This window comes from Grammomys surdaster, unplaced genomic scaffold (assembly GCF_004785775.1).
Source record: "Grammomys surdaster isolate TR1022 unplaced genomic scaffold, NIH_TR_1.0 125877, whole genome shotgun sequence".
Lineage (NCBI taxonomy): Eukaryota > Metazoa > Chordata > Mammalia > Rodentia > Muridae > Grammomys > Grammomys surdaster.
In genome coordinates this window covers 2,004,784-2,076,872 of record NW_021620702.1, presented here as the reverse complement: position 1 = coordinate 2,076,872, position 72,089 = coordinate 2,004,784, and positions in this window count along the sequence as shown.

Here is a 72,089-nt window from a genome sequence, read left to right as displayed (position 1 = left end):
AGTTTAGTCAACATAATGTTCTTTGATGAATAATCTGCTTCTAAGGTTACCCAACAGAAGTAGCTTGTCTTTCCAAAGTTTGCCTTAAATATTAACTGTGTTTTGAATTTTATACGATCAGAACATTCCTTGTCTATCATAGAAGTTCATAGAGTTAGAACACTTTGGCATTTTCTGTTAGAATTATTACTGTCACAGTAAATTTCCAAAATTTGTTATTTTTAAAATTTGGAGAAATTTCTAATTTCTCTCAGCAATGACTAATAGTATTATGTCAAGGGATAACACTTTTAAAATTATTTTTTAGACCTCCTCCTGGGTCACTTACAAATGAATGGATATTTGTTTATTTTTAGCATGTAGTCTTCATTCTTCATTCTTCATTAAGAAAACTTCTCTTTGCAACAGATGGAGACTTTTACAGAAAATGACAAGGAATCAAATGAAGAGTTCTAGAGCCCGGTCCCTGTGGATCCACCCAGCACCTAAGGCTCAGGGGACATCGTGGAAAAGAGGCTGGAAAGGCTGTAAGATCCAGAGGATCGGGGAGTGTGTGTTTCCTAGTAATGTGAGAAGTAATACCTGTAATGTCTCACTGACATGTTTGTCCAAACCTGAGCTGAGAAGAATGACAACCGTGAACATGCAAACATTGGACAGAGAAAGTCCAGACTCTCAATCCGACACAAAGAACTGTAGGCAACCGAGGAATGCTATGAAAAGACCAGACCTTCCCTGGGAAGAGCACAACAATTTTTTGTCCAGTGCCAAATAATCCTGCAAACATACATATAAGTAATATTATTATACTGGTTAGGTTGTACTTAAGAATACAAATACACACAAAACACACACACACACCTATTTTCTTATGTGATGTAATGACAATTAAAAAATAGGTCATGAATTTGAAAGAGAGTAAGAACACACATAGGAGAGTGCTTGGAAGAAGAAAGAGAAGGAGCAAATGATATAATTATATTATAATCATATATATATATATATATATATATATATATATATATATATATAATGATTCTTTACATAAATAAAACTAAAAAATAAAATTAAACAACTTTGCAGTAGTTAAACATTTTGGGGGGGAGGTGAACAATATGCAAATATTTTTACATTTTTCTGAAGTTTTGCTCTCTTATTTTATTTTTCTTGCTAGTGGCAGTGATGGTGGTGGTGATGCTGGTGTGTGTGTGTGTGTGTGTGTGTGTGTGTGTGTTTGTGTGTGCACGCGCACATGTGTGAGACAGGGTTTCTCTGTGTAGACCAGAATGACCTTGGATTTTGGACAATCTTTCTACCCTCTTTCCAAGTGCTGGATTAGAGGTATGAGGTTCCATACATAGTTTAAAGTTGCTTTAACATTCTGAAGTCTTCCTGGGATGTTACTCTTCTCTTTCTAGACAAGAAGGACATTTGTTTTTCATTTCATAACTTTCAGCTCCTATTGATCATTGAATGAGATCATGCCTGGGTCAATAAGTTTGAGATCTTTATAAACAGGTTGAAATAAAATCACCTTGGGAAATGTGTGACCAGACATAAGCTGAGGACTCTGACTTTGAGGGGAAACAGAAAGGCCATGCAAGATAACTTGATCTTCAATTAGTTTTAAACCAGAATTTGAAATAAATGACGATCTTCTTAATGATTGGAATTGCCGATCTGAAATAATTAAGAATTTTATAATGAGTTGATGGGGGTGAAGCTAAAAGTCTTCACAAAGAATGAGAAAAGTTAAACTTTACCTTATTTATATTTTATAGCAGGTAAAGAGATAGTTTTAAGGGGAAGCATCAATCAGTTTAAGTGCTTTTTTGGGGACATCAGTTCAAGTTCATACTTCATATGAATGTGTGTGGATTCGTTTTCATTGGGTTTGACAACATTGAGGTGACCAAGGGGTTGAAGAAAGAAATCATATTGAACAGGTTGAAGTAAAGGGGAATATGATGCTCTGAGAATTATGTATATTAAAAAATAAATTAGCTGTGAAGGAAAAAATTGGGACAAGGTAAACTTTGGGCCTGTGGGCATTTGGGTCATGGAGTTTAGGATTCATGGGGCTGAACCTGAGTCAGCTGAACTACAGTGTCCCAACATGATGTCTATGAAAGAGACTGTGACACCAGGACTCTCGGAATCAATACACATCACCTGTCATAAAGATGTCAGGTTCCAGGGAGAGTTTTGATGAGTTTATAATTCTCTCGAAAGATGAGTCAGGATCACCAGGTGATGATGAATCTTTGTTTAGCAAAACTTCACAAAAAGGAGTATTAATAATCATTGTACTTCCATATTTCAAATAAACAATACATGCCCAAGCTTTAAAGCCAATGCACATGACTGTTCTGTATTCTGCCTCAGAATCTTGGACCACCCCAGTCAGCAGAAGCACATGGGGGAAGATGGAAGCCTTTTGACTTTTCGAAGTTCATTCAGTCTCACAGGATGAGAGCTTATGTTAAAAAACTGGGCTGGTTTAAAATCAATTTTACTCTGTCAGAGAGAAAAAGATTACTAAGAACATGTTTTGCTAATACTTGCTTTTCCCAATGATAAAGAATTTTAGCTTAATGTGCCTTCCCCGTCTTCTTTGTAATAGAGGGAATAAAAAAAGAAAATGCAAATGAGGCCCATATTTCTGCTGATGAGAGCATGCTGGGTCAGATCCTTTGTGGAACTGTTGGTAACCTTTCATGTTCATGGGCGGCCTCACCGTCTTCCTGCCATTCCCACTAGGTTCCCTTCATTTTTGCTTTCTATGAAGACTCCACACAGAAGTCCTCTGTCCTTGTCCTGATTTCCTCTCCACAAACTCTGTAGCAATTCCATCTCTCTTGTTCTTTGTGGCCTTGGATGCTGAGAGTCTAACCCACACTCTTAGGAAGATTGTGCTGGACCCTTAGCTTCACCCTACAGAGACAATGAAACCCAGATGGCCTCACCTGTGTTGAGCTTGCATGGTCTGGCTGCCATGTTCCTGATGTGTGAATAGCAAAGTCAAGTCATGTAGAAAACCGTGACAGAGGCAAGAGTGGCTCCAGCAAACAGCCAAGTTTTCCACTCTATACAAATAAATCGCTACATATTTTGTTTCTTCCATGTCATACCAATAGCTAAAAATTCCTTTGAAATAACTTTTAACAGTAGCTAGTTTCATTAAACGGATAATGGTGTTACCTCTAACCCTACTGTGAAAAATATACCTTCCTCAAAAAATGTCAGACACAACATTAAATTTTATTTTACTCTTAATACCCTCTTAGCTCTAGAATTTTCTTTAATACCACTGTATAGTACGATCTATTATTACGTAGTGCTAACTCAAAATGAACCCCTGTCGATTGCGTTCATCACTATATAGCATCTATTCCTGTTTTCAAGATCAGCACTTGATAAGTTTTCACCTATTCTTGAAGCCAAGTCCAAGGTCAACTATTTCAGCCAGTATTGATTCCCCTACCACTTCTGCAAACCTCTTATTGGTAGTTTTACCAATTTCAGCTAAATGCTTCCTAGAACTCCATATTATTGACTGAAAACATGTCGTAGTAAGGAAGGAATCCCTCCTCCACAGTAATTTTATTCTCACATCTAATGACAGAGTCAAGGCACAGAGCAAAGTTTCAGTAACCGTTAAGGGGTGGAAATATAAAGGGGTGACCTAAGTAATAGAAGATTACTTTATAATGAAGTGCTAAGATGTATTATTTTCAGAAATCCTTTGACAGAAGCAAGGCCCCATGTTGGGAGTGACTCATACATTACGTATTCTGAATTCTGTTTGTGGCTTGACAAAAAAGTGGTTGGCCAGTGTCTGGGGAGAAGGTCTGCCTCTCTCAACTCAGAAACCCTTCTAATCACTGCTGAGAACAAGGTTCATATTTGATACCGAGGTACCCTCCTTGCGGCTCCCCTTGATGACATCATCACTCCAGCACCCTTTTGAAACACACTTTCTCATTTGTCTTCTCTAGTCTTTACAATGTAGGCTTAGAAATTTTTTTCAAAACCTACTTGATTTAGCTTCTCAAACACTTCAACCTCCCTTCTAGCCCACTGACCAGAGGTAGAGGAAAAGATTAATAGGAAAAGGGGGTTGTGGACCTGTTTAAAAGTAGTTCCCTGGGGAGATTCCACTCTCTGTTGCCAGGATACCAGCAGTCCAGTTCAAGAGAAAGCTCCAAACATGAATCAGTAGAATCCAGAAAAAAAAAAAAAAACAGTATGGCTCCACCACTTCCCAATTATTTCTTTATGATTTGATTCTCTGTAAAATCTAAACTTTATTCTGTAAGTAAAACAATTTTCATTTATTTGTAATATGATGCTCAAGTTAGCTTCATGTTTTAACTCGGCAGCCTAGAGTCACCTAAGAAGGGAGCCTCCATTAAGGGAATGACGGGATCAGCCTGACCCTTGGGCATGTCTGGGGGGACTTGATTGTTCATTGATGTAAGAGGGTCCTACCTGCAGTGGGATTACCATTCTCTGGCCCTGTGGTCCTGGTCTGTCTTACTTTCCTATTGCTGTGAGGAGACATTACAACCCAGATAACATATAAAATGTTTGTTGGGGCTCGTGGTTCTGAGGGTGTGAGAGTTCATGATCACCATGGTGGAAAGCAGGACAGTGGGCATGCAGTCATGGTGCTGGAGAAGTAGCTGAAAGGTGACGTGTTGATCTGCAAGTTGGAAGCAGAAGGGGCATGGGCTTTGGAAACTTCAAACCCCACCTCCAGTGACTCACCTCCAACAATACCACGCTGCCTTAATCCTTCCCGAAGAGTCCTACCAAATGGGGACCAAATTTTCAAACACATGAGCCTATGGGAACCATTTTGGTTCAAACCACCCAATGAGCTATACAAGAAAACTAGCCAAGAGTGAACCTATGAGCTAGCCAGAAAACAGCATCCTCCATTGCAAACATGGGCTTTTCTACCTGGCCTCTGTGCTCCCAGAATAACAACTCTGAGACTTAATTTTTTACCATGAATGCCTAGGCCAAAAGTTTTGACTGAATCCCGGAGTACCCTGTAACTTTTATAACCCATTTATTCAATCCATGTCACCTACATTCTTGGTTAACTTTCCTTGGCTTCACGCATCCAACTTCCTCAGACTTCAGTGCTGACTCTTTCTCAGAAGCCTCTCTGATGGATGCCCTTCCTTCTATCTCCTGCCTCTGGCTTTTAACTGACAGGTGATGGTTCACACAGTACATAAGAGAGTCTTTCTACACTCTGCGGTGTGTGCTGTTCTTCCCGGCTGTGAAATGAGTTCCTTGGGTGGTTGTATTGCTGTGTGGAAGAACAAGCAGAGCTTCCTTGAGTTCCCACCTTGACTTCCCTGAATGATGAACTCTGACCTGGAAGTGAAAGACAAACCTTTTCCTCACTTAAGTTGCTCATGGTCATGGTTTTTGTCACAGCAACAATGAGAACCTAGAACAATGATAAATTTAAAATGGAGGTAGGATATGGTTTCTCAGCTGACACCAACTAACAGGAACTAATCACAGGGCAGTTCTTTTTGGCATATTTAGGATTTTGTCTCTCTTAAGGCCTTTGGTTTTTTTTTTTTTTTAATCTACTCTGATGTAAACAGGAACTCTAAGACTAATTAGTGAAAAAAAACTCCTCACTAATTGGCAAAATAAGCCGTGGTCATAATCAGATAGTAAATTTCAGGCATGAAAATCAGCAATTATTGTCTACAATGAACACTGCTATAGAATGAAATGCTAGCCCAAACAAGGCATGTCATGTGTGGCTCCTAAAATGCCAGCATCTTATGTGAGTCTGACATGAAGAGTGCCGGAGACAGCTGGTTAAACTCGGTTTTCTTTTTCACATTTCACACGCTGTTCTTGTCTTCCTTTCATTATTCCTTGTCACTTGAGTGTTCTTAGGAGAAAAAAAAAATAATGTCAAAGGGGAAGGTTATGTGTCGTGAGGTCATATACACAGACCTCATCAGACAGAAAGCCAACATAGCCATGACTGGAAAGAAATATACTCTATGGAAGCTTTATAGAAGGTAAAGTGGAATGATTGAGAGAGAGAGAGAGAAAGAGAGGGAGAAATTGTAAGATCCATTACTTTAAATGAGAAGTACGTTATCTGTATAAATTTACAAAGAAATCTATATAAATTTACAGAGAAGCAAGGAATGTCAGAAAGACCCACACGGCAAAGAACAGAAATGTGTTAAGATTAAGAAAAAGAGACCCCCGACAGGAGAGCTTTCTAAAAGATAAACGCTGCTAATACTGTGGGAGAATGGAAACAGACCCTTCCCCAGTTAAATTTCAGGTAAGAACTCAGCCCTGGCAGATAGTGAGATTAAAGCCTTGCAAAGAAATTGAGATCAACAGGGTATACTAAATAACAACTGCTCTCCTGGCCCACAGAAACCAAGATATTATAAATAAATGTCCTAAAATAAGGGATGTGTGATGGAATTTTTAGGCAACAACAGAAAATTAATACTGATTCTAAACTGCTTAAATGCAAAGGTTTCGACTCCACTACAGCACCGCCAGTCCTGATCGTAAACCTGCACTGATTAAATTGTTTTCACCTAAATTAAATATAATGTTCGACATCTACGGCTATATGCGTGACATAAAACACTCAGCCCTTTTTGCTTAGGTCCAAGTAAAGCACAAATCTAGTGGGCCTGATAAAACATGAAGTCTGTGAATGGGTATCTTCATCCCAAGTCGTTTTCATTTTTATTTTTATTATTTTTGTTTCCCATGTAACCATCTGTCTTAGTGAATTTTCTATCACTGTGATAAGTTGACCAGGGCGACATAGGAAGAAAACGTTTATTTGGGGCTTACAGTGTCAGGGTCGGATCCCATGATAAACAAGGCGTAAAGCATGAGTGTAGATGAATAGGCTCAGGCACAGACAGACATGGCACGAGAGCAGTAGCGGAGAGCTGACATCTTCACCCACAGGCAAGCAGAAAAAAAGAGACTGGAAGTGACTTGGGCTTTCAAGCCTTAAATCCCAACCCCAGTGACACGCCTCCTCTTGCAAGGCCACACCTCCTAATCCTTCCCAAACAGTTCCACTAACTGGGAGCAAGCATTCCACTCTCACTGAACCCACCATACCACACCACTTACGTGTTCACTGTCAGGTTGCAGAGAGTTCCCACTTGTGGGGATGGATTTAAAAGACGTCTTGAATGCTAATACTGAGTAAGAGAACCATGACTTCTGTGTCCGCCAGAACTGAAAGCAGCTTCTGACCCTGTTGAGTGGGAGGAGGGATTGGGACGAGGGAGGCTTTAGGGGTTGGAGGATGCATTTGTTGTTAATCTGGTAAAGTACTGTGTTAAAGAGGCTGATCCTTATTGTGGCAGATCAAAAAAATAACTAGTAGCAAGGCCTGGAATACCACACCCATGAGGGAAGTATTCAGTCATCCAAATAGACTCTAGAAAAAATAAAATGACCCCGGGAACAGACATGGGAAAGCCCGCATGAGTGTACACCGTGTTTTTATTGCAGAAATACTGTATTTTCCCCCACTGTGTAGCTCAATACTCGGGAGACAGCTTCACCAATGCCCTAGTGGAGTAATGTTGTGGGCTGGACGGACTGGCACGAACGTCAGGATAAAATTAAGTTGGAAATTGCCCCTTCCTTCAGAAAATCACTATTTTTGGCACCAAAACAATCAGTGCAGAACCCAAGTGCTGCCCCTGGCTCCAGGTTTGCAACCCAAGAGTCTAGACAAGCAGGTGCTGCTCCAACCCTTATGTCTGACACATACACAGCAGAGGACTGCCTGGTCTGGACTCAGTAAGAGAAGATGCAGAAGTCGAGAGACTTGAGGCCTCAGGGAGTGGGGAGCTCTGGAGGGGTAGGGGTGAGGAGTGGGGGTGGGGACACCTCTTGGAGACAGGAGGAGGAATGGGATGAGGAACTGTGGGAGGGCAGACTGAGAAGCGGGTAATGACTGGACTGTAAAAAAAAATAAAGTAATAAATAAAGGAATAATACTAGCTAGACTTGCAGCCCGTCATCAGCTGCTGTGATGGTCTGCGTGATGAATGTCCCCTGAAGACTAAGAGGTCTGATTGTGTGCTACACCACCTGGTGGCACCGTTTGTGAAGGCATGGTGCTGAGGGTGGGGTGTGCCTTGAGAGTTCGGAGCATCACCCCAATTCAATAGACTCTCTGCTTCCTACATGTGGAGGGAAACGTGATCTCTTTGCTTCCTGCTGCCACATCTTCCTGCCACGGTGAGCTCTGACCCTCTAGACCTAAAAGCTAAATCAACTCTTCCGTGAGTCCTTCTCATCATGTGTTTCATCGCAGCAATGAGAAAGAAAGCTAACAGAGGGTGTTAGACAGAGTCAGGCGGTAGCACAGGCTAGCCTATCTCTCTTCCCCACCCTGGACAACCAAGATCGAACCTCTATCTCACATGTGCGTGTGTCCCTTTCCGACTGAAGCCCTCCGATCACTCTGCATTCCTTGATGATTCCTGAACTTTCTGTTCGCAGCTTCCTACTCTGTTTTCTAGAAAGCTGTAAGCATCTTATTAGCTAACCCTAAACCGCCAACCAAAGAGTACACATGGAGGGACCCATGGCTCCAGCTGCATATGTAGCAGAGGATGACCTTATCTGGCATCAACAGGAGGAGAGGCCCTTGGTCCTGTGGAGGCTCCGTGCCCCAGCGTAGGGGATGCTAGAGCAGTGAGGTGGGAATGGGTGGGTGAATGAGTAGGAGTACCCTCTTAGAAGCAGGGGGAGGGGGAGGGAATTAGAGGAGGGAAAACCAGAAAGGAGGGGGATTTGAAATGTAAATAAGTAAAACAACCAATAAAAAAAAAAGAAAGACATTCTGCCTAACTGCCATGTTCACTAAGTAACAAAGATCCCAAGAGCTGAAAACCAAGCCTGTTACACTGTAGAAATTTAAAGAGAGAGAGGAGGGAAGTCAGCCGGGCGGTGGTGGCGCACGCCTTTAATCCCAGCACTTGCGGATTTCTGAGTTAGAGAGTTCGAGGCTAGCCTGGTCTACAGAGTAAGTTCCAGGACAGCCAGGGCTACACAGAGAAACCCTGTCTCGAAAAACCAAACCAAAAAAAAGAAAAAAAAGAAAAAAGAAAGAAAGAAAGAAAGAAAGAAAGAAAGAAAGAAAGAGAGGAGAGAAGTCATGTTAAAAAATAAACAATTTCAAAGATTTCATGAAAAACAGTAAAATAAATAAATAAATAAGTATCTTTTTATTAGCTAATTCTGGGTAGCCTTGGTCTACAACCCCATGAGCCTTTCTGTTGCATATTTCCTTACCATGTGGCTGTCCTCGGGGATAAAAATCCAAGAGCCAAGAGTGTTTGACAGCTGCTCTTTAGGGGAGGACCTGAGAGCGGTTAAGACTGGGTAGCCTTCCAGAGGTGTTTCCTGAATGCTTTAGGTAAGACTCAGGTGTGCTTTGCTTGAGGCCAAATCAGCCCTTAGGGTTTTGTGAGTCTAGCCTCACTCCCTGCGGGCTGTGAAGAGCCTCCATCTTGGGGCCTCCTGCCTGCTGATCAGCAGGGGCAGATGGAATCCTGCTGTAAATCTCTGATTTCCCTCTAAATCGCAGCCAGAGAGAACTGCTTCTTCTAAAAGGCTTCCGGAATCAGACTGGGCCCGCCAGATAATCTGTTTTAATTAATCTCACAAGAGCTGATTAGAAACCTTAATTAAATATGCAAAAATCCATTTCCCTGGAACAGGAGCACTAGAGAAACGCTGCCTTAGCACACGTGTCCATCCTGATGGGGGAAATTACGCAAGGTTTTAGGTTCCCAGGAGTCTGTAGAAGTCCACGACAAATTCCAATGTCCTTTTTTTACTCTCAGCTAATCACAGTTGCCTGCTGCCGTCTTTCTCGGAAACCCTACATTCTGTCTGTACAAAGCTTTGACCTGTCTTTAGGGGGGTCATACTATTACCCTGCCCATTTTTAAAATGAGGAAAGTAGACAGCTTCCAGAGGTTTGATAATCTGTCATCATTAGATGTCTCTCTCCTTTTGACAAACAACTGACAAAAGCAAGCTCAGGAAGAAACAGTGGATGCTGGCTAGCGGATGGTGGCCGTCGGTTTGCAGATACAGATCAGTACGGTGGAGGAATCATAGTGGTAGGTATAAAAAATGAATCAGTTTTTCCTCTAGGAATGACGACTCCGAGACTACTTATTTATTGATAAATGCCTAGGCTATAGCTCTGGCTCGTTCTCCAACTAGCTCTAGCAATGTATTTAACCCAATCAAACTATTCTTCCACATGGTTAGTTATCTCTCCTCAGTTTCATGTGTCCACATCTGGGGCTAATCCTCTTTATTCTATCCTGAGTTAAGCCACAAGCAGGTTGTCGGCTCTTGAGCAATTCAGTCAAAATCCCCCAAGCCTCTATTTCCCAGAATCCTCTCTTTCCCCCCCCCCACCTCCCATATCATGCCTCAGTTCATTGGCCATCGACTTTTTTATTGACAGGTGTTGATTAGGAGAGGGTTTCTCTATAGGCAGGAACTTGAGCTATCATATGGGACCTAAGCTCACAGAATGATGCTGTCCACAGCAAAAGCAGGCTTCTCACCTCAGTTAACCTAGGCTAGACCATCCCTCACAGGCGTGCCTGTGGAATTAAGCAGCACACGGTCACGCAGAAGTGAGACAGAAGTGGATTTGAAGGCAGGTGGGCTGGTGCTGGACTTCTCTGCATAGCCGCAATGTCTCTTGCTTTATAAGCTCATCATTCTCCTGCTCGTCGGACACCCACACAAATTTTGTGATGCTTCGGTATCTGAAATGTAAATCAATATTGAGTAAAGCTTTTCTAAGCATTCCTTCTCAAGAGATATTGTGTATCCTTGCCTGGTTTCTGTCATGTAGAGTGGCTATGGTTCCATATGTGTTTGTCCCTATGTACAAGCGGTAATTCTACACGCACCTAAAAGCAACATCGCGGTGTGGATCCCTTTGAGAATCTGCAAGACTCAAGACATAAAATGATGTCTTAAGTGATAAAATATAGTGAAATGTCATCATCCAATGCAGTAAGAGATCATGAGTAGAAACCATAGGTCAGCTCAGTATACCATAGGACCATTATTGATCAAATCACACCAAATAGAAGTTTGGAAAATACTTAGAATGTTCCTTGGAAGCAGGTAGGCTAACCTAACATCTTCACCGCCACTCCATCCTCTCCTCAAAATCCAACCCCTAGTCTCATCTCCAGCTCAGCATCAGAGTACCTGCTGTAGCCTCTCCTCAATCTCTGCCCCATTCCTGAAGATCAAGTGGGGAAGGGGAGGGGGAGGGGGAGAGAAGAGGGAAATGAAGGAGGGAATATGGGCAGAGACAGCGAAAATTAAGGGCCATTTGATATGGGTGGTATGGAAACCTAATACAGTAGAATTTATATGTGTGTGTGTGTGTATATATATATATATATATATATATATATATATATAGAGAGAGAGAGAGAGAGAGAGAGAGAGAGAGAGGAGGGAGGGAGAGAGAGAGAGAGAGACAGAGAGACAGAGAGACAGAGAGAGAGAGACAGAGAGAGAGAGACAGAGAGAGAGAGACAGAGAGAGACATATGAAGGTGATCAACTGAAATCACCAAGTAACAGGGAGGAAAGACTCAGCTGGACATCTCTTATCAAAAGGAAGTGCTAGAAACTAGTTACATTTAATAGAGTTGTTGGACAAAGGGGTCCAGTAAGAGCCCCAGACATCCCAAGCTATTGACAAGCTAAGGATTATTCTCCACAAACTGACAGCAAGGCCCTTTTGCTGAGGGAAATATATATACAAGTCACTGAACACAGAAGTTCCAGCTGGTCTATACCATGAGCCTTCATCCCTTAGTCTTGGTAGCAGAAGGGACCCTGAATGTCACCAAAAGGGAAACATAAACACCAACCCAGCTACAGAACCTTCTATCTACAGTGGTGTACACCATGCTAGTGCAATGCTGGCACAAATCTTGTGAGAGCAACCAACCAACATCTCATTTGGCTTAAGGCCCACTCCACAAGATGCAAACCATATTCAAGGCTTCTGCCTGGGTGACCAAGAACCTGAGACTACATAACTCAGGGACCTAGGGGAAAACCAAATACAACTGTTCTACTAAAGGAATGTAGCACTAAAATGACTCGTAACGACATTCTGCTATGCTCATAAATCAGTGCATTTCTCAGTCGTCATCAGAGAAGCTTCCTCCTGCAGCAGATGGGAACAAATACAGAGACCCACAGCCAGACAATGTGCAGAGAATGAGAGACCCTGAAGCACTTAGTTCTATACAGAGTATCTGTTTAAAATTCTTCCCTTCAGAGTTCAGGGAACCCTGCAGAAGAAGAGGCAGAAAGAAGATAAGAGCCAGAGGGGACAGAGGATACCACAGAAACAAGGCCTTCAGGACACAGCAGGACCAGTATGCTCACAAGAGACTGTGGAAGGATGCACAGGCCTGAGCCAAAGGGAGTTTTAGAGATCAAAGGGGAATTGGACACATGGCCCCGTCCCTAACCCAGAAGCATTCCTTCATGGATAACCACTTGCGAATGAAAACTTAGTTTTGGACACCCAACAGAAACGAACCCAACAGCAGCTTAGGAGGTCTCATAACATAGAGTCAGGGCTTTTTTCATTTTTCCTTTCTTGTTTACTTTTATTGTTATAGGGGTGTTAGGGGATGTTATTTAATCCCTACAGGCCCTTTGTGTGTGTGCTATGGCTTCTGGATTTGTGTTTTTATGGAGTTACTGAGTGTTTGAACAAGTGGGTCTCTATATCTGTATCTGTTTCCTTTGCCTTTTCTTGTGCTCTTTTACTTCAGCTTGCTTGTTTTGTCCTATTCTGATGTATTTGTTTCTGTTTTATCTTATTACATTTTATTACTATCCCTTAGATGTCTGGGTTTTTTTCTTTTCTTTCTTTCTTTCTTTCTTTCTTTCTTTCTTTCTTTCTTTCTTTCTTTCTTCCTTTCTTTTACTGTGAAATTTCTTTCTTTCTTTATTTTTTTCAAATTGTAATTTTTACTTAATCACACAGGGGTTATAAACACAAAAAGGCAGGACATGGGGAAGGGGATGACACTGGAGCATGGGTGTTCACGGGGAGGACAGATATCTTTCAGAACAGGGTATCAGCTGGGTGAAGGTTCAGGGGACAGGTCACTATAACTCTGCCTATGACTCGCTTGTCCTTATCTAAGTTGGTATTGTCTGCCAAGGCTACCTATTTACAAGGTCTATGACTACTCAGGCTCATAAATTTCCACAAAAGCTGCCTGTTTACAATAGCTTATAGCCCCTTGTTTCAATGTTTTTCCACAGAGACCCAAGACTTGGTGTTTGTATACATGTATGACAGGCCTATTGCTGATTTTAGGCCTATGGCTGACTTTAAGCCTTCAGTGTATAAGCAGGGCTGCCCCTGACATCTCCTCCCTTCTCTAAGTATAGAAGGGGTGTGGTGATTCTAATCTTTCAAAGGCAGGAATAGAAGCCTGACCTCCAGTAATTGAAGGGGATCTTGTAATGGCTCCAGTCCCCCTGTCGTTGTCCAGTGAGGCATGAGGGCCATACCCATCCTGATGTCTTTTTCCTGGAGAAGGGATACTTTTGACATCAACCCCTATGCAGTCAGGCTTGTCCCTCAGGGAACCCAGAGAGATATTTTTAACTTTTATTTATATTCTCTTGGAGTGGTTAGCCTCGCAGCCTAAGCAAGAATTCAGATTGCCAGTCAGAGGGGGTTCTGGATGGCCCCTCTCTGCTTGGTCTAGGGGCGGAAGTACCCTCTTTTAGGTTGGGTGGAGATGGATTTTGGGAACACCCTGGATAGAGTAACAACCTCATCTTGAGTCTTGTGGTCCTCCATAGCTAACTTATGATAGTGTATCTGAATAGGTTTTGCTACCAAATTATTTATCTGTTGTTTCACAAAGTTAGTCAGCCTATTTGAGGCCCAGGGACCAAAAGAAGTAAGCAAAAATAACCCAATTAATGGTCCCGTGATGGGAGGAAGTAGGGTTGACAACCCTGGAGAGGCTGAAAACCAATTCTTGTACCAGCTCTCATCTTTCTCTTTCTGTCTTTTCACAAGGCCTTCTCTGACCTTTTTCATGCTCTCTTTAACCATCCCTGTCTTGTCTATGTAAAGGCAACATTCTTCTTTAAGGGCTGTACACAGCCTTTTCTATTGCAATAGAGTAAATCAAGTCCAATAAGGATCTTTGCGATTTTTGGAGGTCTCTTCAGACAGTGAAACGAGGGATTTCTTCAGATTAGTGATGTCAATCTCTAGCTGTCTGATGTTCTTGTCAATGTCCCATCAAAGGTCTGAGTAGTATAAGTTCGGAGGCCAGCATCTGGATTAGAACTTCTAACAGCAGACGTCACGGGTGATTCATTTTTACCTGAGATACTACCCGAGTTAAAGTTCCTGGGAGGCCCTCTTCCTCTGGGTTTTCTGAGGTTGGGTACAGAGCTGCCACCAGGAATCTGCTCTATGCTTAGGCCCAGACCGGAAGTCCCTGTGTTTTTTTTTTTCTAATGAGACAGAAAGAGGATGGGTCTGGATAGATAGAGAGGTGGGAAGGAAATGGGAAGTGTAGAGGGAGGGTAAAGCATAATCAGGATATACCATTTTATTTATATATATATAATTTATTATATATATTATAATATATGTTATATATTATAATATATATAATAAATGAGCTAATGAAATGGAAAAAAAACAAAGAAAAGAAAGCAATGTGTAATGTCATAAGAGCCAAAATATCGCCCAGTCACAAAATTAAATTTTCAGTTCTCTCTGCACCCTGTTTTCTTTGTTAATACTTTGGAATTAATCGTACTCCCATGGGTAGAAAAGCTAATATAGGTAAGATTAGCAACAGGGATTTGCCCCCGTGCCTGCTGTTTGTGAACATATTACTGTCCCCCGGTGGAATTCGAGTGGAAACACTTTAAACCACATCGGCACCAAAATTAGTCTTCTTGATTAATGTCATATTTTATAAGAAGCAATTGCAGAGCAGTCAGCCTTTGCCACTATAAATGGGGCATCTGTTAATGGGTGTTTATATCGGCTCATCGATTAAACTTAATTGTCTCTCCCTGTGGTTTTCAACCCGGGAAGATTTACATAGAAATGTATGGCTTCTTCGGAGATTAGCACGTATTCCGCATGAGAGGACAAAAGGGAAGATGAAGATTAAATTAGTTGTTTATTAAGCAGCTACTATGTGCCAGAAACTTCTGCTTCATCCCACTGGTATCACTCAATAAGTACAGAGAGTTTCTAATACAACTCCTAGTTTACAATAAAAGTTCCAAGGCTTAGTGATATCGAGAAAAATTATTTGAGATGGCACAGTGCATACCTACCTTCCATGCTGAAAATCACATAGAGGCACAGAGAAAGTGAGAGAGAGGGAATGGGGTTGGAGTGCTCTATAGTCTCCTTGTTCCCACTGCTTGGAGATATTTTTTTTTCTTTTCTTTTCTTTTTGTATTTCTAACTTCTGTGACTAACATTGTCTATGACTATAGCTCTCTGGCCAGCGCACCTGCTCAAGGAGAGCAAGTTCTCCACAGTGTTGACCTCAGATATTAATGCTCTACTAAAAGAGTCTCCATGCACCCTGGGGATATCCTCTGTGATCCACACACACAGCTCACTCTGTACTTTCTTCAACTGCCTAGAAGTTACATAAAGATGATATGTGGATAGATAGACAGACAGACAGACAGACAGACAGACAGATAGATAGATAGATAGACAGACATATATACACACATATACATATATATGCAAATAGATGATTTGGGTCATATATAGATATATGGATATATAGATATATTGATATATAGATGATATATAGCTATATAGAGATAGATAGATAGATAGATAGATAGATAGATAGATAGATAGATAGATAGATAGATAGACATATAGACATATATACACATACATATGCAAATGGATGACTTGGGTCAAGGATGGCATGATGGGGGAGGGAACATGGCATAACACATCATCTTTAATCTGTTTTTAAAGGCATTCTTCCCATGGTATAGCCATATGCATGCTGCGATACAAATTATCTACCCATCACTAAGAAAAACATGCACCAGAAATCACACATAACTTGAAAATAAGGAAACCTCCCCTCTTGTTTCTCACAGGAGTGACATTGGGTTACAAGAGGGTTTAAGTGTGGCACTTTTTCTTCCAGGTTCCCTTATCACATGAAATCCTCTCTTCAAATTATCAGGAAAAAGAAAAATCACCCCCAAGGTTAAAGTAAACAGCCATATTTAAAACAACCATGGAAAGTTTCTAGAGCATTGGCAGAATTTCTGTTTTATTTCTATTTCGTGTCACAATGCACTTGTTAAAATATTTTTCATACATTCAGTGTGTGTGTGTACACATGGGTGTATGTATGTTTGTATGCATGCGTGTGCATGTGTGTGTTCATTTGTGTGTGTGCATGTGCATGTGTGTTGGTGTGCATGCATGTGTGTGCCACATGTGCCCCTGAAGGAACATGGAACTCAAAGAATAATTTGTAGGAATCATTTCTCTTTTTCTACCATGTGAATCCCAAGGATCAAAGTAACCCTGTTAGAAAACAAAAGAATAATTGTATGGAGTTGGACTGTCCTGAAATTTTAATCTGTTGTCTAATTATGTGTGCGGAGTGTAGGGAGGATCTTTGTTTACTCAGACAGTAACTTTATCTTTACTTACTGAGGCATCTCCTCAGGATATATGATACACATTAAGTGCATCAATATTCACACATACACTCAATTTGCTAATGTTTAGATAAAGATATATTTTCTCTTAGGAAATATTGGTCTCTAATTTTCTTGCAGTGTGTTGTTCTCTTTTAGTGACAATAGGTCCCAGACATATTCTGTCCTCTTCTAACTTGTCAAGTCATTTATAGAAGGTGAAATTTGTTACCAAGGGTGGTGTTTCAACCCTTGTTGGGGTAAAGTGACTTCATACATCATATGGAATTGTAGAATTATCAGTGAGACTGTGTACTTTTATTCCACTGATGGTTTTTACTCTCCTGAGTGTTTTATTGCCAGTTATCAGCCTTCCTTTCAGTTTGGAACTTTCTTGAGTATATTCTATAAAGCCACATGATAACAGAGTCCTTTAGCTGTCAGTAGTCTGGAGAAGTTTGCATTTCTTTCTCATTGCTAAAGGACAGCTTTGCTGGCTAACACGTCCTGGGTTAGCAGGGGCATTTTCCATCATTGCCTTGAGTTTACAAGTTATCCAAACTTAGTGGTTGAAGACCAAATCTTTACATCCATCCCTATACTGCCAGCCCTCAGGTGTGAGCTCCACGGAGAGGAGATCTTGGGTGAGACAACCTTCTACACTAGAGACAATCCCCTTCAGAGTTGGTGCTACTAGCTGAAGTTTAGCATCATCTCTGAAATTGTGCAGATCAGCCCTTCAGTTCTTGATGAGTGTTCTGGGTAGTGCATCCTAGCATCTACTACCACACAGCCATATCCTTAAATAAATTGACAGATAATTTCAATTTTTCCCAGAGGCATTGAACTATGTTTGTTCATTGACAAATTGAATCATCAGAAAGTGTGAAAAAAAATGATTCACTGCTAAAAGTGGCTAATATCATGAAAACCAGGCTGTCTGCTCCCCTGATAAAAGTATCATTGTAGAGAATTGGCTTACCATTAATTTTTAATATGCTGTCTAATTTAGGCTGTATACCAAGGATCTTTGTAGAGTCACAAAATAACATTTCCCCCTGAAACTTGTTAGAGGTTGCTAAATAGTATGCTATTATGGCTCGTAAAGTGAGCCCTGAAGAATAGTTCTAATAAAGGAGATATTATTTATCCCATTAGAATTATTTGCCCTTCATCTCCCCAGTGCTATCAATTCTAGCATGTTCTGTTTCTTTTGCAAATAACAGATTAAAAACAATGAGGATGTCTATGGCCCAAATCAGAATCAACAGGCATGCTAAAATAAAGATCACTTGACTTGTTCTGGCGAATGCCTCAGGAGTCCTTCAGGAAATAATAGAGGAGAAGGAAGGTTGAAGGGGGCTCATGCCTAGAACTTTAACTACTATGCTCTGTCAAGTGTTGTCAAGCATTCAAATAAAGAAGGCCATCTCAACAGGAATGAAACTAGGATAAAATTCTATCCATTGGTTCCCTTCTGTCTCTTCACTGACCTGTGGGCTGGTGTCTTTCATAATGCTGCTTCACACGGACTTTGCTCTCTATGCTAATTCGAGCTTCTGAGGAGGAGAACATGATGTACCACCACTCCTGTGGGCTATGTTAAGCCTCTGAGTATTCAGGGCTTTAGCTAACTGAACTTTGCTGAGTCTTATTCTGCTATATTTGTCCAAACCTGTACTTTGTTTTTTATAAGTAGAGCCCAGGAATCTCAGACACTAAGCAGGTTAAAGACGGGCATCTTTCTATAAGATATGCATCTATAAGCAGGTGCAAAAAGGAAGTGAGATGTTACAGGTTGGAAAAGGCTGTGGAGGCAAAGGGAAGGTATTTCCATCCTTGACAGGACACACATGCACACATGCTCATAAGCATTAGGCTCTCCTCTCTCTCTTCCTCTGTCTTCTCTGAGGAGAGATTCTTGCAAAATTAGTAAAAGATAAATTGGATCTTGTCAGCATCTCTGAGGCCTACTAGTGATCAGGGGCAGGAACAAAGCCCCCACTTCCAACTTATCCCTGTTGTCCAATGCTATTTGCAGCCATCTTAGAGATCTGCCTCTAAGGAACTGTGTATGTGTGTGTGCATTTCTGTACGTGTATGCATGTATTCATGTGTGCATGTGTGTATATTTGTATATGCATGAATGCATATGTGTGCATGTGTGTATACTTGTATATGTATATGCATGTATGTATGTGTGCATGTGCTATGTGTGTGTACATTTGCGTAAGTGTATGTACATATGCATATATATGCATCTGTGTATATGTGTGCATGTTTGTGTATGTATATGCATATATGCATATGTATCAATGTGCTATGTGTGTACATTTGTGTATGCATATGCATGTATACATATGTGTACATGTATATATGTGGGTATGTGTTTGCATGTACACATATGTGTGCATGTTTATGTGTGTGTGTATGTATGAACATGTTCATATGTGTACATGTGTAGGTGTGTGTATGTGTATGCATATGTGTGCATGTATGTATGTGTGTATGTTTGTGTATGTGAATGCATATATGCATATGTGCACATGTATGTATTCTGTCTGTGCATATGTGTATATGTATTGGGTAGGGGTATATCCAGAAACACAGCTATTAAAAGACTAAGTTCATGAAGGCATCCAGAATTTCTGAGAAGGGCTAAATTACAGAGTGAGAAAGAGAGTTAAATCTTAATTATGACTTACAAGTTTCAAACTTCAAACATTTAATTCCACAGGGGAAATAATTTGATATCAGACTTTAATATATTTTGACTTTCACTTGAAAGGAGATTTAATCTTTGAACTTCAGCTTTTCCCTGGAACTTTTATAACATTAGGGGTCTTTATATTAAAAGTTTGAGGTAGTTTCTCTGGTATATTGGCATCTTACAACCAGAAAAATTTTATACTTTCTTCTTTTTTGTTGTCATTAATTCTCCTTGAAGAACTTGTGTTACTCTGTTAAAGGAATGAAGTTAGGTGTGACTGAGAAATGGAACTAGAACAGAATGGATTTTAAGCTCTGTATCGCAACTGGCGCTAAAATTTCTCTGCTTAATGAAATGTGCATACATATTTTAGGACATTCTAGAAGCAAATTCTATAGTGGTCTGCGGCACCAGAAGAATTGAAAGGACAAAGGTTAAGATGTTAGCCCAGCCTTAAGATAGAAAATCCATACTGAAATGTATGCATCATCCCTTCTTGAGTCCTTAGGATACAATGTGTGCTGTGATTTCAGTTTTCATGGACTGAGAGAAAAGTGAATCTTTGGAGTTTGACATGAATGCTTCCTCTCCACTCCTGGTGATTCCTTCTCACCACAGCCTCTCTGTGCGCTCGGTACTCCATCTCAGAAGAAGCTGAGTAATATGTAACTGCCAAACTGAGGGCACCAACTCTGGCAGACTTATCCTGCCTCTCTCTTCTGAGTGAGAGAATGAGCCACTAGCAAAAATAAGGCTTCCCAGTTATCTGTTTCTGAAATCTGCGTCAAAACTAGTGAAGCTAGACCTTCCCTGGTAGCTTCAGAACAGAGGGAGACAAAGAGGTGAAGAAGTATGACTGTATAGCAGTCTGACCAATACCTAAGAAGGCCACTCTGAATAACTCTAGGATTTGGTATTAGCAAGGCCATGTGTTCCATGTTAACTCCTAATAAAAGTATGGTTGATCCCTGTCTTCCATCTGCACCTGTGAGATTCATTACCCAGTGTTCTCCAGAGGAAGGCTGAGGCTACACCTCACTTGGTCTTTCCTAGAGTCTCCATGGAATTAGAACTCATCTGGACAGCTTGCTGGTATCATGAGCCAGTCATGTCTTTGAGACTTAGTCTTCTCATCTGTGATCCAAAGGTGAAGCATACCTCACCTTGGGAACAATGGCAGTGAAATCCTACTACTAACTGTGGCATCAGTTTAGGTCTGTGAACAAATGTTCTAGATCAAATTTCATTGCAAGAGAGAGACAGAGGACAGCAGAGCTGGCCAGCAGAAGCACTCCAAACAGAGGATGAAGGCAACTCTAAGAGCAAGCCTACTGATCTATAGGGGTCAACCAAGTACAAGCATCTGCATTTCTTTCTGGGCAAATCCATCAGCTGGAAAACAGCCACACTCGTGGAGTGAGGACCACAAGGAGCACAAAATGCAAGGAGTGTTACTGTGGAGGAATTTTAATCCAGCAACATGGTTGCTCTGGCAGGGGTCACATCCAAGACTCAGGTCTATGTGATCCACCTAGAATGTGGACATGCCACACCCCATTAATCCATCTGATGGAATACAAACACACCTTTAGTATATATCTTTAATCCAAAATGGTGAAGGGAAAGCTCATTTGTACAAGAAAGCATCCATGTTTGAAAGTGATGTCTAATTGAGGGGCAGACAAAGTGACGAATCAGAAAAAGGTTTGACAGGATGAGTCAGAGACAGGAGATGCCCAGTCTCCAAGAACAGAGAAGAGGGAGGCTACTTAAAAGCAGTGCAGAGAGAAAGCAGTGAAGGTAAGTTTAGTTCAGATAAGGTCAGTTGAGCAGAACCGTTCTATACAGTTCAGTTGAGTGCAGTTGAGTTCCTTAGTTGGGTTCTGAGGCAGTGTTTCCAAGAAGAGCAATTCAGTCAGAAGCCCAGAGAAGCCGCTTGAATCATCTCAGCTTGCAGAGGAGTTGGACCCAAAACAGCAGTAAGTCTGAGACAACAATTACTCGAAGCAAATAAAAGATACTTTTACATATTACCTTAATGATACTCATGGGAATGGAAAGAGGAAATTTAATATCATCCTCAGTGGTGGAGATTCTACGTGCACATATTAGATGAAGAAAGGTGCCCAAAGCGATAGGAACATTTGTAGCACTCGCACGAGGAGACTGAGACTTATTATCGCCCTGTGCAAATTCTGTCATGTGAATTGATTAGAACTTTTCAATCACACTGAAGAAAAGGAAGCATAATGTCAGTGCTAATTATTTGGAATTTGTAATCTCCTCACTAAAAGAAACTGAAATATTGATGTGTGTATCACTTTATGTTTAGCCTAGTTACTAGAGTGAATACGTAAAAATAATGAATTATTTGTCCTAGCCCTAATTGCTGGCATAGTTAATAAGATTTTTCTTTCACTGTTAGAGAATGTCTCTGACAAACCCTGCCAGAAAATACCATCTCTAGACAATGTATACTAATGCTTACATTGCATGCATGTTTTAAACAAATCATATGTGAAAGAAAACAGAATGTATCCAAACCAAACACAATGTAACAGAACGACATGGGATGGGGAAGCTAGAGTGTAACTGGGAGACTGGGATGGGATGGCAAGGAAGGGAGGGGCTTGCAGAGGAGGGAGGGGCTGACAGGGGGAAGGAAGGGCTGGCAGGGGACAGGATGGGCTGGAAGGAGAGAGAGAAGAGTAGTGGATTGGTGAAGATGCTATGGGCTGGCCTGGATTGCAGAGAAACTGTAGCGTAGAAGGGCTACTCTACAGATAAGAAAAAGTAAGCCACAGAATTACATAATTTGCCTGAGGTCACTCCCTTATTAGTGGAATTGCTAGAAAAAGAATTCTAGTTTTACTGAGCTCAGCAATACGTTGTTCCAACATACTGCCTCTGGTAATTTGCTCAGTTCTGAAGCAATGTTTCCATTTATTTGCTACTTTTATTTTGTCTTTATGCCTAGACTTTTCACCTTACTTAGTTTTATAATTGGATAGAAATCACTGGAGGAAGGAAAAACATAAGACTTAAGAGACTTTTCTTTCTGGGCCCTTGTAAGAATTCCCTTTAGGAGTCTTTTATGGTCAAGTTCAGCTGCTCTGGTTCATCAACTGGGGACACCATAATATGGGAATGGATTTTTCTCAAGAGATAAGATATCCAAATGCAGTTTTTAAAACTTTACATAATGGAAAGGTTCAAACTTGTGCACCAGGTGAATAACAGGAAGTTCTCTCCTTCCCCCTCACTCTTTCCAATCCTGACACATGATCTAATTCTCTTTCATCAGTGTGGATCCCCTACATTATTTCAAACCAACTATTACACAGTAATATTCTTCGGAATACATTTCTAAAAGATTGGAACTTCTCTTTAAAAACAGCCATGTCACCTCTGCACTTCAATTATTGGCATTTACCTGGAATCGCTGAATAGTAATATAAGTTTTTACTAGTTTATCAGATTGAATAAGGATACAATGATCGCAGCTGGTTATTTTCTAAATTGCTGGTTTTCATCTCTTCTCTATATTTCTTACCCTTGTTTAAAGATCAGGTCGTCTCTTTTGTAGCTTTTCCCATAGCCAGAGTTCAACCATGATATTATTAACAAGGTTCTTATGTATCTGGGGCTAGGGATTTAGCGTTAATGGTTGAGAACCTTTCTCTGAGGGGAGCTGCATCTCAGCAGAGTGGTTGCCTCCTTTGTGTGAGGCCCTAAACTCAATCTCAAGTCCTGAAAATAATATGGTATCATATATTCCATGTAAAATTATAGTTAGAAGCATAGATAATTAGATTCAGGGTCTTTCTTTCTTTCTTTCTTTCTTTCTTTCTTTCTTTCTTTCTTTTTCTTTCTTAACAAGAGTGTTTTGTGGGTGTCTAAGAGATGGATCAGTAATAAAGGACCCTTGCCACTAACCCAAAATACATAAATTTGGTTCCCAAGATCACAAGATAGACTGACTCTGTGAAGTCTTCATCTGACCTCCACATGCTCTCCTGAGCACACAAATGCCCCCACACACCTCACAGATAAATGTAAAAGCAGTGAATGCTTCATAAGAGGTAGGTCAAGAGGTGTAATTTTCACTTTGTGTGATGACATTGCCTAGATCCATATAGATTAAAGTCTTATTCACATTATATTATATCCTGCACTTATTAGCTAAAAATATTTATACCTAAAAACCTACTTACCATTTCCTTGCTACCTGAGGTGTAGATCACTGTTTGGAAAATGGAGATCCTCCCATGTTGCAGTTATCTACAGCTACATAGTATATTTAGAGCCCTGAATCTGGAGTGCTAAAAGAATACCGGTTACTTTGTTTTCATCTCTCATGATTCTGGAGTGCTACTCTCAGCTACTTGGTTCAAGTCAGAGCAAGTCATGTGCTCACAGATGGCAACCAAGCTTGGAGTCCTCCTGGAGCTTTCTCTCCAGTTATCATCTGGAATTCATCTTTCTTTGACTTTGTCCACCATGGCGCTTGATATCAAGAAGTGACTGTCCTGTTATAATTTATGACCTTGCATTGGGTATCACAGACAAAAGTCACAGGCCCACAAGACCAAGGGGTCAGAATATAGAGGTCAATCAGTGTCAATTTGCAATATTAAAAAGTCCAAGTGACAGGACAGGGCCCAGTGCTCTCCTCCTGGTATCAATTTGTCTCGTCTTACTTAACAGCTTTTGCTTTAATTAATTATAGGATCTGCTGGCATTTATCCAACCCATTTTACTCTCAACATGATCTGTAGAAGCAAATACATCTGAGGTGTTTTCAATTTCTTGCACTTATTGCTATGAACCACACGTTGGCTCCTTATTGTTTGTCAAGCCAGAACCACTAGAAATCAGCATCTTTGCTCTCCAGATCCAACTCCACTGCTTATGAGAATGTCTTCACTTCCTCCTCTGATGTGGCATCACAGAATCTTCTAGAACATTTCTCATTCCAAAACTGAAGTCAGCTACTTCTCCAAAAACTCTAGGCCCTTTTAAGATAAAATATGAATTTCTTCTGATGTTTCGAATTCAAACTCAGTACTGTAGATTTCTCCTAACTTTGATCATGTTTCTGTCTTTTTTTTTACCTCCCAATCAAACATCACCCTGATTATGAATATGCCTTATTATAAAGACTAAAAGGTACTCAAATTTATGTGGGTAACAATGTTAGTGAGAGTTGTTTTTCTACCCAAAATTCTTACAGCCTTAAACTTTTCACGTTTCAGGTGTATCTCACAGTTATGTAATGAAGCAAACAGGCTTTAATGTTATTTGAAACTAGTGTGTGTGATTAGAGCCAACCTCAACACGGTGAGGCTTGTCTGCTTTGGCTTTTCTTTTATAAGGTTGGCATTTTAAAATTTTAATTTAATTTCACTATAAAATATTTACATAGTGTCAAAACCCAGTCTGCAAAAGATGATTTATTCAGGGAAAGGTGACTTCTATTCATACTCCTTCTATGTCTCCCCTGTCAGTAACTTTCTGTTCAATATTGGATTATTGTTTTTGTCAGGAGAAAATAAGTATATTTTTTTAATCTCACAACTCTTTCATGAGCAAATGGATTCTTACAATACATACTTACTCCACTATACTCTTCCCTACCTTAAAACTGAAGATCACTGAAGAGTAGAACATAAAGTATCCCTTCTATCCTTTTACACATCTGTTTCCAGAGCGATTTGTCATTCATCAAGAGTCCTACTAAAGATGATTAGTCTTTTCCAGTCTTCCACTATCACAGGTAGATCTGTGGTTTCAAGACAGTATCCACTTTTGTGTTTTATAAAAGTTATTTTAGAGAACGATTCTTAGAAATGGGAGTTCCCTTTAATATAAATGTTAATGAACAGTGCTAAGTTGCTTTTCACAGCTGGTGTAAATTATAGTTTCTGACCAGCAGTAATATATGTAACTATCCATCTCCCCAGCCTTAATCTGTTAGATTACATTGTCAGATTTATGCATTTTTGCAAATCTGTTTGGTTGTGAGAATACACACACACACACATATATATATGTGTGTGTGTGTGTATGTCCACATATATAGCCACACATATATATGTATATATATCTCCACAAACAAAAACATAATTTTGTTATTTTTAATAGGACATTTAAATACGGAACATGAAAATAAAATAATATTTTTAACAGAATGAATTCAACAGCCTGCATTATAAAACACAAAAACAAATACTTTTTTCTCTGTGACTTAATAGTCACTCAGCAGGCACTTTATGAGTTTCTGCTGCACTTTGTTTAGTTAAATATGCCTTTCATCTTCACAGTCAACAGCAAACAAACTATTCCTGGGATGCACTGGACTGAAATTTATCCTCATATACAAGCCCTGTCAGAGAACACCCTGTTTGAGATATTACTTAGTAAAACCACATTGACCCTGGGTTGGTGGCTAAATCAGATGATTGTCATGCACTCTCAGGGGGTGTGACCTCCTTCCTGCTGGGCGCACCTCTGAGTCGGTGTGCTGCACCTACACCCGGAGACCTAGCAACCGTCGCTAGCCAGCCTCACAGTCTTATACTGACAAGTTAATTTTCTCCCATTTTACTACTTAACCTCCTCATAACCTCAATCTGTGCAAGGTTTAACGATCAGGACTTTGGTGACCCCACAGAGATGCAGTTTCTCTACCTGGTTTGTCTCCAGTTTTAATGAATAGGGAAGAGGAGACGTGTTAAGACAAACTTTGTTAATGCATGTATTCAAGCACTCAGCCACTTGAGCACCTTTACCTACTGATATTGTTTGAATTATAGCTGTCTGTTCTTTAACTACACTGATGTTGAAAGAAAAATATTTGCCACCTGTGGTTCTGGTCAGTCATGCATTCACCACTCTTTCCTGTTACCCTGATTTCAACTAAACTCAAACAAGAACCCTTATGTGATACTTTGTAGCTACTTGCTACAAAAAAGCAGATGAACTCAAACAAGCTGAGTCCTGCCTTTCTTCAATTTTCTGTTACAGCAATAAAAGGCATTTTCTCAGATGTGAGCGATTTTCTGATTATTCTTAAAATAGAGACTCACTTTAAATTAAGTCTTCAGGAAGAAGAGGTGTGTATCGTAATGAGGAGCTGGAATCAGAGCTGGAAAATACATTAGCAGTGTTGCAATTGACTCGCAGACTGGATTCTAGCTATAGAATTGAATTCTGGTTCTCTGTGTTTCAAAGACAAAAAAAAAAAAAAGAAAAACACCTAAGACGTATTCAGTTAAATAATAAATGTTCTATGGTACTATTCTAACTGTATGCATCTATAGAGAAAAATTAAAGCAAAAATATCTTTCCTTAGTTACTTTTCTAATGGCAGTGATGGCGTATCTGGCTTACTTAAACAATTTAAAGGATGAAGATACATCTTGCCTCATGGTGAAAGATGATGTAGGCAGCTGTGGCAGGGAAGACATGGTGGCTGTGGAAGGCTGCTGCTGTAGTGATGGAAATTTGATGGCACCTAAGTAGAGTAGGAAGCAGAGTGGAGATAGGAAGAAGGGTTTGTCTGTATCTTACAATCACAAAGGTTCACATACCCCAGACTGACCTCACAAAGCTCCACAATCTCCAAACAAGGCCTGTGGGAGACAAGGTACATCCCAAGTACAACATTTCTAAGATTTATTGTCTATCCAAGTTCACTGGTATGAAAAAAAATCTGTGAAATGTCTGAAATTTTGCATTTTTTCAATTTGTTGTGAAGTATGTATATGTATGTTCAGATACACATACATGTATTTATTCGGATACTTGTACATGTGCATATATGTGTGTACATACATGTGCATGGTGTATGTGTGTGCATGTGTGTAGAGGTATGTGACTGTGTGTGTGTGCATATGTGTGTGTGTGCGTGTGTGTGTGTGTGTGTGTGTAGGTCAGAGATCAACACTGGGTATCTTTCTCAATCCCTCTTCACCTTACTTCTTGAGGAGGGTTTCTTACTGGACCTGGAGCTCACCAATTGGTTCGCAAAGAAGATCCAAGGGTCCTCCTGCCTGCCTATCCAGCTCTGGGGTTACAAGGCATGTTGCCATGCCTAGCTCTTACATGAGTTCTGGGAATTAAACTCAAATCCTCACACAAACACCTTACCGAGTAAGCCATCTCCTTGGCTCCTGTTCTGAAGCATTTTTAATGGAATACAACTCTTCTGAAATCCTCAAATAGATCAACCGAGGAAGTAAAAGCATTCGGTCCTCTATCAAGTTTTATTTTCAAATAATCCTTGCACTGATCATTTTCAAGCACTGCTGTCTACTGTATTATTTTGGCCATGTTTCTTTGGGAATGGCATAGAGTTGGGGAATCTGATTCCGTTTTCTTAGATTTGAAAAACATATCTACACCCTGAGTGTGGCCATTCAGCTTTATTGTTGAGAAGGGTCGTGAGGCTCAGTGTTTATCGGGATCTCATATGTCATTGGTGTCTTGTTCTCACTTACTATTTCTTAATATGCTTCTCTTGTGTACAGATGAAGGGATGGGGCTGTTTCCAACAGACCATTTCCTTGGAAAATTATTTACAGATATGCCCTAACATGTTTGTCACTTACAGTTTATCAGAATAAACTGTATATTCCATTTCTTTTCTTCCTCGCCCCCGTGCTGATAAATGAACTCACACAGACAGACAAACTGTCTTCACCAAGGCAAGAACAACAGACTAGAGGGAGACTTCTAGCTGAAGGTTTTTCTGTAAAGAAGGGGAGGAAAGAAAGTAGAGGACATTACTGTGGTTTCAAAACAAGAACATTTCCCCAAAGAGAAGAAGCAATGAAGAATAGGAACAGCCATCTGGTTGGTCTAGGCTTAGCTCAGTTCATCACTTGGTGGATTTGCTTAATGTGTTCGATCTTATCGAATGTCAAAATCTGTCCCTTTATCACACCGGTTATGATCAATGGGGATAGGATCAGCAGTACCTCTTAAAGGGGCCATCCTGAACACTGACAGTCTCAACCTGAGTCTATGTTAGTGAATAAGGGTGGGGGAAAGCTCTCTCAGGGCATTTGTATCTCAAAGGCATTTGCCTTTTTTCCTCTCAGTGTCTCTACATGCTAAAATGAATAGATATTTGGAGTCATTTCATGATTTAAAGTCTTAAAAGGATAAAGTTCTCTTTAAAAAGTAATGGTATGTACAAGTCTATGGTAGAGTGAAGTTTAATCAATATTATTTTATCAAGTCAATCTGCACAGACAACTCATCGATGATGGTGCGTCTGTATCTGCTCTGCTTGCTATTTCCCTTCTATATTGTTACAATGATTGCAATTGTATTCCTCCATACAAAACATTCTTCCCATTTTACCTGCCAAAACACAGCTCATGTATGTACACATACACAAATATATATGTATGTGGGAAAAAACACTTGCAGAAGGGCCTGGGCCCACCCGACAACAGCCCCCAGGCCAACGCGGCAGGGGCAGCCCAAGGACCACTTTGGAGGTGGCCCTCGGGAGCACGGCTGGGGCAGAGTCCTGGGGGCTTTCCCACCAGCGGGTTCCCACATACACGAGAAGGTCTAGGATTCCAGAGGCTGGAAGCTTGGTGGCGGCAGGCACAGAAGACACATGGAGTCCATGGAAGAAGTTTATTGTCCATGCTGTGAAAATTGGATCTGAATGTGTGTGCGCCCCCAGAGCCAGGGGAGAGCTAGCTTAAATAGGGGAGTGGGAAAGAGGAGGGACTGGGGAGGAATAATTTAATTATCTACACCTCCGGCCTTTAGATAACTCATTAATATGTAAATTGCTCAAGGCAGAGGCCTGTTAGCCACGCCCTCTACCTGTGTCTTACATGACTGTCGGTACAGGTTAAATGGAGATGAGACCACGTGTCAGGGCCCTGGGTTCTGGGGTGTGGCTGGACACCTACAGTATCAGGGTTCCAGGCCCATGCCAACCAGAAAACCAAGATACCCTTCTACAGCCCGACATATGTACACACATATATGTGTGATGTGTGTGTGTGTGTGTGTGTGTGTGTAATTTTTATTATTGTTGCTACTTGGTTTCTTAGTAATTTTTTTCTCTGGCACAGTCATAAGCATTGTGTATACTTTGTATCTATGTATTAAAATAAGCAGAATGGCTTGCATAGCTGTATTTTGGCATCTTTTATACCAATTATCAAATTAAAAATTATGCACACAGTATAGCATTATTCTCTCATTACTCTTAAAACATAAGACAATGAGTGCATAGATCACACAGACATGCAGAATCTGGAGTCAAACTTTCACAGAGAGCTCTCAGTTGACGTGTAAAAATAAAAGTGATTTACTGAAATCACTTTAACTCAAGCATGTGTATTCAAACGTACAGACTCGTCTGACAAATATTCATGAAGTTTAATTTAATATTATTTCAATGTTTTTCAAATGGCCTCTTAGAACACAAGTTAATGAAGCTCCTAAGGATGAATTCACGTCATCTAATCATGAAGAATGCTCACAGTTTTTTGAACATTCCAGTGCGTGGTGGGAAGTACTAATTTTTCCACATGCCTTACTATCATGATCAATCTTATCTATCCGCCATTTGCCATTTGTTCTTTCTGTCTCCCCCTTTCCCTCCTGAACTCATAATTTATGTTTGCTCTGCAGGAGAAAGATTGCTCCCTGGGTCAGGCCAGAACAAAGATGGCAGATTTGCAGCTCATAGAAAAGATTAAATCACATAACATCAAAGATTATTTAAAGCTGGTACAGTTCAAGGCACCGAAATGATAGAAGTCACCAGAAGGGTGGAGAGAGTACCAAAGCCTAAATCAACAACCTAACGGATCATCTTAATGTGCCATGCCTAAGTCAACAACCTTAAAGGATCGTCACTTAATGCACAAAGTCTTCACCATGACTCTTATCTCGATTAATTCACCTTGCTATTTTATATGCCAAGGTCTTGTCATGGAGCAAAAACCTATTCATGTAGAGTTTGATAGCATGTGTCATATTGTTCTTTCAAATAGTCATACTTTGTGGTATTTGATGTCTAAAGATTCTCCAACATTCTAATGCATGTCAAATGACATAGAAGATAAATAAGCACTCTGCAGTGCCGCCATTGAGGGGTGTCCCCAGCCACTACACTTCTGATATGGGTAAGTTTCATTCGATTCTCTTTAGTTAATACTTTTGCTCATAGGTCTGAGAACTTTTATGATGTTTTCTTTCCTGACGTCTACATACTTTTAGATTATCTTACAGATTGCTATGATAGGTCATTCTTTTATAATGGAGAATAGTTTAACTTAGAAATGCTGATTAACTCCATCTTATATTTTAAAATTACCAACAAAGTTAACCTTAGAGCATGCATCTTCATTGACTTAATGCTTTCTGTAGCTGTGGAGTTAAAGGCTTCTCTTGTGGAAACCGAGACATATCATCTTCTGTTTCACCTCACATTAAGATGAGGGAAAAAAAAACCCTTCACCTCGTAGCTTGTACTTAAAAGTTCTTAAACATGGAGTCCAATGGAACATGCACTAGAGGTGAGAATTTTTGTGACACACTGGTTTCTTTAAATCATCTTTTGCTCAAAAGGGCCATGTTGTTGCATACAGGAAATAATTTCATATCCACCATATCATTAAATATATCTGAAAAATTACTGCTCCAACATCTCCAGTGGAACAACCGCAGTGCTCTGTCCACTTTCAGTTAGGCTGGACACAGCGGTTAAATACAGTCTCTGCTCTGAAGTCGGCAGCCTGAGAACATCACATGCCAGGACAAGCAAAGCACTGCTTATGCTGCTCAATAATGAATTCATTTGGCTTGATTAAGATGGACTCTCTTTTGTACATCTTAACCCAATATTTTAAAGATGGATTGCTATGTCAAGAGCAATGTCTCTCAGTTGGCCCCTGAATGACTGGTTTGTTGACTTTCCAGTAATGACCAGCCAGCCTTTCTTTTCCTCTGTCTTGCTATAGTGTAATGTTTCTTCACATCCTTCAGAGGGAGCCAATGTGCCAATAGCAAGTACTTTTGTACTGTAAAAGTCCATTTATGACACATTTGCCAGTATGCTGTATTTTTCTATTTAATTAATCTCTCTGCGTTACACATTTTCCAGGCAAAATTCACACAAGCAATGCATCACCTAATGTATTTCTTACATCAATTCAGCTAAATAAAGTTTTGAATATACATAAAGCCAAACTTTAAAATTCTAATAAAATTCAAGAAAATTCTTTTTCTAAATATGTTTTCTATTTAGGAAAGTGTCATCAAGCTTACTTTGGTTTAATTCCAAATTAAATTCTTAACCTATTCAAATGCACCCTAACATAATGATCTACTTACCAATCCATCACTTCATGCGTCTGCTAAGACGGGCAGGTGGTCTCTTTCAGAAATACCATTAGATAATGATAATGATTGTAATTAGGTGGTAATGATTTTGGTCATTTACAACATGCAGAGTCATTTGTATAAATGATTTTTTTGGAAGTATGGCAAGTAGCTGGAAGGAAACAAAAGATATTTCATTCCTAGATTATAATTTCCCTAAATAGACACAATTAGTTAGGCATATGGGTTTGGGAAAGTTTCTTCCAGGTTCCTATTTAATAAGCAAATTATATCATTATTTTCAGGGGTATGAGCTGGCAAAGAAGGTTCATGGCAAATGCAGTTTCCTGCTTACGTTTTCACCTCCCATCGGGCCTCTGATGTTTTGTGACTGAGTCTTGTTAGGTAGCTAAGCTAGGCCTTGAACTTGTGGTCTTCCTACCTCGGCCTCCAGAGGGCTGGGATCATATCCTCAACTACAGAGCAGAGAAAACAAACCGGAAGTGGCAGAAGGTTTTTTATCTCAAAGTCCTCCCCCTAGTGCCATATTTCCTCTACCATAGCCCTTGACACCTAAACCTACCTAAACAACATGACCAACTTGGGAACAAGTGTCAAATGCCAGACTGTGGGGACCATTTCCTAGTCAAACCATCTCAATAGCGTCCCCTCAACCTCCAGATTTAGCATGGAAGTCCTGCTTCCACCTCCACTTATAAGGAGGTCAGGCAGGGACAGAGCCCTGTATCATTCTTCCACGGTTCCCCTTTGCTCATTACAGAAACTATGGCCCATTTATGACTTTTCTGAAGTGATCAACTCCAACCTCCAATACTACCAAACAGAGATAAAACTAACTAAAAGACTTAGTTAGGGTACTGTGAACAGACACCATGACCAAGGCAACTCTTATAAGGGCAACATTTAATTAGGGCTGGATTACATGTTCTGAGGTAAATTCCATTATCATCAAGGCAGGAGCATGGCAACTTCCAGGCGGGCCTGGCTCAGGAGGACTTCAGAGTTCTACATCTTGTTCGAAAGGCAAACAGGAGAAGACTGGCTTACAGGCAGCTAGAAGGAGGGTATCAAAGCCCACCCCCAGAGTGACACATTTCCTCCAACAAGGCCACACCTACTCTACCAAGACCATACCTCCTAATAGTGCCACACCCTGGGCAAAGCATATACAAACCATCACAAGGATATATGGGCTTCAATCCCTCTCTAATAAACCACAGAGAATACAATTCTAAATGAAGAGGGTCACTTTTTTATTTCTCTTGTGGTTTAAAACATAAAATGAATAAATTAATGAGTTTACACATAACTTTTTTGAAATAGGGTATGAATCGTTCAGCAAGCCATATTGTTTGCATGTGAACTCTGCACAACACAATATATTCTGACCAAATAGGTGTGTCTCTTTGCCTTTCATAAATAAATTCCACAGTGTGTTCTACGGAAATACATTAGCATCTTTAGTGAATGTACACGTTTGGTAACTCAAAAATATTTGCCTATGCACCATTCAACAAGACCTATGTAATTAACACATAATTCATGTCAGGGCTGCAACCCTTCCCATGAACACAAGGATAAACTGGGTGGAGTGAATGCTCATAGTTAGCAAGTATCAGAAATGGGATATAAATTGATTTTTCTTTTAGACCATTTATTCTCTATATCAGGTAATGCTGCTTCATCTCATTGGATAAGGAAAAGACAGAGTGTTGAGAGTGTTATGGCCGTACCAAGTTTCTTGAATAGTGACATATTGGATTCTTCTGAAGTATTAGAAGGACTGGTTTTATAGTGCAAGATATAATTAATAATGAAAACACAGTGTAAACTGTTCTCTGACAATATGGAACTATTGTGCCACTGAAGTGAAGAATAACAGTCCGACAATAGACCCTACAGAAGGAAGAAATTTCAGACCCTTAAAGGGGGAGGCCCTGCCAGGGACTGGAGCTACTTCCCAAAGTTCTCTTCTCTCTCCTAGCAACCATAAACCACTTTGTATGTTCATAAAAGCAGCTGTATGATATTAGAGAACAGATTCCAACACAAGGAGTGACCACTGACTAAGAACAACAGCTCTGAATTTCAGAAGGCATTTCTTTGAGAAATACAGATTTTGGTATCAACAGGCAGATATTTTTGAATATTAGATAAATAGTTTTGTCCATGGAGACTGCACTATGGTGGCTCACACTTGTGATCCAAGTGTTTTAGAAGCTGGGACAGGAAGATTGACACTAACTAGTTCAAGGTCTGCCTGGACTACACAGGGAGTCCCAGGATACTCTGGGCTAAAGAGTAAGAACCTGTCACAGACAAACAAACAAAGGTGGCATAAGGCAGAACTTCAAAAAGATGTAAGACATACCCGGGCTACCTCTTGGCTCTGGGCTTTGTCACTGCAATCACACATGATGTCTTTAGAGAATGCCTTCTGTCTAGAAACAACCTGCCCTTAGACATTGTTTAATGACAAATCTCATAAACACAAATGTGGGGAAAAATAAACAGATCTCCATAAAAATTGGAATCACTCCCATGAAGCAATATTGTATTTGCAAAATGTGTTTCAAATTACAATAAAATGGTTATTACAAATAAATTAGAAAAGACAATTCAATACTTTATTTGGGTAACATACTTAGACATTTTTCTCAAATATATTTTCCAGAGGAAATGCAAGCTGGGTAAGGGTAAAATTAGATAAAATTTTCTGTGCTTGGAGATTTAAGAGATTTATTATTAATTAATTAGGCCAATGCTAGAAATAAAGACTCAGGTTTTAGTGGGTTACATGATGTTTATTTCAGCCTTAGGTGAGAGCTTTAGGTAATGGGTCAGGTGGAATTCCTGTTTCACTTTGACCCAGTCTAATGGAGATAGTGAGGTCATCTCCTGGTTTCTGAGATCTCCTGGCACTAACCCTCACCATCAGTAGGAGAAAGGAAAGCATTTCTACAGTTTTAATGACAACACGCCACTTCCATACAAAACCCATGAGCTGACTCTCGCGTACATGGCTGCACGGATTAGCTGTAAACGCTTATGTACTAGAAGGGGAAGTAAGATTGTCCCCTAAGAGTAAGACAACTAAATTGACATTTATCTACATTGACAACCCCAGATTTTATACATCTCTAGATAGTAAGCTGCATTTTTTTTCCTAGTGTGGTATTAACTCTTAGCCGAGTTAATCAAAATTGGATTTTTAGCATAAGTATCTTAAACCCACGATACCCTTTTAGTTAGGACTCATTGCCAGTTGGAAGGAACAGAGAGAGATTCATTCAAATCACCTGAATCCAAAGCATCACTGAACAGGTTCCTGATACCATATGGGAGTAGGCAGAAACAGAAGTTAGGGAAGCCATAGCAACAAGCTAATGGCTTTTCCTTTCCCTGGCACCTGATTTCTTTTCCTTGTTGAACTACCGTCTCCACAATATGACTGCAGCTTTCACTCTACTTTTGTAGATTATTTGGCCACAATTCCCCCACTTCATAACAAAGGCTCCCTCTAGATTCAGTCTCCATGGTCTTAAGCCTCATGACATGGTGACATCGTATCAGATTCCTGAGAGAAGGAGAAAGATGCCCACTCACCAAAAGTCTAACCCTGAAAGACAAAGAGCTAGCCAGTCTATTGATTTGTTTGGTCATGGATCACTGTCTGCTTCAGGTCTAATCAACTGTAAACAGGTATTGAGCATATGTAATTTCCAGACAAGGAATTACAGTAGTAATCAGTTGGCTCATTGATTAACATATTTATCATAGGCTTTCAAAATAATACAAATATATCTAAAGAAGAAATAAACAAAGACTCAAAGAATCAGTATTTGAAGCCAACCGGAGTAGCAGAGGCTTCTAATCCCAGCATTTAGGATGTGGTAGGAGACTGAAGAAATCAAGGCCTACCTCAGTATCACAGAGTGTTCAAGAGCTGGACCACAAGAGCTCTTGTCTCTGTCTGTGTATAGTCCAGTGGTAGTGGATGATCATTGGCCTTGCCTCGAAAGAAACAAAAGCAAAAGACAAAAAACAAACAACAACAACAATGAAAAACCACAGATGCGTAATTTCATAGTATGTACCCATTGCCTCAAACTGAGACATCCCTCACCCACTGACTTAAAATCTCTTACTTTAGTTGTCAAGGTCATCTGTGTAGTGAGATGAAGCTCTCAGACTTGCTCTACAAAGGACTTAGACAGGGATTCCCATTCACAACTGTTCTCCACCCAAATGTGCGATTTCACATCTTTAATCATATATTTCTCAGCTTCAGAAACTCTCCAAATGTCATAAGTAAGACACAAACCCCCAACGGATCTTTGCAAGTACAATGCTGTGTAGCATAACTACACAGTGTCCAATGTCACTCCATAGATCATAGAAACACTATACATGCCCTCTTGTTGGGTCAGATGGAGCCGAGTTTTACAGTTCATATCCTAATTTACTCCCTGATGAGATGTTATTTTTTTTTAAGTTTTTGGAAGATGTAGTGGGACTGTTCAGAGAGCAAAGATTCTTTATTTCAGCTGCAATCTCTGTCTTAACGCTCTCATTCACCTATTCAAAAAAAAAATCTCACCTATTTAATTGGGATTCACAAAACACACAAGTCATTTGTGTGCATGAATGTGTATATATACAGATACTTATTCACATATCTCTGTATGAATATGGAGACCAGAGAGAAATGAACTTCAGATGTCATTCCTCAGTTGACACCCATCTTTTAGTTTATTTGCTGTTTGTTTGTTTGTTGTTTGTTGAGTCAAGTTCTCTCATTGGTCTAAGGCTTGCCAAGTAGATTAGGTTGGTCGGGCAGCATAGTCCAGGGAACCATCTGTCTCTTCCTTCCCAGGACTGAATTTACAAGTGTGCCCCTTGTCCAGAGTTTAACTTGGGGTCTGGAGAACAAACTTAGTTCTCATGCTTATGAGACAAGCACTTTACCACCTGCCTTGTCCTTCTCACTTCTATGCCCCCCCCAATCCTTAATGTATCACCTAAGTTCCTTGGTTGAAGGATATTTAACTAAACTGTGAACCCCGAGATTGTGTTGTTTACTGTGAAAACTTATTTCTAGTTGTGGTGTGGCTCGTCATTAATGCCTTTGGCTGGAATACAGACGTGCCCTTAGTACACACATTTCATCTTAAACAATGAAGGTAAAGTTAGTGTATATAAGGAAGCAGCCATGTTTTCAAGTGATGTGTAATCGGATGGCAGACAAAATGACGAATCAAAGAAAGATTTGACAGAATAGGTTATGCCCAACTTTTATGAGAAGAGAGAGGAAATAGAGGTGATGTAAGAGAGAGTGTCTGTGTCCCCTCCAAACCTCCTATGTTAAAATCCTATGCAGAGCTGAGGTTTGAGGAGGTAATTGGGGATAAAGGTGGAGCTGCCTTTAATGTCATTGTTGGCCTTTTAGAAAAGTTTCTAGAGAGTTGCCTTGCCCATCATGCCTTACAAGAATACAGAGACACAATGTTCTTTATCAGCCAGGGAGTAGCCTAAAACTGATACTGAGTCAAGCCACCAATGCTTTGGCCCTGGGCTCCCCAGCCTTGAGCACTGAGAGAAATAATTGTTGCCTTAAAGACTTAATCCATGGGCTTTTGATATTGAACCCTGAAGAGACTGAGATACATGACAACCTGGAGTGGATGTTAAAGTTAGTCAGCAGAAAGTTATGGGCCTGATTCTGAGTTAAAGGAACTGCCCACCACCATATAAACTGATAAAGATGGAGTCAGAATTCAACTGACATTTGTCTTACGGCAACATTCACTGTTGGCCAGTTCATCAGCATGCTCTTTTAAGAAAGGTTTGAACATATTTTTTTAAAGAAACAAGTTGAAAGTTCCAATGGTGTCTATATCTGTTGACATATACCTATGTTCCCTGTACCTTCCTCTGTGGGGTCAGATGCTACAGGTTCAGACCCTCCCTGTAGGGAGCAGCTGGGTCAACTAAGGCTGGTTCTCATGCTAATCCAACTTTAAAATACCATCTGATAGTGATGTGATTCTAGGAAGCCAGCTCGCGGCTAGGAAAATTCTCTTCTTCTTCAGATCAGATGAATATCTGTACATGTCCATCATCAGAGTATTCAAATGTAGTCTAAAATATCTGATGGCATTCCCCATGGAGGAAAGAAATCATTTCCTCAAAATGTAAATACTTTTATCTTAACAAAATAACTATTACTCCTTAGAAGTGTTCGATTTGACAAAATACCTTTCATCAGAATTTCAAGCACAGGAAGAAAAATGTCGTCTCAAGATCATTTGAATATAAATGCCAATTTTGAAACCCTGTTAAACCTCAACATTTTGAAAACTAGTTGAGACAGCAACAAAAGTAACATGGTTAACTACGGGAATTCATATCAGCACCTTTTTCATATTTGTCATTGTAAGACTGTGATGTAATCTTACTTTTACTGTTTCAACATCGACAATAAAAACTAAAATAAATTTGAGGAGCCCAAGACAAAGATCACGGAGAAGGCTGTTACTAGGAAAGATGGGGGAGGGTTGCAGCTAGCACATATCTACTGTGTTTCAACATTCGTCACCATCTTACTTTAAGTTGTTCCCAAACTCTTGAGTTTGAGATACTGGACTTTAAAATGGCAGTTCAGTAGGAAGAACACATAATAGAGTGAGCTGGTGTTAGTGCCTTTCTGTCTTCCTTTAGATTCGTAAGGTGAGAGATGTGCATAGTTTAAGCCTCACCAACCTCTTATGGAGGCAACCCAGGTATTTCTATGTCATGAATGTGGAAGGCAGTGCTCACTCTTTTAGCTCAGTTCCACACCATCCCTAGTTTGGGAGCATTTTGTCCAATAACTCATCCTAATCTCTGGAAAACAGTGGTGTCACTCTGTGGTCTATTCCTAACAAATGAACAAATAAATAAATAAATAAATAAATAGATAAATGTAACTCACAGTCATTAAAAAAAATTATGACCTTATAAAGCTAGGCGAATAATTTATATGTGCATATATGTAAAATTTTTATTTATAGATGTGATAAAAAGAATTCACGATATATAGTTCATATATTACAAAGTACATACTTATTAATTCTATAAACAATGTGCAAATGTATCATTTGTTTTATATCATAAGGAGCGGAGCATACACCTAAAAAGGTTTTAAGGAAAAAAATTAAAACTACCAGTTAATAGCCATTAGCAGTCTGTGACCATGTGGAGATCTCACCAGGTACCATTTTGTGTCTATTTTCCATTCCCTCATCAGGTATAGCACATTGCATTATGTATGGAAGACTGTGTTTTACACAAGTTATACCAAAGCAAGCAGCATTCCCATCCTAAACAATGTCTTGAGTATCTTTGCATAACCTCCCATAAATTCCACCCCTCTTCCAACTTCGTGCTGTGGTGTAAATATGCTGTGATTTATAGGGCAACTTAACTTTACATCTCAATATTCGTTCATTCATTAGGAAGGATGAATACTCATTCATGCTTCCATTTTATTTTGCTTCTATATTTAAAACAATACAGAGAACGTTTTAGATCAAACTACCTTGTGAATGTGAAGGCATTTCTCCAGGGAAACTCATTGACAGTCTAAGTTCTATAATAAAATGCTCAGTGTTTTAAATGTTTACGTAGAAGCTGTCCAGTCACCCTGCTGAGTTCCTAACGCTCTGTACACTAACCAGCAACACAGGGGGACTTGGTACTTTATGACCTTCAGTCTCTGCTAGCCTAGTAGGGGAAAATGGTGTCTCATTCACTTGATTTACCTTTTGTGTATCAAATACATGCTACTAGTGTTGTTAATTGTACAAGTAATAGGTTTCGATCCGATGTTTACATAGATGTATAAGATATACTTTGATTATGCTCACCTCTTTGCTACCCTTTCTTTCCCTGCCCCATCTCCCACTAGCCGATTTTCTTCTCCAGTAGCTCCCTTCCTTTAACACTTAAAAAACCTACATCATTCAATTTTCATTTTCCTAATCGTAGTTGTTTTTATGGCTGTGTTGTTCATTTCACATTGTGATAGTTAATACTGATGGTCAACTTGATGGTATCTAGAGAGGTAAATCTCTGTGCTGGGGCATAGTTTGTACACTCTCTGCCCTTATGCTGATTCCTTTACCCAGAGATATGGGTACAATATGGACCTTGGTATGACTCAGTATTTGGTAAAACATCCTTCTCCATCCTCTTGGTTGGTTAATAAGGAGCTGAACAGCCTATAGCTGGTGAAGAGTTAAGATGGGACTTCGGGACTTCCGATCAGTGAGGGAACCCAGATGGAGAGAGGAGAGAAGAGAGAGGAGAGAATCGCCATGAGCGAGTCTGGGTGAGGACATGGACGGAGTAGAAGAAGCCAAGGCAAGACTAAGATGCAGGTAACCCGCTATGTGGCTGGGTTGTAGGCACCGTGGTCGGGGTAGAATAGATCAGACCGCTGCCCAGCTGTAGTGCGAGAAGTTATTAATAAATAAACCCAGGCCTTCCGTGTCATTATTTCAAAGCAAGAACAGGCGCAGAAAAGCCCACGCTTTTACATCTCTGTGTGAGGGAATATGTAGATCAGGTTAACTAAAGGCGGGGGCCCCACCCTAAACGTGAGAAGTACCTCTGTGTGGGCTGTGGTACCAGGTTGAATGGGTGAAGAAAGCAAGCAGCAGAAGAACAGCACTCATCTTTCTCAGCTGCTTGCCTGAGGATGTGATACGTTCAGCTGGCCGACAGTGCTGTGGCTGTCTTCCCTGCAAAGCTGGGATGCATAAAATTCCCTTTTTTGAGTTGCTTTGTCAGGTATTTTGCTAGAGCGATGAGGAAAAAAAAATTTCTACATGTAACTTTTAATATCTTCTGTGTTTTATTTTATTCATAGTAATCTCTTTCCTGTGTTGTACACTTCTACGCTTTCTATTTGTTCGCTACTTAGTAAATTTTTGGTATCTTGATTTTGGAACTATGTCATTATTGTCGTTATTAATGAATGTATTAGTTGTATTTATGTATTTCCTTATTGTACATTTAAAAGAATATTTTCATTGCTTTAAGGTTCAGGTTTCCTGTTTTCCTTAAGATATGTGTATATGGTTTCCTTATTTTAAAGATAGATGATAGATAGACAGATAGACAGACAGACAGTCAGACAGATACAGGTAGGTAGATGAATAGACAGATATATAGATAATAGATATATAGATGATAGACAAATGCATGAGAGACATAGATAGGTAGACAGATAATAGATAAATATATAGGTAGATAGATACACAATAGACAGATAGATAATAGACAGAAAGGTAAATTATAGATAAAAGATAGATAGATAGATAGATAGATAGATAGATAGATAGATAGATATAGATAGATGATAGATAGATAGATGATAGATAGATAGATAGATAGATAGAGAGATAGATAATAGACACACAGACAGGCAGACAGATAAATCATACATACATACATACATACATACATACATACAGCTATATCACATGCTTATTTAGAACAGTTTTTGTTTAAATGGTAGGGAACCCCATTGTTATTTTCCAAATGATTAGAAAACCATCCAATCCCATTTTTTCTAAGAAGTGAATGTTGAATGATTTGAAAAGAAAAAATATATATCTTTGGTGTATTTAATACATCAAAACGCATGTACACTTCTGTTGTGCCCCATTAGAAATACCAACTAGTAATTACTAAGCATGACAAGCACGGTTGGTATCTGATAACACCTGTTATTTTTCTTCACAATTGTTTTTATTTACTTCTGCATTTTTCCTTCCACACAAACTTTAGAACTGGATTTCAGGTTACATGTAAAAGTCAAAGAAGGTCCATGACTGTTATGTTCACATTAAAGATGAGTTTTTGAAATGAAAAGATCACGATGTTGAGATTTTACAGCGATTAATATATCTCTTCTTTTATCTTTCTCTTTTGAGTATGGCTATAAAGTTTTATGTTCCAGCATAAGGGCTGTACACTCTGTTGTTGAAGGCTAATTCTTACTATTTATCACTTATCATGGCTACCATTCTTACCTTGAGTGTGAATATTTTCTTTCACATTGTCTAAAGAGCTGTTATTAGTACACATATTACTCTGTTGTAGCATTTAAACTTATGGCCCCATATTCTGCCACTGAGTTATATCTCCAACTACATTTGATGTTTATTTGGAGACAGGTTCTCAACAAATTACCCATGTTGGCCTTAGACTCTTTCTACATATCTGAAAGGCCATGAATTGGAGAGTCCCCTTCCTTAGCCTCCTAAGCAGCTGAGACTCTAATCCTAGTCACCAGAGCAAAATAAAATTGTAGATTGGTTTTTATGTCACAGCACTGATCTCTTAATATTTGTCAGCATTTTCCAGTCAACTTATGAAATAACACCTACCCAAAAAATGCCTTCACAGTCTACTCTCTTATTTATGCTTATGCTTTCTTACTGGTCATTTATAGACTCAGTAGTGTAGGATAGACTTTATTCCTGACTTTATAGACTGATCTAACTTTTAGCCACCTTATGTACAATACTTGAATATATCCTTCATATTAGTGTTGAAGGCTACGTTTGAGTACTGATGTCACCAAGAGTTCTTTGTGTTAACCACTATACTTTCAGAATGACAATACTGACCTCATGTGTTGAGGTGATGATTTTTGAGCAGCACATACTAAAGATATTGTAAATGTGTGTTACTGTTATCCCTGTTTTGACAGTAAATTAGATGTTGGATGTAATCATTGACATCCTTGATCCTGGTTTTGAACTTCTAGAGTATGACCTACCTACGACCTGATATTAGCAGAGGGTTGCGTCACAGGCTTTCCCACTGGCCTTAAGAGAACAATCAAAGGATGCTGCATTCAGTCAATTGGAATGAAGTCTAAAATAAAGAGATAGGAAAAATCTGTTTACTGAGTACAAACTATGACCCAGGAAACATGGAAGATGAACACAGTTTCTCACCGCAGTGGTGCGGTAAGATAAATAAAGAGGCACCTTATGACTTTGAATATGAAGGTGGGCTGAAGAACTGGCACAAGATTACCCACAAAGTTGACAGAATATTTGAATTCTTCTAGACTTTGCAGTTTCTACCAATGTGGAGGTTGGCCTCAGAAGTGTGTAACTATTTCTCTTTCTTCCTTGTGTATCTACTCTAGAGAAAGTCAAGTTGAAAGGACAGAGGTGTTCACCCCATTAAAATATAAACTCCCAACAAGCAAGACGCTGTCCTCTCAACATGCTGTCCAGAAAAGATACCAGGTATCATTAACAGTTTTTTAAATATCAGGGAACTGCAGAGATGGCTCAGAAGTTAAGAGTATTTGCTGTCTGTACTTGCCAAGGGCCTGAGTTCAGTTCCAACATGGTGGCTTCCAATTACCTGTACCTCCAGGTCCAGGGGAGTTATAACCCCTTCTGAAACCTGCAAGCACAAAGCACACACATGGGGCACATAAACACATGCAGGCAAAGCACTCATACAAAATAAATATTTTAAAATATCAGTCAACATTAACACATGTGAGCACACAGGTATGCTAAAGATGCTCATAGCCTGAGGTACAGCTGAGCAATTTCTGTCCTAAAGGATTATTTCTGTTTTAACATGTTGATAATACTTTATACTCTTTTGCTCCCTTAAACACAGGAGGGCTGTGAAGCAAACAAACAATAGACAAGAAAAATTATAAGCTTAGAATTTGAAGTTTGCCATGGTATATAGTTTAGCTTCTATTGGGAGAGTCACTTTACATTTACATACTGGGAAAAAAGCACTCACCAAAGCATACATATACATGCGCACACACACAGACAAACATGTATACATATCATGTCAATTACTTAAATGATATTAAATAAAGTTGGGGGAAATGAGATGCTTTTATATACTTACAAATAAGGTCTCAGTTACAGTTGACCACCATAAACCATTCAGATTGGTATTTTTAGTTGCTGCAACAGGACACAGGAAGAAACTGAAGCTAAGAGTTATACAGTAATTTTCCAAGGTCACTAAGCAGGTCAAATAATTATAATTCAAACCTGAAGGGACTTTTTCAGAATCCTCATTTGAACACCACCCCCTGCTGTAATGCCTGAAACTCACAGCACACATATCTCCAGGACATCGCCTTCCTGAATATGTGTCCAAGACACACCCAAGGGGGTTTCTCACCTCACTGCTAATGATTCTTCATCTGCTCCCATAAGTTTGACTAACATTTCAGAAGAAAACTATGCTCCACTTTTGCTGGACACAACAGCAGCCTTAAAATGGACATGTCGGCATATCAGCATATTAAATTTATCTCTGAGAGCTTCCAACCAAGCCTCAACTTTCACCACCATCAGGTTCAAAAAAAAAAAAATGGAGAAATTACTTAAGCACTTTTCAGTGAATGTTGGGATCCTGTGTTATGTGCGCTGAGTAGCAAAGTTTCTTCAAAGCGTGTGTGCTGCTGTATTTCACATGGAGGAAATTGAATCTGTTCTTGAAATGAGCAATCTCTTGGCAGCGCAAGTTGCTTTAATGGACGTCTCTTTCTGTTCAGCCTTTGCCATCTGCTTCACCCGCTAATTACAAATGCAGGAAGAGCACAATTCACAGTTGTGCCTATAAAGAAAAGTACAAGGGACTTAAATGCAGGTTTATATCACTGCATCTGCTGAGGATTTTTAAGCCTGGGAGGAACAAAGGGGTAGGAAAACTGTCCTCTGCCTCCTCCATCCAATCAGTGGGAACAACAGAATTCACAGCACTAAGTTACCAAGATCGGCTCATCTGGAGAAAACTGGCAAATTACACTATTAGTCTTGGGCTATGCTTTGCTTTGTATTCCACTGGGGTTGGCTGGTTGGTTGGTTGGTTTCTATGATTCCAATAGTGATGCAGGCATGGGGAGTTTTTAGAGGGTAGGCAGAAAACTTAAAATTTAGCTAGAATAATTCTGTGAGGAGTGGGGCTCACAGACAGGCCTTTGGTTAGATACAATGTGTTAAGAGAAAAAACTAAACTGTTTCTTTCTCTGTTTACAATGATCTGTTTGATAAAGCGCCTGTATTTGCAGGTTATGGGAATCTTAAATCTAGACCATTTGTCAAATGAGTGCTGATACTTCCTCAGCCAGGCTCCTAACTAAGAAAGGCTGCTCCATAAAACTGGTTATGTATAACTGGACCTGTCGCCATTTTGTAGGTTCATTTTGCTATACGTGTTTTAAATGTGGTGGCTTTACTGTCTTTTCTCCCAGCTATAGATTCTAAGTTCCTGAGATACAGAAGTTGCTCAAAGCTGTGAACCAGTTGGGTTGTTTTAAAGGTTGAATCCATTCAAAATATCCTTAGCTATGAAGAAATAATTACTTGTATTGTGGGAGACAGAGGTTGACATCGGGGGTCTTCCCAATAATAATCCATCCTATGTTTTTTTGAGCCTGGAGCTCACACATTGGGTATATTAGCAGGCCAGGGACAACTAGGCTTATCTGCTCGTGGTTATCTCCTCTTTTCCAGCATTGGGGTTACATACGTTCACCATCATGCCTGGCTTCCACACAATTGCTAGGAAGCCATTTCTCATTTTTGAGTAGCAAACACTTCAACTAAGACAGCCATCTCCCCACTCCCTGTAGAAACTATTTAAAGTACCTGAACATATAGACAGTAACCCCCACAATCACTGGGCTATCCTGGTTCTAGACTATAAAATATGGTGACACAGGAGCTACGCCCTCCTCCACAACATACATACTAGCAGGAAGCTCCTTCACAAAAAAAACATACTAGCAAGAGGCACCCGCTGGTAATCCCAGAACTCTGTAAAGTGAAGCAAAATTGTTTCAGGTTTGAGGACACCTTTAGCTATATAGTAACAGCCTGTCCAGAATGAGGGGAAACAAAAGAGAAAGGGAAAGGGAAAAGAGTCCCCAGTGCACTAACTGAAGATATGGCAATTGCACTGTCATTTCTAATACTATGCTAAAATAAGAAACCGTGAAATAACAGAAGACTAGGAAAGTCACCGGAATTGACTAATTTATGCTTATAATCACAAGGGGTTTTTTTGACAATATCAAAATAATTTTTATTGGTTATTTTATTTATTTACATTTCAAATGTTGTCCCCCTTCCTGGTTTCCCCTCTTCAAAGCCCCCATCAGATTCCTCCTCCTCCCTTGCTCTTTGAGGGTGTTCCCCCACCCACCCACCCACCTACTCCTGCCTCATCACCCTAGCATCCCTCTAGGATAGGGCACGAAGCCTCCACAGGACCAAGGGCCTCCCCTCCCATTGATGCTGGATAAGGCAATCCTCTGCTACATATGCAGCTGGAACCATGGGTCCCTCCATATGTACTTGGGTTGTTGGTTTAGTCCCTGAGAGCTCTGGGGGTGTGGGGGTTAGTTGTTCTTCCTATGGGATTGCAATCCCCTTCCACTCCTTCAGTCTTTCCCCGAGCTTTTCTATTAGAGTCCCCATGCTCAGTCTAATGATTGTCTGTGAGCACCCACATCTGTATTGGTCAGACTCTGGCCGAGCCTCTCAGGGGACAGCTATATCAGGCTCCTGTCAGCAAGCACTTCTTGGCATCCACAATAGACTGTGGGTTTGGTGTCTGCAGATGGGATGGATCCCTAGGTGGGGCAGTATCTGGACAGCCTTTCCTTCAGTCTCTGCTCCATTCTTTTGTCCCATTCTTTTTCTGCATTTCCTTTAGACAGGAACAATTCTGGGTTAAAATTTTTGAGATGGATGGGTGGCCCCATCCCTCAACCCGGGGCCATGCCTAACCTCTGGATATGGTCTTTACTGATTCTATCACCTTTCCATTCTATTCATGTCCTGACTGGAGCATAGATAAAAGACATTTAGCTCAGTGTTTTATCTAAGTGTTCATAATTGTCGTCTTTTTGATGCCTGTAGATGTGTCTTTCAACTAAATCCCTCATGCAGAAGAGGGAGTCACTCTGCTTACGAGCCTATTGTGTGGGTTATTATTCCACATTTGCTGGCTGTTTTCTGGACAGTAATGCTGTGAAGTGGGTGTGGAAGCAGGACATCGACCCTGTTAAACTTAACAATCCGATGATTTACAATACACGACACATCTGAAGTCAACTGCTCTCACTGTCTCATTAAGCAGTGCAGACAAGGGTGAAAATATTATTTGCCAGCGCTCTGAACCTGAGTCTACAGGAGCGTGGCGGCAGTATGCTCACTTCGAAGCCATGTGCAGATAGCCGATTGTTATTCAAAGGAGGTAACAATATTTAGTTATTTGAAATTTGTACAATAGGATGCAGACTCAACTTAGTTCATTTCACCTGTGCTATTAGCATATAATCATTGTTCTCCTCTTTGCGACTTTATTATTTCAGTACCTGTGGCTTCTCCCTATGAATCTAACATCTATTTTAATGGTAAATATGACCTACTCACGAACCAAAGTCCCCTTCCTTACTCCCTGGGTGTTTTACTGCTGTGGACAGACACTATGACCAAGGCAACTCTTATAAAGGACAACATCTAATTGGGGCTGGCTCATAGGATCAGAGGTTCAGTCCATTATCATCAAGGCAGGACCATGGTAGTATCCAGGCAGGTATAGTGCAGGAGGAGCTGAGAGTTCTACATCTTCATCTGAAGGCTGCTAGCAGAAGGCTGGCTTCCAGGTAGCTAGGATGAGGATCATAAAGTCCATTCCACAGTGACATACCTACTCCAACAAGACCAAGACCACACCTACCCCAACAAGACCACACCTATTCCAACAAGACCACACCTACTCCAACAAGGCCACACCTACTCCAACAAGACCACACCTACTCCAACAAGACCACACCTACTCTAACAAGACCACACCTCCTAATAGTGCCATTTCCTGGGCCAAGCATATTCAAACCATCACACTAGGCTACTGTCTCCACACTCCAAGGTCCTTTTCCCCAAAGTGCACTACACAGCCTGGAAATCTCTATTGTTGGAGATTATAGGACTGCAAATTCTTGAATGTGTCAGAACTTTTGTATTGTGGTATAAAACGAATACTTTCAAAGCTCAAATGAGGGCTTACTTCTATTGTCTGTCCTTTTTAACAAGTGAATAGGTGAAAGCATTATGGGTAGGATTATTTGGGTTCCCTTTTTCGTTTTTTGGGTTTATTTTACATGAGTGTTTTGTCTACACTTATGTAAGTACACTGCTTTGCACAGATAGCCATTGAGGTCAGAAAAGGGCATCAGAATGCCTACACCTGGAGTTACGGACAGTTGTGAGTCACTTTGTGCGTGCTGGGAACAAAGCCCAAGTCTTCTACAAAAGAATTCTTATATATCTGGTAGATCATTTTACGGCCAGGTTCCAAATTCATCAGTGGCTTCTGTTTAACTTCTCTGGTCTCAGTTCGGTTTTATTTCACTAATCTCCAGTAAAATTTACTTTTGTCTATACCTCCCCTCCATATGTCAAGATTTTCCTATCTTGACCATATTTTCTATTTTTGAGGATGCCTGTCTCACTATATAACTCTGGTTGGCCTGAACCTCACGGAGATCTGCCTAGCTCGGCCTTCCAAGTGCTGGAATTGAAGGTGTCCACTTCCATATCTGGATATGTTTATTTTGTTGTTTTTGTTACATATTCTCTTCCCTAAGATTTTGAATTCAGTCACTGTTTGTTTTAACTGATGACTCCAAGAGTGTTTGCTACTGGATATACCTATGCCAAAGGCTTTTTCCAAGGCACACAATTCTATTTAATCTTTGCCACGGTTCACCAATACCTAAAATGAAGTCCTTAGAGTAAGAACTATGCTCCAATAATGTTAAAGATTCAGCCATATTTGGCATAGTTCAAGTGACCAGGTGTCCTGTATTTACTTGCTAACAGAATTTACTTACCCCAACCCTATAAAAACCCTTACGATTGCCTTCATATAGTTCCGTGATTGTACTTAAAAATATCATTAAGATAACTATTTTTAACTATGTGTATCTGTGTACGGCATGAGGTCTTGACATACAAGTACAAATGCCCTCTGAGGTTAGAAGAGAGTGTTGTCTTTCCTGGAGCTTGAGCTACAGGTTGTTTGGAGCTGCCTGAAGTGGGTGCTGAGAACTGAACTCAGGGCCTCTGTAAAGGAAGTGCTCTTAACCACTGAAGCATCTCTCCAGCCTAAGATGACTCTTAAATGTTTCATCGAACTTCACCATTAAGAGATATGCAAGACTCTCTAGCACTGGAGAAACATCCCTACAGTTTGTTAGCCAGCCAGCCAGTCTAGCAAAATTGACAGGCTCCAGGTTCAGTGAAAGACCTTGTTCTCCCAAATTTAGGTGGAGAGTAATAGACAAAGAAATCTGACATCATCCTCTGGCCACTGTATGCACATGCACGGGAGCTTGCATACACAAGTGCACACACACACACACACACAAGTCAGAGGAACACAGTAGCTGTGTAGACCAGCACTTCCTCCTTGAGGTTTGTGCCATGGTTGGAATGTTTTGATCACTGAGATGACTAGCATAGTAACCGTTTAGCACATATCTCCTAAGTACCTGAAATACTGCTGGCAAAACTGAGTTGAAATGAGACTGCTTGGCTGCCAGTCCCATCTCTATAAATACCAGAGCATCTGAAAGCAAGGGGGCTAGTGAACATGGTCTCAGAGTTCCTCTCTATTCTCTTGAGTGAATACAAATAGACACACAAAGAATGCAATTAAGTAAGTTAGAGAATCAAGAAGCAACTACGTAAACCGTGAGTGCTGATCAGCGGCAGTTAAAAATCATTGATTACATTTGTGTCAGGGGAAATACCTTCTGCTTCTTTAACTTTCCCTGCCTTTCCATGGATTTGGGTTTTAAAGGTTGTCAATATTTTAATAAATTATAGCTTTTACATTAAAAAATAGGTTGGGCCTTAAGGATCACTAGTCTCTTTTTTGCATAGCAACATAAAAAATGCTTAATTGTTCTACATTATTAGGGGAAGGTAGGTGGAATCTTACAAATAAGAGAGGATGAAGACGGATCACTAGTTTTGGATCTCTAGATGGAAACTGCAAAATAATTTCCATTCTGTACTTGTGGCTAATAAAAAGCATTTAAGGAAAAATATACAAATGCTATTTGTATTGAAACCATCCTTTCGATTATTTTTCCCTAAATATGTCTTGAATTAGTAAAGCCCATTTTTTGCTAATTTTTCTACCACATCCAGTAGGAACACTCTTCCTTTCAGTTTAACAACCAAAAGAAATAAAACAATCGATGGATGGATAGGTGGAAGGGTGTATGGATGGTTGGATGGATGGATGGGTGGATGGATGGATGGATGGATGGATGGATGGATGGATGGATAGGTGTGTGGATGGATGGATGGATGGATGGATGGATGGATGGATGGATGGATGGATGGATAAGTGGGTGGGTGTATAGATGGATGGGTGGGTGGATGGATAGATGGATAGGTGTGTGGATGGATGGATAGATGGATGGATAGATGGATGGATAGATAGATGGATGGTACAAATAAACCTTATCAACCTAGAAAGCATTGCATGTATATTTCAGCTAAATAGTGAAATGAATTATTTGGGTTTTCTAATCCAACACCTAGACCAAGACTTGAGGCTAAAGCATGCTCTGTTGTCAATACTAATACAAGTCACAGAGACCCCAGGGAAAGAGTGTGAGTTGTTTGATCTGACAGGAAATGGTTGCAGAGCTCAGGGGTGCTCTGATCCTTCAGGCCACGGGCCACCAAGTGGCTGATCCTGGAGTAGCTTTAAGAGGAGATGATGCCAAACCTCTGGAAAAGCTGTGAGAAAAATGGCAGTAATTTCAGCTTTTTAAATCTCTTTTCATTTTCCATTTTTTTTAATGTCATAGTGATTTGACAATAAGTACGAAGTGATAAAATGTATGAAGAGATTAAGCAGCCACAAGTAAGTGCCATCATCATCTTTTGAAGAGTTTAAAGTACATTTGTGCATACCCATCCCACACTGAGAAACGATATTGAATTCTTTGAAGCTTCAGAAAGCAAGATTAACAATATTTAAGTGTATACACGTGCTCTTCTTTCTCTGCCTAAAGGAAATCTGTGTTCTCATTGTCTTGGTACTTTCTCTGTCTATCTTTAATAAAAACCCTGTTTATTGTGCTATAGTAACAGGCTCATTTTTTTTCTACTTCTTCAATGAGCTATTTTTTCCTTTCTCCTCAATACCCCAGATTTTATATTTGTTTCATTGTGTCTTTCTCGTTCCTATAACCCTCTTGTTGGAATAGGATATGCTAGGAATCAATAATTCACCTTTGTGGATAGAAGGCCTACCAGGCTTTAATTCCTAACAGATTGATCACATAAATCCCTCTCTTGGTGTACTTAGTTTTTTATTATTGTTCACTAGACCCTGACAGCAAGTGCCCCAGGCTAGAGACATGTTTTATTCATCTTTATTCTACCTACAGGGCCAGCATAAGATTTACATGTTGTAGGTATTCATGCAACATTTATTTAATGATCGAGGAAAATTAATGAATTAATTAAATCAGATGTTCCTTTCTTCTGCATTTATGATAAGTATACATGCTAAAAATCCATTCTCCTACTATGCAGGGATTAATTTCCAAACCACAGTAACTAATATTCTTATTATTTCTAGTTTATTTGACTCCAAAGTTTACCTGATAACAGCAGATCCCACCTCTCAACTGCTTTTTATAGTACAGACTTAAAAATATTGAATACAGAAAACAAGCATTAGCCCCATGTTTCACCATGCTCCCTCGTGCTGTCATAGTGGAAAATCTGAGATAAACAAGTATCTGTTTTATCACGTACACCCATAGCCATATGCTGTAGGGCACGCTGCATGGTCAAATGCATGTTTGGTAATTCTCACCCAAGTTCCACAATTATACAGTAAGTTAGAAGATTATATTGTATCTCCATAAGTATAATGCTTCATATTCACAGCTCTTCCAAAATGTCCAGATAGAATTTATGATTAAGTCCGGCTTATCCAGTGATGTCATGCCTCCAGAAGCTAGGGAATAAGTAAGGTTGACTTATCTGTTTCACTCCCCAAACTGCCTTTCTGAAAGTTTCATTTTGAGGCTTCTTGCTGCTAGAAGCCCTCACATCTGCCATCTTTAGAGTGAAGAGTATGTCTGTGATATCAGCCTCTAAGAGTAGAAATGCAAAGTCCTGGATGCCAACCCATCAATAGAGAGATAGATAGGTAGGTGGATAGATGATAGATAGATAGATAGATAGATAGATAGATAGATAGATAGATGATAGAGATAGATGAAAGAAAGAAAGAAAGAAAGAAAGAAAGAAAGAAAGAAAGAAAGAAAGAAAGAAAGAAAGAAAGGAAGGAAGGAAGAAAGGAAGGAAGGAAGAAAGAAAGAGATGGTAGATAGATGGATAGATAGATAGATAGATAGATAGATGATAGGTAGATAGATAGATAGATAGATAGATAGATGATAGGTAGGTAGATGATGGATTATACATATATCTGTGTCCATATGTTACCAATTTTGTATAAAAGGATACATTGGAAAATTGATATTAATAAATTATTTGTTTTGTTTTGAAAACAATTAACTGTAACTATGATGTCAAGGCTACTGGTTTGGAGCTTCATCAGCTTTGTAATTGTTGATTTACATACAGCAAATGTATTTCTATATAGCAAGAGTAGTCAAAATCAATTTTCTCAGGGATTTGAGTAACTGTTACACTGTGAATTTTGCTCATGTTATGATTGAATGAATAGTACTAGACAGAAATATTCTTGTGTCTCTTAAAACAGTTTTACTTACAAACTACTTACTTATTAGCTTATGGTTTAAATACATTCTAAGTCACAAAATTTTCGTGTCATTGTTACTATAAACATAAACTATAGTTTCTCAGAAACTGTTATTTCACTGGTCTCAGATAGCCTAGAAAAAATATTCATTTCCACGTAATCAAAGAAGACTTTGAGTTCTTCCTGGAATCTATAGTTTTTAAGTTGTGTAATCTCAGTTGATTTACTTATTATTTATGAAGTTCAATTTCTTGTAAAATAGAACTTTTTCTACAAATATAAAAATACTTTAAATGAATTTCCTCCCACCAAATCTGTTTATTATAGTATGTTTATGTAAGTCTTGAATAAATGTGGAATTTTAAAATGTGAAAATAATATAGTACCTGCCTCATAGTATTACTTTAAAGATATAAAAAAATGGTCTTAATAAGCCATAGTTGATGAGTTGAAGTTGTCTGAATGTTGCAGAACATGTTAAATTTATATAATAAAATACAATAGACTAAGATTCCTAGAAAGAAAATGATTGCATTGAATAGAAACCAAGTAGATTGGGTTTGTTTCAACAGAGCTCTGATCCACAATGTCAGATGAATATAAAAAGGGAGAGTCGTTTTAGGAATTTAAAATTATCACTACAGTTGATTGTCAAAGTTCGTTGTCAAGTGGACCAAGCAATACACTTGGAGCAATCTCTATGTGTTTCAGTCCAGAAATTATTTCATCAAGATAATTTATTTCTCTAGAGTATTTTCAACCCAATGATGCCACAGAGTTGTAGTTGATTGTCTGGCAAGAGGTTGGATCATCTCTTTCTTTTCCTTCATTTAAGAGAGAAAATGAAAAGGTATTTACTATTTTGGCTCAAAGCTATTTCTTCAAAATAGCCAACATTCTGATATATTTATATTTATCTTCTCTTCAAATAGATGTATATTTCAAAGTCAGAGGTTTTGAATCAGCTTATTTTTAAATGCGGTGTGATTGGAGAGTTCACACTCCATGAGACATTAGCTGTGAAGATCGGACTTCATTTTCTAGCATTTGTAATTTTCTCAAGAATATCCCAGTGTGATTTTAAAATATAGCCCACTGAAAATAGAGCTTAAATGTGGTTGGTTTTGCAACTTGATTATAATTAGAGGCAGTAGATAGCAATATTTAAAAAAAAAAAAACAGCATGACCCAAATTGAGGCCAAAGCAGCCAATGCAATCCCTAGGTGCTGTGAGCAGTCAGACAGAAGATATTAGATTGTGAAACCCAACTTTGAGATTCAGCCCTTACAAAGAATAGTTCCTTCGAAGGACGTCAGAACAGGACATGTCTGTTTTACGTGGTTGAGACAAGCCGAAGTTCCTGCAGAGGAACTGCATTCTGGGCTCTCTTCAAGAGAGCACCAAGTCCAACAAATAATTGATACACTGTCCCCAGAAACTGACCGATTACTTTCCCAAGCAGAGATAGTCTTGCCTATTTGTTTTTCTGTTCCTCTGTCTTTTTTGCCTTTTAAGAATTCTTTCACCGTGACTTAGTAAATAATCTTCTAATCAACTGTTTAAATACCACAATAATAACTATTTTGTAAGCAACCCTATTAATTATTTAGAAAACAATTGAAGGACTTATTGTAATCTCCTATTATTTTATTTGTAATTCAATTTGTTGATCCTGCTAAACCACCTATTAAATAACAGAAAAAAATAAAATTGTGTCCATCAAACTAATTAGCTTCCTAATATTCTCCAACTCATTGCTTTTGTTTGCAGAGCATTTTTTCTACATTAGGAGATGGAAGACGCTGATAACTGTTAACTTCAGGGTATGTGTGTGTGCACATGCACGTGTGTGTGCGTGTGCGTGTGTGTATTTTAAGGATTTTATAGAAAATATTGGTAGGAAATGTACTTGTTTGCCCATATTGCCTAAACAAGCTAAATTATTTCTTTAAACAAATTTCTTCAAGTTCTGGAAAATAAGTTCCATGGTGTTAAGAGACAGGGTTTAAATAATTTAAGCTTGTCTGCCCCTCCTGTTACCCCACTACTACAGTTTCTAATGAGCACAAATCTAGGACAAGGAAAGCGAGCTGACACATAGCACAGCATTTCTTTTCTTGTCAACAGAAAATGTATAGCTTGTTAGAAGAACAGAGAAATCACAGAAAAGTTAGATCAATGCGGTTGAGCCAGGAGTACTCATGTGCCTTGGGTCTCTTCTTACTTGATGATGCAGCTTCCTCAGGAGATAAGGATTACAGTATCAGTGTACTTCATTTTTAAAACCTGAAGAGACTGAGAGATGAGATCCGTGCTACTTAATCCACAACCCAAGTAGCTAATGCAGTGTGTCAAGCTAAGGACAGTCAGCTAGAACAATATGAAAAGTCTGATGGTGATCAGGCAGGTTGTGGAGGAAGTCCCTACTCAAGAGACCACAAATGAGATGTGTTATTCATCTCTACTGTCCAGTGTGTCCTGATTAATATGCTTAGCCTTGTTGAGATGTGTTGACATCATAGATAAACATAACATATAGATTCCCGTCAGCAAAATTAAGATTATTCAAGATATTGTTGCTTAGAGAGTGTCTCTAACTTGCAAGAGTCAGCTATAAGATAAATACTGTTCTGTTGCTCTGAGGAGACACCATGATCAAGACAATTTATAAAGGAAGCCATTTACTAAAAGCTTGTTTATAGTTTCAGAGGGTTAGCCTATGACCATCATGACCAGGAACACGGTATTAGGCAGGCCGGTATGGTGTTGGAGCAGTACCTGAGGATTCATATTTGATTCACAAGTTACAATCAGAAAGAAAGAAAGAAAGAAAGAAAGAGAGAGAGAGAGAGAGAGAGAGAGAGAGAAAGAAAGAAAGAAAGAAAAAAAGAAAGAAAGAAAGAGGGAGAGAAAGAAAGGTACACTGGGTCTGGATGGGCTTTTGAAGGCTCTAAGCCCATCCCAAGTGAATCACATCCTCCAACAAAACGTCACTTCCTAAACCTTCCCAGAAAGTTCCACTAACTGGGGACCAAGCGTTCAAACATGCAAACATATGGGAGCCACTCTCATTCAAAGCACCACACCAACTGAACCCTCCCTCCTTATGTGGAAGAATACAATTAAATATCCTACTGTGGACTCTAGAGGTTATATACTTTCTCTTAAACTTCAAATGCCTAGTTAATAAAAAGCTCGTCTTGAAATCTGTGTTAATCCCTGCCTACTGCTCAAGAAAAGTAATGAAATATTAAAAGTTAAAATTACCTTACCTCATCTAGAAAGACCTGCTTTCCTTGTGTTTGTACGTGAAGCAAATTTTGATTTGAAATTTCACTTTTGAAATCTGGTAATGAGAGACTGGCTAAGACAGCTGATAGCATTTGTCTCAAAACCTCATCAGTGAACTCCTATTATCTGCCGAAAAGATCCTAAGATATGTGTGCAATTAAACTGTAATAGTCAGTAGCCGTTAAGTGTACGAAAAAATATGGACAGGAATACACAAAAGCCAGATTCCTTTTCCACCTCTGCTAACTCAGTAATGTGTCCTGGATGTGGCTGCCATAAAGGAGGCCCTGAGTTCTGTCATCATTACGAATGAGAGGGAACGAGTGGAAAGACGAGAAACAGAGATAAAAGAAATAGAATATTTTCCATGCCTTCCTTTGTCACAACTATAAAAACGAATGTTGTTCTTGGGAGAAATCGAGCCAGAAGTTCCCAGGGATTCCAGGGTAGCAGCAAGTTGTGGCAACTTCATAAACTTCATACTGTAGATGACCAGAGCAAAAGAACCAGGTGAGAAACAATTCTTACACGCTAGACAGAGCCAAGGAGCAGATTTTTATAGAAAACAGAATGGGGTGCTTTTCTAACAAAACAATTAGTATTATCGGTGTATTGTGTAAAGTGTAATGTGACACACCTTAAATAATTAAAAATGTCAGAGGTCATTCAGAAAGTGGAGCAAAGGAAAAAAATGTCTAAATTTAAAAAAAAAAAAAAAGATGTTAGAGAGTCCTGGGGCAAACAATTAGCTAATAAACGTTTCTAGTCCATGTACCTAAGAAGTGCAGAAAGCAAGAGAAACAGTCTTCCCCAAGGAAGAGCACACAGTTGCTTATCCAATACCAGATGGAAAGTCTTGAAAACATGTACATACAAGTAACATTATACAGACTGAGCGGACTGCATTGATGTGTTTGGGGAAATACATGCATATACATAGATGAATGTGATAAAATTTAATGAAGTGAGAAAGAGGGGGAGGAATAAAGGGGGACACGGAGAGGTAAAGAGAATCACAAACTAAAACATACAAAGTAACAATAATGTAAAATTCCTCAGAACCTGAGATCTGGGGAAAGCAACATAAAAGAAACATAAAGGGAAGAGAGATTATGGCCGAGTACACAGAGCTTCAAGAGGAAGCACATAAAGAAATGCCAAATATTTGTAGAGAGTTAGAAGTGCTCGGGGTGTAATGTATGCAATGCAGGTATCAATGGAAGAATGTTGAATGTTTGGCCTTGACTCTCACAGGATGCTGTTTAGAATCATCTAGGAGACAGGACTCCTCCGGGTGCCAGTGAGGATGATGAGGGTGGGGTGAGGATCTCAAAGCACCTGGCTGCCATCAGGCAGCCCAGAGATCAAAGGAAAAAGAAGTGAGCTTGTGCCTGTCTTCACTACTTTAACTCTTCCCTGATGTCACTCTCCAAAATCTTTGGCTTCATAGTAGCAACTTTACAGGGAGGCTCCAGGTTCTCAGCATCTCAGTGGACAGACTGAGGCACCCGGCTTAGGCAGAGCAGCTACCAGGTTCTCTGCCTCTCCAGAGCTTGAAAGGAAAGGGCATTGTTGGAGTAGCAAGCCCCTGTCACAGAAGACAAAGAAAAGACAAGAAGTCACACACAGGGGAGTGTGCACATACATACATGCATGTGCCCACACACATACATGCACACATGCACAGACACACACACATGAACACACACACACACACACACACACACACGACTTCCATAAACACAGGGAGTTAGGACACAGTGCATAACAGGACCATACATCTTAAATCACAGAATGTAACTTTGATTTTTTCAAGTCTATTTTTAATGATGGTTCTTAAATGTTTTAACCTCCCTTTTAGCACATTGTCTACCAGAAGTAGTGGGAAAGAAAGGACGGCGGGCAGGGGGGCAGGAAGTAGACTTGTTTAGAAAGGTTTGTTGGAGCAACAGTCGTCTGTACTGTCTGGAAATCAACAGTTCAGTTCACAGGTCAGCAGTGGGAGAGCAGTCCACTCGAAAACACTTTAAGGATATATCAGCAGTCCGGTTTGGTAGTATCAGGAGAACAAACATGAATCAGCAGTGGAGGCATTAGCTAGCAGAGGTAGCCAGGCTTCAGCCCAAGTCAGCAGGAGGGACCCTGAGAAGTTCTGAGCTGTGCCTCTCTCAGGGAAGCGAAGATTAACAAAGACTTGAGACCCACAACCATTGCACAGCTAGTTCTATAAGCAAGCCAAGCTCAGCCTCCGTCACTGTCTGTCAAGTCCTATTTATACCCTCCAAACATCAGGTGTCTTCCAAGGGTCTTGCTCAGCACGTGTGTCTGTCTCAGCTGACATCATTCTGCCAATCAGCCCAAAGACAAGAAACTGCAGCACACCACCAGAAGTTTTTCTGGTGTGTTTCTCTCTATAGAGTCCAGACAAACGTAGCCCAACAACACAATGTGAGGCAGACCACTACATGCATGTTGTTAGCAAAGAATCCTTCATCATATGTCCTTTCACATGCTTGTTTTAGCAGAACATCTTTTCTCCTGTGTCTGCTTCAGCACAGGCTTCCTTCAGGAGTCTGCCTTAGTCTTTCACCTGTATCCACTTTAACAAAATGTTCCTTCAAGGGTTTGCCCCAGCAAAACACCATCCAATCGATTTTCCAAACAGCCCTTAAGTTTCTACTTCAATAGAACCTTGAAATCCTGGCGGTGCAGCTCAGGAGAGAAGCAAGGACAAAGTCCTCAGCTTGAATTCCAACCTCATAAAAAGAGGAGAAGAACAGCAACAAAAACAGAAAGCAAACAAAACCAGAACCTTATATATACCAGGAAGATCGTCATATGACAGGTTATCTCCTCATCTAGACAGATGCTGCTCACCCTAGCTGGGAAGACTCTGAAAGAACAGACTGGGAGGCCTATGGTGTGTTACCATTACGTTACACCCTCTACTGGCCTATCACAACATGGCTGTCTATTTCTCTTAAGAACTAAACATTTTTCCCAGGCTGTTTACTGCCTAGATACATTAAAAGCTGACTATCAGATTTTTAAATATAATGCGTACAGCTATTCTGTATGCATAAGTTTATGTGTTATATACTTCAAGTAGAATAATTTAAAAGCATTCTCTACATGTTTTTAAAGTTTAAGAACTATTATATACTAACTTCATTGGCTCCGTATTAAGTGTTTTGTTGTGAGGATATCTGCAGTAAAATGAACAGATGGTTTCTAAATCGCGTAGTAATTAAAATGACTGGCTAGAATGTTGTGGTGTTGGTGAGTTTTGGCAATTTGACACAGTCTAACATACCTGGGAAGCAGGAATCTCTGGTTGGAAATGGTTTCCATCAGATTGGCCTATTCTGCCTTTTCTTGATTGCTAACTGATACAGGAGTGCTCAACACCTGTGGGTGCTGCTCTCCCTGAGCTTGTGGATCCGAGCTGTATAAGAAAGACAGCGAGCTGGGCAAGCCAGGTGAAGAAAGCCAAGAGTCGGCCTCCCTGCATGCTATCTGCTTCCATTCCTGCCTCTAAGCTCCTGCTTTGGGTTCCTGTGTTAGTTCCTTCCGTGATGACTGTTCCTTGGAGTACAGGTCAGTCCTCTCAATCCTGGTTGCTTTTGTCCATGCTGTGTGTAAACAACAGAGAGGCAAGCAAGGACAAGGACAAGAGTTAACTTGACTTTCAGGAAGTGGCTTTGTCTGAGCTTGTGTTTCCTTCTCTGCCTGCTCTCTTCTGAAACAGCTTTTGCTTAGCAAGAACTACACTTCAAATCGGAAGATTATGGTTGTTTTTTTTTTTTTTTTCCAAAATAGGATTTCTCTGTGTAAGCCTGGCTGTCCTGGAAATCATTCTGTAGACCAGGATGGCCTTGAACTCATAGCGATCTGCCTGCTTCTGTTTCCTGGGCACTGGAATTAAAGGCATGAGCCACCATCACCTGGCCATAACAATGTATTTTTACATTACTTAATTTTTAAAAAATTTTTACTTCAATTAATGAATATTTAGCATGTTAAAAATCCATGTGTGTTAATGAGGTTTGTTTTTTCCTTTTACTATCTCTGAATCCAGTGATATTTCTCTGCAATGTTTTTCTTTTTCACCCTTATAAACCACAAACTGGGAGTTTATTGTAATAGGCATCAGTGGTTTCTTCCAGCCTCAGGAAAGTATGAGGACAAAGTTGCTCTTTATTGAGACATGTTGAATTCTTTCTGAAGCATCAAGCAATCAAGCAAATGCTTCAGAATTCCGCATACTCGTAACCAGGCTCATGGGATCGCATAGTTTGGAGTCAGGAAGACCAGCACTGATCCTACCATTGCCACTGGATAGAAAGAGTGATCTTTCACAATGAGGCAACTTGAAAAGGAGAAAATGTTATAAAAAGAAGACCTAGGCTACAATGTATCTAACTGATTAGTAAAAATAAAATGGCTATTTATTCCCTGCTTTAGTCTGGGGTGAAAAAGAAAAGATTGTAATTCACTGTGGTTAGGAGTATACATTTATCTTGAGAGAGAGTCCGAGCCAACTATGGCACATATAAACTATGATCTATAACTCTTACATATCTATTTCACATACAATAGGCATGTACAATGTTAGGACTACACTGTAGCTTATGGAAGAAAAACGTAAGGTAATGGATATATTTAGGCAAGATATGTGAACTATAATACATCAGGATACTGAGCACTATCTGGGAGTTTAAAATAAACTGCGTTCTATATTTATTCTCATAAAATAACCTTCAAACCATAATGATAAGCAGTCAGGTCAAAGAATGGTTTTAGTCTAAAAGTATACATATAAAAAGATCATAATCCTGAAACTATGAATGGTGATCTTTAATGTGAATTTGGGTCTAACCAATGTTTAAGTTTAGGAGCAAGGTCAGTGCTCATCATTTAAAGAAGTTAGCATAATTTGAATTTTAAGTTAATGGATATATGTGGATTTGAGGGTGAGAATGAGAAAATAATTTAATTTTTTATTAGAAGCAGTTTATAACGCAGCGTAAGTTTTCAAACGTGCTCTTTTGCGCCCCCATGAATTACTCAGTGAAGACGGCCAAGCGCACCATGGACAGGGACTCAGACTGGCACAAAGGGTGCCAAGGGAGCCAACTGACACATGCCAAGGTGACCTCAGAGTTTCAATATCCTGTTACTAAAGTTCAACAAAGAGAATGTGTTTAATTCAATAATAGGATGAATTAAACTATGTATTGTTGAGTAACTCAGTGTCACTGTCTCCTCCCAGTGTCGTTTCTCTGGGTTAGGACTTGTTTCAGGATAGTGGAAGGCTACTCACATCTCTTTGTGTCCCCAAACAAACTCACTTGGTAGTAAAGAAAACGGAAGGTATAAAGTCCACAGCCGTGAAGAAAATCGTGAGGGCGCAACCATGAAATTTGTACATTCTAGCAGAAGATAAAAGAGAAAAATATGAACTAGAACTCACAATGAACTGCAGCCCGGAAGGAAAGAGAAAATAGCTTCCAGAGACAAGGTCAAAGAGAGAGTCTGCCTTCCAGGAGAGTCTTGAGTGGCTTTGATGCAGGGTCAGCAGAAAAATGGTTCCTGCCGTGTGGGCAAAGTGAGCCTCCTACCAGGCACTTAGCAACAGATGAAAATGACAGAAGCTTCTCCTTTTAAATCTGTCATCCCAGGATAATCGGTGCAACCTGAGGATAAAATCCTGTTAAGTGGAGCTCCGGGTTCTGGCATTTAGGAGCTCTCTGGTTTAACGGCCACTTACCTTAACTCGACACTTCTGAACTTTCCTGCATGGCTTTCTTCCTCAGTGTGATCTGGAAATCAAGATTCAACTTGGGCTGGCAGGAACATGAGGGAAAGAGGTAACAGAAACATTGTTTGTGTAGCATAATAGGAAGCTAAAATTAACTTTTGACGGAGACATGAAAGAAGATATAATACCCACAAAGTAAAACCATACATATGTAGAATACTAATAATTAAAGAGGTCACGAATTTGAGAGGGGACATAGAGGTGTTCGAGTGGGAAGATGAAATGGAAAATAGAATACATGTAGAAGTATGTATAAAATTCTCAAGAAAATAAACTAAATTTTAAAAAGAATGGGGGTACTGTGGAGAAGAAATAATCAAAAGTGATAATTTCATACTAATAATATTGGAAGATTAGTTAATTAAATAATGTTGATATCGAGGACTTATAAGATGCATGAAGTAATAGATAAATTTCAGGAAGCACTTGTCAGAAACTGTAAAAGGAATGAAGAATTTTTTAAATGCAAGGCGAGCTCAAAAGGTGTTTTGAAATTAAAGAAAGAGGGAGAGATTGTCAGTCCATCATGGCTGACGTATCCCAGTCTTCTAGGTGGCTGGGAACTCATGCGGAAGAAAGAGGGGTCTTTAGGAAGTCACAGAGTGCCTGAAACCTCAGCGTGACAAAATGGAAAGTGGCCTATGGAAACTTTCATATTTAATCAGGATCATCTCATGGGGACGGGTGTAGTGCTCAACTAGTCTGTATCACACAGGAATCCCCACTCTACCCAGCTGAGGAGCATCCCTGTTCGCAGGAGAGCAACGCGCACTGTCTCCATGGTTTTCTTTTGGAGACACGGTTTTTCTGTGTAGTCCTGGCTGTCTTAGAACTCGATCTGTAGATCCGCCTACCTCTGCCTACCATGTACCGGGATGAATGGAACGCTCAACACCTTTTGGGCAAAGGGTGCGTTCTTTAGCTCCGTTGGGACGTTCGGGTGATTCCTGTCCAAGCTGCAATTCTGGAAGAAACAAATATGGCCTGTAAAAAAAAAAATAATAAAATAAATAAAACACAACAGATAAAGTATCTTCACTGTTACAAAGAAAAGGAAAAAAAACAACACATGGTTGTAGTTGCATGGAAATTTCCTTCATTAGTCTAGAAATAACTGACCCTTTTCCCTATGGAATCTATTCTTTATCTGTGTTTGTGTCTAGAAGTTTGGGATGGTAGGCTAAAGAAACCTTTGACTTTAAACTCAGTGATAGAGTGAGCAGCTTTGTACTTCCAGGCCAAGACATGACAGACTTGATTTTAAGGCAATGGTCACAATTCTAAGGCTTAGGGCATTCTCAGATACTGAAGAGAGCAAGAGCAGAAATAAAGGTTGAGAGGGACTCTGGGTTGGGTTTTGGCCTGCTGTAGCACTCAGAAGAGCAGCCTTGCACCTTGACTGGATAGCAAAATGGACCTGGCCCTTTTGGTGTGGGTTGGGTGAGCCGGCCCTGAGGGCATGAGAGCAGGCCGCTGGCTCTGATCCTTGCCAGTTGTGGAACTGGGTAATTTAAGCTAGCCGGAGCAATGCTGGAAAGCTCACCCAGGTGGTTTGGGTCCAGAGACCCTGGGTGGACTGACAGACTCCACTGCCACTGAGGCCCAAATCCAGGGCTTTGAGTTGTCCGACCTCCAATATCTACCCCATCTACGAACTGCTGTAATGCGTGAAGGGGCCGGTCCTACAGATCCAAAACTACAAGATGTCCATGACGCACGGCAACAACAGGCTATTCCAGAAGAATCCAGTGAGGTTCTATTATTGATAGAGTAGCGGTAGCCAGAGAGGAGCCTGTACCAGATCAAAAACTACGGATATTGGCAAGCAAAGAAGTGTAGACAACAGGGTATGCTGTGGAACACACTGTGACACGCTACAGCTTCCACAATAATCTTTTTTCTTTTTTTCCGTTTTGGGGGAAGTTGCATGGGCAATGGGATTGAAGTAGCAGTAGGATTGGATGTGTGATGTGCAATTCGCAAAGAATCAATAAAAAGCTGAATTTTTAAAAAGTTAAAAAGAAAATCACTGTGACTCATCACATCTCACCACCACCACCCCCCCCCCCCGTAGGCGGCATTGTGTGTGGAGGCGGGGATGGGTGGGAGCAGTTACAGTAACGGAAAGGGGAAAAAAATCAACCTGTTATCAGAAACAAGACTCAAATTATTTCTCTTCGAAGGGAGGGGGAAAAAAGTAAATGTATATTGCCTGCTTCAGCTTCAGTTGGTAGAATCTTGTTCTTAGTAAACACTCCTTTCTAGCTCAAAAAAAATTGATTTTTAGAAGAAGGACGGAAAGGAGGAGTGGGGGAGGGGAAATGGGGGAGAGAAGGAATCAGTGAACTGATTCAGATGTAAGAATTTCTTGTTTTTCTAAAATAAGAAACAGGATGTTTCTCTTTATAAATCTGATTCAACATAATATTGGAAACTCAACCGGAACAACCAGGAAATAGAAAGGAATAAAAGCCAAACACTTTGGAAAAGAAGTCTCTTCTAACTGTTTGCAGTAGGCATGGTGCTATACGTTGAAAACAAGGAAACTGGGAGAGGGGAAAAATAGCTACTTGCGGCTCTTACAGCAGAATTCAGTGCTTAGCACCTACATCAAGCAGCTTGAAGAATCACGGAGTCTGCAGATAACTTACAGTAGTGTGGGTGTTTTAATAATATCGATTGATATTATTAAATATCAATCTGTAATCCAGTTCCAAGGAATCCAATGGGTTCTTCTTGTCCCTCCTGGTCCCCTTTCACATACGTCATACATTCACACAGATACACACAAACAAAAATAAAACGTTTAAAAACAAAATCCCGAAGGTCTCACCAGAAGCGTGTTAGGACTAATAGATCTCACCAGGTGTGGTGGTTTCAATGACATGGCCCCTGTAAGCTCATATATGTGAATATTTGGTCCCCAGTTGATGATTCTGTTTGGGAAGGATTATGGGGTGTGGCTTTGTTGGGGGAGTGTGTCACTGAGATAGACTTTTCGGTTTCAAAGTCCCATTGCAGACCCCTCCCCCTCCCATGCTTCCAACTTGTAGATAAGACGTAAACTCTGAGCTATTATTCCAGCATCATGCCTGCCACCCTGTTCCCATGCTCCCTGACATGATGGTCAGGGGCTATTTTTAAACTGTAAGTAAGTCCCCAGTTAAATGCCATGTTTTATAATTTGCCTTGGTTTTGGTGTCTCTTTGCAGTAACAGAAAAGTAAGTTCAAAGTGCAAAGTCAACACAAAGTTCAGTGTGCAAAATCAATTTACAAAAAAAAAAATCCATAGTGGCTTTTATTACAATTTACATGAAATAGAAATGAGAATAGCAATCTCACTTATAACTGCCATAAAAAATAAAATTCTCAGGAGTAAATTCAATGAAAGGTGTCAAACGTTGCTTCATGTAAACTATGAACACGTAAGATATATTGAAGAGGACATATAAAATTTAGACAGACGTATTTTCTGTTGATAGATCAGAATGACCAACGTTACTACAACACCCACACTGCAGTAAGTGAGCTACAGATTTTATGCACTCACTATCGAAGTATTAATTTTTAACAGAACCTGCAAAAATTATATTGGAACCACAAGAAGCCCTAAATAGTCAAAACAAACTTGAGTAGAAAGAACAGAGCTGAAGGCATCATACCTTCTAGCTTAAACAGACAGTACAAATCTTTCACAATTATCAAATTATGGTATTAGTATAAAAGAGGCATGATGTAGGCTTAGATTTTTTCAAAACCTACTTTTATTAAGGGTGTTTAAATGCTTTAACCTCCTTTTAATCCACCACCCACCAGAGGTGGTAAAAAGGACAGGGTTAATAGAGCAAAGGAGGATGTGGACCTGTTTAGAAACAGTTCTTTAGAGCAAATCCAATCTGCCTTGTCAGGATATCAGCAGTTCAGTTCACAGGCATCAGCAGCAGCAGCTCACTCCACTCACAGATCCATTCATGAATCAGCAACCGCAGTTCAATCCAGAAGACACTGAGAGGCTCTGCCAATCGGAAGTGGCAAAAACCCATGGGAACATCACCAGAAATTCTTTGGTGCATTTCTGTCTATGAACTCATGGCAAACGATGACCAGCAAAGAGTGGCAAAATGAACCAATACCATATAGTGTTGTCAGCGGAGACCAGTGCTAGCAGAGCCCAAAGATGACCATCAAAGAATGGCAAGGCATACCAATACCACACAGCATCACCCACTGTCTGTTGGGTTATACTTATACCCTTTCCAAACATTACATATTCTCTCAAGCATCTGCTCTAGCAAAACATCACATGCCCTTTTCCAGGCTGCTTCCAGAAAAAAACACCATGTTTGTTCTCAGCAAAATATCCTCCCATGTGTCTGCTTCAGCAAAACATCCTCTCATAAGACGGTTTCCAGAAAAACATCACATGACACAACTGAGTCTCCAAAGAAACCAGAAATTTTCATTTCAGAGGCACATGGGTGAAAGTAACTGAGTAGAAAGTATAGATCATAGAGATAAGCCCTCTCATCTACAGTCAGCTGATTCTCTACTAAGAACCAAGAGCATAGGAGACAAGATGGCATTTCTGGGAAGTGGTCTCCAAAAACTGGGCAACCACTTTCAGAAGAATAAAACAATACCACTATCTCATAGTAGTTATAAAAACCAATTCAAGTAAATTAAATATAGACCAGAAACTATAAAATAGCTAGGGAAAAAATGTACAAAAAATGTTCAGGATATTGGAATGAAAAAAAAATATTTAGAAGATTTCAAAAATGACATAGGAAGCCAAATAGACAAATATGACTATATCAAGCTAAAATGCTTTTGTACAGCAAGGGAAACAATGTGAAGCCTTCAGAAGAAAAAAGAATATTTGACATCTATACAAACACATAACACACTCCGAAAGTTCAGTAAGAGCAATAGTAACAAGTCAGAACTCAGAAAACCCCTCAGAAGAGGAGGCAAAAGGAATGTAAGGCCCAGTGGCCTTAAAGAACACCAGGAGAACAAGAACCTTTGTAGGAGGTGGTTCTGATGTTTTGATTGGGAGCCTTGTGTGAACCCTGAAGGTCCTGTTCCCCAATTGGTTCTTGATCCATCAATAGAGATTCTAGCAGCCAATGAGATGGGTAGAATAGGCAGGACTTCCAGTTTTGGGGCAGGCAGGCTAGCAGATGCAAGAGAAGAGAGAAAATTTTTACCATTCTTCAAAGGGAGAAGGAGCCACCAGCCATGTGAGATCTAGGGTGGAGTGGCCATTGGCCACTTTCCCAGCTGGGCCTATGGTAGCAGGTGGGATATTAGAAACATAATTAAACTGAGGGAAGATGTAGAGAGCTGAACAAGGAGAAGGCAACTGAACAACTAAAGTTGAGGGCAGATTCAGGGTGCTGAGCTTGGAATAAAAAGAAGGGAACACATGATAGCCAAGGGAGGCTTAGAAGAGCCTGGCCATTGAGCTAAAGCATATCAAAAATAAGCTAATATGTTTGTGTGTCTTTCAACCATGGATCTGAGGAAACCCAGGCAGGGCTGGTAGTGTGGTCCACCCAGAGCTTAAAGCAGGGTACCTAAATCTACATGCTACAGCTCTCTAACATCTGGCCAAAGTTTATATGTATGTATGGACACTGGAGTAGCAAGCACAGGACCGGCAGGGGTCTGCACCGGGTATAAGAGCATTGTTCTGTTATTTTTTTATGTTCCCACACTGCAATGCAGTGATGAAGTCAACAAAGTTATTATACCACAGTATACTTTTATAAACTGTTTGCTTTTATTAAAGTTACCATATATTTTCTTTTTTTAAAAAAAAAAATTAGCAACAAAGTGATAGGTTATTTCTCTGACAGGTTATTTCTCCATCAGTAAAATGAGCTGATTCAAATCAGATTAAAATATATTAAAGGCAGGTTTATTGGGAAGCTGCTTTCGGACAGTCGCGTTCGCTTGCCCCAAGGAAAGAGGCCAGGGTAGTCGCCACAAGGAAGAGTGGGGGTTGCTGGGGAGAAAGAGCGGAAGTAGGAAAGGCTGAGTGTGCAGAGAGAAGAAAAGAAGAAGGAGAGGGAGAGAGAGAGCGAAATGTCTGGGTTATATAGGGAGGAGCTTCTGGGGGAAGAGCAGCCCAGCCTCTAGGCTAGAACGTTCAAGGTTGTGTGCAGTGTATGCTAGGTAGGGACTGAGGGATAGTGGGAGAACATGGAGGCCAGGTCTGCTTTGATATGTAAAATATGCACCTCAGTCCCTTGTTACGGGGTCTGAAACCAAACACACGGTTTAATACGTATCTCTCAAAAGAAAACATACAATGACAGATAGATTGTGAAAACAGTCAATACCGCTAATCAACTGATGCAAATCAGAGCTACAGGGTGTTACTCCAGTAAGAATCATTGATATCAGTGTAACAAGAGACCCAGAAAAGCTCGTCGGGTCAGGAAGGAAAGGAACCCTTGTGCACCATTGTTGGAAATATAACCTAATACATCCATTATGGAAAATAGTATTTGGGTTTCTTTAAAATAAAACTACTGTATGATCCACCCATCTCACTACTGGGTATCCAAAGGAAATTTAGTGGACGCATTGAAGAGACGTCTGCACCCTCATGTTCATTGAAACACTGTGGTGGTTTGTATATGCTCGGCCCAGGGAGTTGGACTATTTGGAGATGTGGTTCTGTTCGAGTGGCTGTGGCCTTGTTGGAATAGGTTTGTCACTGTGGGAATAGGTGTGTCACTGTGGGTGTGGGCTTTAAGCCCCACATCCAAGCTGACTGGAAGCCAGTATTCTGCTAGCAGCCTTCAGATGAAGATATAAAACTCTCAGCTCCTCCTGCACTATACCTGTCTGGATACTACCATGTTCCTACCCTGATGATAATGGACTGAACCTCTGAACCTGTAAGCCAGCCCCAATTAAATGCTGTCCTTACAAGAGTTGCCTTGGTCACGATGTCTGTTCACAGCAGTCCAACCCTAACTAAGACAAATGCTATCCACAGTAGCCCAGCTGAAGAAGCTCTCAAAGTTTCTCTTGGTTGATGGATGGATACAGTGTATATTAAAGTGGATTACTATCCGAGAGCTCAAAATACAACATGGTCATTCAAAATTTAAAAAAAAAAAAAAACACAGATGGAACCAGAGATTGTCATGCTAAATAAGATAAACCAACACCAGAGACAACTGTCTCAAGAGTTCATTCATAAATGGAATCTGTATGAGTTATATCAAACAAGATTAAGATGTTTGGGGTGAGTGGGAAGGGTGGGATATGAAATGTTGGCCACTAAGGTCCAGTTATGGAAGAGAAGAGTCTGGCCGGGCACTGCCCAGTGGAGTCACTGTGCATAACAGCACTGTGTGTTTCAAAAAACAAGGGACGATTCTGACTGTTCTCATGGTAAGCAAATTATAAATGCTTGAGGAAATAAAATGCGGCTGGATTCTATATTGTGTGATGCATGCACATACTGCAATGTAAGTTGATGTTCCGTCCACATGTACAACTGTATGTTGAAATGTATTGTCTAAGGGATTTTGAAAGTGGCTCATTTAATTTTCAATAAAATACGATGCTGCTCTGGCACACACAGTTCCGTGACTAAGCAAATACTTAGTTTGCAAAGGGTGATGGGCTCCATTCTCCACTCATAAAAACATACACATAAGCCCAACTCTATGTGCTATTTCTCGGCAGATTGATTTAACTAAATAATAACTCTATTCACTTGTCTACAAATGAACATTGAGACACAATCATTGTAAGTTGCATCTTAAGTTAGAGTTAAGATTTACACCATAGTTTTGCTTGAAATTTTTGGGATTAACAAACAGGAAAGAAGTAATGACCTGATCCTTCGGCGTTTTTTTGTACTGACCACTAGAGGGCAAGACAATCTAGCAGATTAGAGTAAGCCTACTTTTGCCCTACATAGGGCAGTAACCACCACACTGGGCAAACCCACCGTGTGCTCCACCCCGGCTCAGCTATTCACATCTGCTCTTTGTCTCCTTTGGAGGTGACTGAAGAGAGGAAGAAAAGGCTACAGTCCTCTCAAGTAAACAATTTGTTGGCTGGCTCTTCTGAAGTTATTAGGGAAGTAAGTTCGATTAAACAATTTTATTTTTCTAGACTTAAGTAGTTTAACTCTGAAAGAAGAAGGAAAGCCTCGAGTTAGAAGATAAATCTTCACAAAAGGGGAAAGAGAAAACATGTGAAAATCATCTCCAATCAAAGGGACCCAGGGTTCCGGCTTGCCTGTTCTGTAAACATACTGCATGGGTTTATCCTACAAGTCTAAGTCTTGAATTAGCAACATAAATAACCCTAGAGGGAAACAAAGGAAGGCTATTAGAGGAGGGGAGGGCAGAAAAATCTCAGGAAATCTCAAGAGTCTCAGACCCAGCATCTGTGACAAGGCCCAGTGTCCCTGACGCTCAGTCTCAGTGGCTTGAACTGACAGAGTGGCTTTCAAGTGTGGCTGTTCATCCCTTTCTCCACACTGACTTAGCTCTGCCTCTCTAGATACAAAGCTCAGACAACTCCTGTGTTCCAGTACAGGGGAAAATCTCTTCTACCCAAAGTTGGGAGTGGGAGGTGCGCATGCGCACAGAGGCACAGGCATCATTCTGTACAATTCTCTAACAATCTTATAAAACTGAGCCAAATGAGAGATAGTATATCGCTGTGACTTTAAAATCTGTACTTTTTCTTTTTTGGTTATGTGTATGCATCTCAATGTTTAGTATTTGAAGATAAATTTCTGACCTTTTCCTCAAAGAAACCAACAAACAGAAAAAAAAAATCTTCTGTTAAATTTTTATTTTTAAAAAAGAAAACCAAGACTGGACAGACAGGAGTATGCTACGCTAATCTTCCGTGCTGTGACACGGGGAGTAGATTAAGAATTTGAGACTAGACAAGCAGAAATATGTCTGACCCTTTTCTCATCAGCTGAGAGATGTCCTGTCTGGATCCAGGGACAGGAAGGACCTTGGCCAGCAGCCAGAGAAGCCTGAGCTGAGGCCCTGCGAGTTCCCCCCAGTTTTGTAAACTGTTTTTTTGGTTTTATTATACATTTATCCTAGCATATGTTTCCCTGATTCTACAGTCTTCATCAAGTCTGCCATCAAACATGTAAGCTTGTCTCTTCCTTGGGTCACCTAAAACCAAAATGACGTAAGTTTATGTATGGTGTCTGCTCATAGGAGCCCCTGCTTCTGAACCTCATACAGACAAAGGGAAAGAAATTCATCTCCTACAGAATCAAAAGGGGTCAATTTGGAAGTACTTGACAGGAGTCCTTTTGATACTGTTCTTGTTTTGGATTTTGTTTTACTCACAGACGTTCTTTTCTTTTCTTTTTTTTTTTTTCCTTATCAAATATTTGTCTTAGGGTTGGGATCACGTGACTGCAGCTGGTCAAGTATTTATGGCGTGTGACTTTGTACGGTTACACCTGGAATGTACGGGTTAGTCGCCACAGGAACAGGGCTGTTGTGTTCACCCTCCACGTGTTTAAAATAGAGGGGAGGGGAGAGGGGAGAATTATGTCACTTTGTCATCAGTACAATTGGAACCACTCTTTGGGATGGAACCAGAGAGACCAGTGTGAACTCAGACGCAATATCTGAGAAGAGAGAGGGGGAGGGGGGGAGGAATGGATATTCTGGAAATGATTGCTAAATTACTTTCAGTATAAAACCTTAAGAGGATTCACAACTTTAACTCTACCATAGAATATGTCAGAGACTTCTCTATAAATCATCAAAGGACCAAATTAACTTTGGGGACAAGAAGACAGAAAAGGACTTCATTTATTTGTGAACGTGGTTTTCAAATTTTACCCTACATTTTAGTTTTATTTATTTTGTGTGAGTGTGCACGTGTGTGCTGAGGTGGGGGTGGGACATGTTTGTGAGTGACATCAGAGGTACTGCTGATCGCATTTTCTACTTCCTCTGAGAGATGGCTCCAGGTTCAGTTCACAGCACCCACATAGTAGCTACCAACCAACCACCTGGAAGTCCAGTTCCAGGGGTTCTGAGCCCTGTTTCTGGCTTTTCTGGGGAACTGCATTATGTGGCATTCGTATAGAGAAGTAGGCACCCACATAGACAGAAATAAAAGTAAGTCAGATTGTTAAAGGACCTCTTCATGTGGGGCTACGA